This window comes from Nycticebus coucang, chromosome 18 (assembly GCF_027406575.1).
Source record: "Nycticebus coucang isolate mNycCou1 chromosome 18, mNycCou1.pri, whole genome shotgun sequence".
In the NCBI taxonomy this organism is placed as follows: domain Eukaryota; kingdom Metazoa; phylum Chordata; class Mammalia; order Primates; family Lorisidae; genus Nycticebus; species Nycticebus coucang.
Genome location: NC_069797.1, coordinates 75,124,958 through 75,188,306, shown reverse-complemented (window position 1 = coordinate 75,188,306; position 63,349 = coordinate 75,124,958). Strand labels below are relative to the sequence as shown.

Genomic DNA, 63,349 nt, shown 5'->3' with positions numbered 1-63,349 from the left:
AACGACAACAAAAAGAACTAGCCTCTGGAATATATTAAGAACTTTTGATACTGGGCTGAGTGCAGGGGCTCACGCCTATAATCCTAGCCCTCTGGGAGGCCGAGGTGGATTGCCTGAGCTAATAGGTTCAAGACCAGCCTGAGCAAGACTGAGATCCTGTCTCTAAAAATAGCCAGGCATCGGGGTGGGCACCTGTCATCCCAGCTACTTGGGAGGCTGAGGCAAAAGAATCACTTGAGACCAAGAGTTGGGGATTGCTGTGAGCTATGATGCCATGGCTGTCTACGAAGGATGACAAAGTGAGACTCTGTCTAAAAAAAAAAAAAAACCCTCTCAATACTTACAAGTAAAAAAAAAATATATATATATATATAGAAAATGGGCAAAAATCATGAATAAACTGTTCACTGAAAATATCTTCAATATCATTAGCCACAAATTAAAACAATAATGAGATACCACTGCATGTGTGTCCAAATAGTTAAAATAAAAAATAATGATAACCCCAGATGCTAGTGAGGATGTTGAAAAAATGGATCACTTATACATTGCTGGTGGGAAAGTAAAATGGTATAACCACTATGGAAAACTCTTTGGCAGTTTTTTGGCTATTTTTTTGTTGCAGTTGTCATCGTTGTTTAGCTGGCCTGGGCTGGGTTCGAACCTGCTAGCCTGGGTTATGTGGCCAGTGCCATAACCACTGTGCTACAGACAGCAACCCACTCTGGGAATTTCTTTAAAAAAAGTAAACATGCAACTACCTAGCAATTGCCTTCCTGAGCATTTATCCCAGAGAAATAAAGGCTTATGTTCACACAATAGTCTGTATAAGAATGTTTACACCAGTTTTATTCATAACCCAAAACTGGAAACAGCTAAGTGTCCTTCGACAGGTGAATGGCTAACCAAATGGCGGTACATCCGTATCTTGATGAACTACTATTGTTTGGCAATTAAAGTAAAAAGTAAATGAGCTATTGATGCGCACAATTTGGATAAATCACCAGAGAATTATGCTGCGTGAAAAGATTACATACTTCTTACAATGGCAAAATTACAGAAATAAAAAATGGATTAGTGGTTTCTAGGAGTTAAGAATGGAGGTGATGGGCAGCGCCTGTGGCTCAAGGAGTAGGGTGCCGGTCCCATATGCCGGAGGTGGTGGGTTCAAACCCAGCCCCGGCCAAAAAAAAAAAAAAAAAAGAATGGAGGTGAGAGGAAGGGTTAAAAGGAAAGTGGGTGTGGCTATAAAGAAAGGAAAGGAAGGATCCTTGTGGTGATGGAAATATTCTATATAACCCTATCTGTGTCAACAGAAGGTTGCAATATTGCACTATTTTTCAAGATGTTAGCATTGGGGAAATTGGGTAAAGGGTACACACATTATCTCTTCGAATTATCTTACAACCACATACAAATCTCTAGCCATCTTAAAATTGAAAGCTTAATCATAAATTTGTTTGCTTGGAAGGTTCACAAGTAATCAAAGAAAAACAATTTTTTTAAAATTAAAAAAAAAAAATTTGTGACTAGGGACAATGGCTCAGGCCTGTAGCACTTTTGGAGGCCAAAATGGGAGGATTGCTTGAATCCAGGAGTTCAATACCAGCCTGGGCAACATAGTGAGGCTCCATCTCAACAGAAAATTTTAAAATCAGCCACGTGTGGTGGCCACACACCTGTAATCTTAGCTACTAGGAAAGCTGATGTGGGAGGATGACTTGAGCCCAGGAGTTGGAGGTTGCTGTGAGCTATGATTTCGACATTGTGCTCCAGCCTGGGTGATGGAGAAAGATTGATCCTATCTTTAAACATTTTTGAAAAATTGTAATGCAGAGACTTAGTATTCAAACTCCATGCCATGATTTAAAACTGACATATACATAATGTTTGAAATAAAGAGCCCAAAAGCACAGATGACAGATGACTATTACACAATATTTAGCTCTGAGTCTAATCAATAAGCTTATACTGAAGCAGGTTACGTAGCATACAATCCATACTCCACAGCCTCCTACTCTAACTGAAAATATGTCCATAGCTCTGTCTCTAGCAAATTTGTTCTGTTTGTAGTGACAAAAATGTGTCCATATTCATAAAAAAGAAACCTGAACAGAAATTCAGTTTACTAGAAATTCAACCCTTTCTCCAATTTTTTTCATTTAAAACATTGTGGTAGGCTTGGCACCTGTAGCTCAGTGGCTAGGGCGCCAGCCTCATGCACTGGGGCTGGCAGGTTCAAACCCCACCTGGGCCTGCCAAACAATGACAACTACCACAACAACAAAATAGCCAGGCATGGCAGCAGGCACCTGTAGTCCTAGCTGCTTGGGAGGCTGAGGCAATAGAATCACTTAAGCCCAAAAGTGTGAGGTTGCTGTGAGCTGTGACACCATGGCACTCTACCCAGGGCGACATAGTGAGACTCTGTCTCAAAAAAAAAAAAAATTGTGGTAAATTACACATAACATAAAATTTTCCATCTTAACCATCTTCAAGTGTATTGTTCGGTACTGTTAAGAACATTACATTGGCTGAGTACAGCGGTTCATGCCTGTAATCCCAACACTCTGGGAGGCCAAGGCAGGTAGATTGCTTGAGTTCAGGAGTTTGAGATCAGCCTGAGCAACAGAGAAACCCCATCTCTACCAAAAATAGAAAAAACTAGCTGGGCATCATGGTGGGCACCTGTAGTCTAGTTACTTGGGAGGCTGAGGCAAGGGGATCTTGCCTTGAGGTTGCTGTGAGCTGGGATGCCAGGGCACTCTACCCAGGGTGACAGAGTGAGACTCTGTCTCAAAAAAAAGAAAAAGTATTAAAAACACCTCTCCATTTACCCTCTACCCGGCCCCTGGCAACCAACCATTCTATTTCCTATCTCTGTCAATCTGACTGCTCTATGGACCTCATATAAGCATACCTCACATACAAGATCTGTCTTCCTGCCACTGGCTTATTCTGTTTAGTGTCATGACCTCCAGCTTCGTCCATGTTGTAGCGTGTGTCAGAATTTCCTTTCTTTTTTTTTTTTTTTGTAGAGACAGAGTCTCACTTTATTGCCCTCAGTAGAGTGCTGTGGCCTCACACAGCTCACAGCAACCTCTAGTTCTTGGGCTTAAGTGATTCTCTTGCCTCAGCCTCCCGAGTAGCTGGGACTACAGGCGCCCGCCACAACGCCCAGCTATTTTTTGGTGCAGTTCAGCCGGGCCTGGTTTGAACCCACCACCCTCGGTATATGGGGCCGGCGCCTTACCGACTGAGCCACAGGTGCCGCCCTTTTCTTTTTAAGACTCAAAACCATTCCATTGTATGGACGTGCTATGTAGGTTTATCCATCATAATGGTGAACACTTGGGTGCCTTCTGCGTTTCTTTTCTTTTTTCTTTGATACATAATATTTGTACATATTTATGAGGTACGTGTGCTATTTTGTTATCTATGTAGAATGTGTTTCTCCATTTCTTTTTAAAGTTGTAATTGAAATGCCTAAGTAAATTTATGAATAAATAAAAGTTAAGAAACAAAACAAAATTCTTTTTTTTTTTTTTTTTGTAGAGACAGAGTCTCACTGTACCGCCCTCGGGTAGAGTGCTGTGGCGTCACACGGCTCACAGCAACCTCCAACTCTTGGGCTTCCGCGATTCTCCTGCCTCAGCCTCCCGAGCAGCTGGGCCTACAGGCGCCCGCCACAACGCCCGGCTATTTTTTTGTTGCGGTTTGGCCGGGGCTGGGTTTGAACCCGCCACCCTCGGCATATGGTGCCGGCGCCCTACTCACTGAGCCACAGGCGCTGCCCAAAACAAAATTCTTAGATGCTAATAACATTTTGTGGTATCATGATGTTGGCCTGCCTGTCACGGATGTACTAATTTGGGAAATAAAACGGCCACCACTTGAGGGAAGACTGGTATTTGTGGGGTGAGAAGCGTGAAGGAAAGAGGCATAAAGGTGACAGAGGATGTGACGCTGGCTACTGAGAGAGAGAATACAGAAGGAAAAATGGTCTGGGGGAAGACGGAGGCCTGTGCAGATGAGGTACCCCTAAGAAATTCAAGGCTCCAGGCATGGCCCTTGTAGACCTGAACATGTGTGTAGCTGAGGAGCAGGATCTGAGCTTGAGATGGAGTCACTGGCATAAAGCTGGTTGTTGAAACCATGACAGCAAAGTGCTCCGAGCTGGAGATTATGAGGAGCTCAGGGTCAAAGTCAGAGAGGAAGAAGCAACGGCAGCAGATGTGTAAAACGTCAGCTCCATTTGACATGATGTCAGTCACTGGCTTCATGGTAGGAAGGGAAGCAGACAGGAGTGGAGGCAGAATAGATTTCTCCCTGCCAAGGTTGAAAAGAGAGTAGCTAAGAAGCATGCCAGCTTCCTGGAGGTTTTGATTTGTTTTGCTTTGCTCTGCTTTTCAGGATAAGCTCTTGGGGGAGTTTATCAGCTGGGATAAGGACCCTGCATAGGGGATGGAAATGACTGATGAAGCAAGAGCTAAGGCGTCAGAGGAAGGAGAACTCCAGGTGGGTGGATAAGAGGTTTTAAGGCGACAGGGTATTGCCATTTAAGATGTTGGAGGTAGACCTAGGTCATGAATGCAAATAGGGAGTCCACCCCCACACAGGGGGAATGCACCCCCTCAACCTTAAGGCTGGCGTCCAGGCAGGAGAGGCTGGACTGTGGTGGGGGTCAAGTTTGTAAGTTTGAAGATGGAAAGTTAAAGAAATTACTAGTTTATACCCTGTTTGGAAAGAAGTGTGAAGAATCCTCCAAGAACTCAAAATAGACCTTTCATTTGATCCCACAATTCCATTACTAGGCATTGACCCAGAAGAAAAAAATCATTTTATCATAAAGACATTTGCTCTAGATTGTTTATTGCAGCTCAATTTATAATTGCCAAGATGTGGAAACAACCTAAATGCTCATCAGCCCAGGAATGGATTAATAAAGCATGGTATATGCATATCACGAAATACCTTCCAGCCATAAAAAAAGATGGAGACCATGGGTGGCGCCTGTGGCTCAGTGAGTAGGGCGCAGGCCCCATATACCGAGGGTGGCGGGTTCAAACCCAGCCCTGGCCAAACTGCAACAAAAAAAAATAGCTGGGTGTTGTGGTGGGTGCCTGTAGTCCCAGCTACTCGGGAGACTGAGCAAGAGAATCACCTAAGCCCAGGAGTTGGAGGTTGCTGTGAGCTGTGATGCCACGGCACTCTACCCAGGGCAACAGAGTGAGACTCTGTCTCAAAAAAAAAAAAAAAAAAAAATATATATATATATATATAAAAGATGGGGACTTTACATCTTTTGTATTTACATGGATAGAGTTAAAACACATTCTTCTTAGTAAAGTATCACAAGAAAGGAAAAGCAAGTATCCAATGTACACAGTACTAATATGAAGCCAGTAAACTATCTTAATACACGCCCGCACAAGAGAAAAACTCAATTTGTTTCAAGATGGGGGGAAGGGGATGGACTGAGAAGGCAGAGGGAAGGAGGGAGGGGGACGGGTGAGCTCCCACTTACTGGACACAACACAAGGGTATATGGCACACCTGGGTGTGGGGCACAACTTCAACAGGGACTCTACCTAACAAATGCAAACATGGTAACCTAATTGTTTGTACCCTCACATTAGTCTGAAATTTAAAAAAAGAAATTACTAGCTAATGATTCCTCTTTTCTCCATAAAGTAGAAGGTAGGCACTAACTGAGGGGAGGGAGGAGGAGGAGGGGCATTTGTGAGCTCGAAGAGAGGGTCTGAGGGTTCATTAACCACTGAGGAAATGTGAGGAGGTGATGGTCAAGGGATGTCACAACTATGGGGATTTTGACAGGTGAAACCACAAAGACTGAAACAATGTGAAACTGTGAATCCTAAATTCAGCCCCTCAGCAGAGTAGCAAGTGTGTTTCACTGCTCCATAGCCTTGGGATAAAGGAAAGCACTGGCCGGATATGAGTGACCTCCAGTGACCTTGACTTACCCTACACCAGACAAGGTAGATGAACTGAGGCAGAATGACTGAATGACCATTCCAGGCCACAGGCACAGGCCTCAGGAAGCTTTTCAGGAAGCCTTGCAACACCCAGACTCCAGATCATGGAGGGGAGGAGAGGCCTTTAATGGCTCATGCCTTTGGAGGCTGAGATGAGAATCACTTCAGGAGAGAGAGAGAGAGAGAGAGAGACCCTGTCTCTACAAAAAAAAAAAAACAAAGAAAGAAAAACAATTTAGCGGGAGTAGTGATACTTGTAGTACACCAGCAGCTCCAGAGGCCAAGGCAGGAGGATCTCTTGGGCATAGGTGCTGGAGGGTTTCAGTGAGCTATGATGGTGCTACTCTAGCCTGGGCAAAAGAGTGAAATCCCGTCTTAAAACAAAAACAAAGCAGTTGAGAACAGGAAAGCACGTGGGGAAATGGACATGCATGAGGTCCCTCTCCTCCTTGCAGACTCCTGACAGTTGAGGGTCTGCAGCATTTCAGGTTTTTGGAGTCCCGGCCCCGGGACACTCCCCATTGTCTCACCTCTCACCGGCTCACCTCTCACCGAGTAGCTTCCCCGGCCCTTCCTTGGTGACCCTGGAGCCCTGCTGGGCCTTTCCGCTGGGCTCTGCTGAGGAGCTCTGCAGGTTGCTCTCATTTTGCAATAGGAATGAAACGTGGTTGCAGGGGCCTGACCCTAGACCAGGGGTTTGGATGGTCGCCAAAGTAGGGGATCACAGCTTCCGTTCCCCACCCCCATGATCCCATCACCGCAGGCTCCCCACCTCTAACCCAGGGTCTGAGCTGTGTGGGGTTTTGTCCCTCCATCCTCCCCTTCCCCTCTCCAGCCGTCTTGGTGAACCAGTTTCTCATTACGCCCCCAGTTTTGGAAAGACTGGGGGGCCCAAACAGTTCTGAAGATCCTTCCGAGGGGAACCAGGCATGTCGCTTCACAGCTGCAGCCCACTGGCCTCTGGACGCCTGGAGCGGGCGGAGCGCGCAGCGCGCAGCCAACGCGGCAGGTGGCGGCGTCTCCCCGCGCCCGGCCTGCCCCCGGACGCTAAGCGCCAGCCCTCTACCGTGCGGTGGGGAAAGCGCCCTGCCCAGTCCCAGGCTGGCTGCGTCCCGGGCTGGGCGCTGGAGGGAGCTCGGCGGCAAGAGTGGCGGCTAAGTCTTCCGGGGAAGGGGCAGCGCCGGAGAGGCGCGCACAGCTTGGGCGCCAGGGACCCACTCCATCCTCTGGGAACCTGCCGCCCAGCCCCTGAGGGTGCAGCGGCGTCTGAAGGCCTGGCCGGGGCAGAGGGGGAGCTGCGGAGCTGGGAGGAGCCGCAGGGACAGGTGTGGGCAGGACCAGGCGGGGCAGGGCGGCCGCCTCAGCGAGCCTGCCCTGGCACACCCGGGACTCTCCCCGCCGTCCGGACAGCGGCGGGTCCCGGGAGGCTGCATGGGGCTCCTGCGCGGCCGGCTCTTCTGGCCGCTGCTCCTGCTCGCGGCTGCCTGCTCCGGGATCCTTTTCGCCCTGTACTCCTCGGCAGTGGAGCGGTCCCCAGAGCCCCAGTCCGGAGCCAGGTAGGGGTTGCTGCGCCCTGACCCGGAGGGCGCAGTGGGTGAGCAGGGCAAGGCGCCCAGCCAGAGCTCCCGGGCCGCCCGCAGCTTTCAACCTCGCTCTGCATCCACCCTTCTGGGGGGGCTCTCAGCGGAGACTTGGGTGCGGCTCTTTGTTCCCAGAGCCCCGGCCCAGGTTAACTTCACGCTGCCGGAACCCTACCGCCCCTGCCTGGGTATAGGAGAGACCTCGCCCCCTGCGCGCTGGCGACCGGCCCTGGACTCCTTGGTTGATCAGTTTCCTTGGGGCCTGATTAGAATCACCTTTCTATTGTTGAAAGTTGGCAGGATCTCCTAAGTCAGACAAAAAGTTCCTTTTATGTCAAGAACTGCCCCTCGGTAACTTCAAAAAAAAAATTCTTTCTTAGACTCTACCTCTTGGGCAGGGACCCAGGTCCCTCAGTTTTCAACTTTGCTGGGATCCTCAGCACAGCCGTTGCCTGTCCCCTTTCCCGCTCTGCCCTGGTCCACTCCCCGCGCCTGGTGCCCTTCTCTCCAGGCCTGGGTTCGCCCCGTTCCGGCGGGCTCCCTGGGGAAGAGGAGACGTGTCTGATTCCACCCGAGTTCCCTCCTCGCGCCCCCTCCTGAGCTGCGCTCCGCCTGTTCGTTTCTGGGCACCCCGCTCTCTCCTGAGAGCCTACCTGTGGCAGGAGCTGGTTCCTGTCACTGAAAAAGCCTCAAAACGGTTTAGCACCCGCCAAAGCCCCAGAGTGTGAGCAGGAAAGGTCCCCACAGCCTCTTGCGGAGGCCTCTGGGCCCAGCCTTTTCCTTCCTGCTGCTCTCCTTCCCAAACCTTGCTAGAAGTATGATGAGATAAAAATAAAATTGCTTCCAGGAGATAAAGGCAAAGGACACATCCAAAGTAACAAAACACTATGAAACAGCTTGCAAATGGTCCCAAGCCTAGTCATCTTAGAACAAAGGGCGCCTAGGTTACTAAATCTTGCAGTCAGAAATTGCATAATAAGACCTGAAGGCTTATAAAGAAAGGGGATCCTTGACAATTTTATCTTTAAAAACACAAAGAATCCCACCTTGAAGAAATGCTAAGTTATTGAGGTGATCAGTATGCTAATTAGCCTGATTTGATCATTATACTGAAACATCATGCTATACCCCATAAATATGTACAATTATTATGGGTCATTTAAAATAATGTTTTTTTAAAGAAAGAGAGGCCAGGCACAGTGGCTCATGTAAGGAGGCTGTGGCTGAGGCAGGAGGATCAATTGCGCCCAGGAGTTGGGAATCCCCCAAAAAAGTTTATAGGCTGGGTGCGGGGTGCTCAAGCCTGTAATCCTAGCACTCTGGGAGGCCAAGGCCAGGCGGGTGGATTACTTGAGCTCAGGAGTTAAGGAAGAGCCTGAGCAAGAGCAAGACTCCCATCTCTAAAAAATAGCCGGGCATTGTGGTAGGGGCCTGTAGTCTCGGCTACTCAGGAGGCTGAGCCAGAAGAATCACTTTAGCCCAAGAGTTTGAGGTTACTGTGAACTATGACGCTTTGGCACTCTACCAAGGGTGACAAAGTGAAACTCTGTCTCAAAAAAAAAAAAATTTTTTTTTTTAATTAACCAGGTGTGGTGCACCTGTAGTCTTAGCTACTTGAAAGGTTAAGGCAGGAAGATCACTTGAGGCCAGGAGTTCAAGGCTGCAGTTACCTATGATCAAGCCACTGCACTCCAGCCCTGGGTGACAAAGCTCTACAGAGTCTACAAAAAAAGGAAGAGGAAGAGAGACCATGAGATAGCATTCTCATCACCCCTGGCCATGTGATGCCCTGTCCCACTTCAGAACTCTGTAGAAAGTCCCCACCAGCAAGAAGGTTCTCTCCAAGATGTGGCCTCCCAACCCTGGACTTCTCAGCCTTCATAACTGTAAGAAATAAATCGATTTTGCCATAATTTTTTTAAAGCCCACAAAGTAAACATTCTTTCAAAGTACTTAATACAACTTTAAATGTGAGGTTTATTTGTATGTCCATTTATACCTTAACAAAGCTTTTTTTATTTAAAAAAAAAAAAAAAAAAGAGAGAGAGAGACAGATCTTTCATCTTTTCAAAATTTATTATGACACAAGAACTTGGCTGTTTCTTGCTGTTTCCAGCCAGGTGTTTGTAGCTTACACGCAGGGGTAGGTTGGACTCAGTCCTCACTGTAGGAGGTGACATTAGTGGGGAAAGTGATGCCATTTTGTGATTCTTTGCAGGGCCAACAGGCTGTGTGAGCTTTGCTAGCTGGGGACTGCACAGCGGGAAAGGTGGCTGGGGCAGGGTCTACAGAGCTGGAGGAAGGGACTTATTGTCTCTCTCCAGCTTAGAAAGAAGAGTCCAGTCTGGGAATTTACTCCTGGCAGAGTCCGGCTCAGTGGTTCCCAGATGTGGGGGATCTCTAGAACTGTTTTTTTTTTTTTGTTGTTTGTTTGTTTTTTTCAGATAGAGGCTTTTTGTTTGTTTGTTTGTTTTGAGACAGAGTCTCACTACATCGCCCTGGGTGGAGTGCCCCGTGGCATCACAGCTCACAGTAACCTCAAACTCTTGGGCTTAAGTGATTCTCTTGCCTCAGCCTCCAAAGTAGCTGGGACTACAGGTGCCTACCACAACACCTGGCTATTTTTTGGTTATAGTTGCTGTTTCATGTTGTTTGGCAGGCCCAGGCTGGATTCAAACCCACCAGCTCCGGTGTATGTGGCTGGCACCCTAGCTGCTGAGCTATAGGCGCCGAGCCTCAAAAAGAGGTTTTAATAGAGAAGGGTGTGAGTTATTATCTATTGCCAGTGCTATTTCATTTTGTTTTTAAAAGAGAGGGGCATTTTAGGCCCCCAAAATTACTAGGAGTATGATCTAAATTTAATTGAGTAAATTTAGTCTTAGGAAAAATGCACTACAGTGTCCTTATTTCTACTCAGGCTGATAAAACTTCCCAGAGGGGTGTGCATGGACCCTCTCCCCACTCCTTTCCAGAACCCCAGACAAGTATCTGAGAACTCGGGATTATTGAGAATGAGGGGCTGGCAGAAGTCGCCCAGCACAAGGGATACTCTGAAGATGCATCAAGCTTCCCTTGCTGTTCAAGGCAGAAAAACCTCCCCTGAAGCTCTGCCCTCCTGCCTCGACTCTACCCTGTTGGGTGACCCCTGCCTCAGCCTCCCAAGCCCAGCTGTACAGTGGAATCACCTGGTTTGGGCGTGAGGGATGGGGTTGGACTCAATGATGGCCACACCTCACCCCAGGTCAATCAGATCTGAATCCCAGGGGTGGGGCCTGGGCATTGGTGTATTTCACATCTCCCTGGGGGTTCTCAGAGGCAACCTGGGCTGAGCAACATCTTCCTAGCCCCTTCTCAGAGGGAGTGGTATTGGGCTCAGGGGGAAGAACTACAGAATAATGTGGGTCAGCAAATGGCTTGTCCAAGGGGGAACGAGATCAACCTGCTCTTTTTGGACCATTCCTCCAGGGTCTTATGGGCAACCTGAGAAACCAAAGGCAGGCAGGTCACAGGCTCCCTGGTGGCTTAGCTGTCTCAGCACCTAGAAGCAAATAACAAGAGGCTTTTGTTTCCCTTGAAAACTGCTGCCCCAAAGCCCTCCTCCACCTGCTCCCTGAGGCTGCTGGGTGAGGGAGGGTTGGGAGAGCAGAGCCACGTTTCTGAGTGGACAGAGGCTTCCATTCCATTCTTCTTGCTTTCCCTCTGCCCTGATGCCGGGGCCACCTAGTCCCTGACAATTGGGGGTGGGGTAACATTAACCCCTTACCTCCCTTCAGACAGGATGCTGATAATAGAGGCTGACACAAAAGGGTCCTTCTCTTTCCTCCTTTAGGTAACAATAGCTAAACTTTAGAGGACAGGTTTTATATTTGATAACATAGACTCTCTGTTTGAATACTCACAACAATCAGATGTGCTGGATATGATTATCTCTGTTGTACAGAGACAGGCAGATGTGCTGGATATGATTATCTCTGTTGTACAGCGCACCTGCTGAGCAGTGGAGCCAGGATTCAAGCCCAGGGAGGGAGGCTTCACAGCATCTAGTCCATTTGGTTTCACCATGACAGAATACCTAAGACTTGGCCATTCATAAAGAATAGAGATTTATGGTCCTGCAGGCTGGGAAATCCAAAGTCAAAGGGCCAGCATCCGGCAAGGGCCTTCTTGCTGCATCCTCACAGGTGTTAGACAGAAAGGCAAGAGATTAGGTATGCTCAAGAGGGAAGGGAGCCGAACTCAACCTTTATCAGGAACCTCCTCCCAAGGGAACAGCCTTAGTCCATTCATTTGGGCAGGGCCCTCCTCACCTAATCACCTCTTAAATGTCCCAGCTCTCAACATCGTTGTGTTGGGAATGAAGTTTCCAACACGTGAACTTTGGGGAACAGCCATGCTGTTTACCAGGACCACCCTGCAGGAGTGGGGAGCTGAGTCATCTCAGACCTAACACCTGCCCTCGGGCCTCACCAGGGAGACCCCACAGACAGGCACAATTCCAGGGGACTGGCAGTGTTTTCTAATAATAAATAAACTAATGAAGTGACAGTATTTCATGTGCCTAAAGGGAGAGACGTGGCCAGAATAAGAGCATAGACATAGAAGGAGTAAAAGAACAAACACCTTTTGGACCCTGGCAGACTTGTCAGCCCCTGGAGCTGAGGGAGTCAGTCAGTCCAGAAGCTTCCAAGGCCAAACCTGCTGACCACTGCTTTACTTCTGCCTTTTCTCCCAGGGACACCACATCATCTCAAGCATTCTTTCAACCCAAGTCATCGAACTCTAGGACAAGAAAGGTACAGTGACCAGATTCTCTGGGGCAATTTTGAACAGCCTTGGGTTAGCAGGGAGGAGGGGGAAAGGAAAACAAGAACATTACCATGAGATCTGGGCTCTCTGATTTTTTGTTGTTGTTGAAACAGAGTCTCACTTTCTTGCACCAGTGGAGTGCTGTGGCATCACAATTCACAGCAACCTCAAACTCTTGGGCTCAAGTGAATCTCTTGCCTCAGCCTCCTGAGTAGCTGGGACTACAGGAACCTGCCACAATGCCCAGCTAGTTGTTTTGTTTTCTATTTTTAGTAGAGACAGGGTCTTGATCTTCCTCAGGCTGGTCTCCAATGCCTGAGCTCAAGTGATCCATACGCCTTCAGCCTCCCAAAGTGCTAGGATTACAGGCATGAGCCACACTGCGCCCAGCTATAAAAGTCACATTTAAACTGCTCACCCTGGTGTAAACTCCAAGCCGTGGGAAAATGCTCCATGTCTGTCTGAAGGGTTTGAGAACCTTCAGGACTCCACTCTGTAACTGTGTAAGTGATGGGCAACGTTGATTCCAGCCTCTGTGCAATCTCTCACTGCAGCCTCATGGCAACCCTAGGAGGCATTCCTTACACATGAGCAAAATGAGCACATAAAAGTGCAGTCATCTCAGGATCACAGGTCGTCAGAGGTGGTTCTGGTCTAGAACATGGCTCTGAACTACTGTGCCAAACAGCCTCCCCGGTCCTGCCCCGCCCCACCCCATCTCAGCTCTGGGTGAGCAGTTGATGCCTGTGTCTCTGGATTAATACAAGCTTTGCAGGTGCTTTCAGTGCTCAAGAGACTGAACTGGGACATGCTGACTGAGCCCTCAGGGAGAAAGATTTCACTGCATAAAAGAGCTTAGTGACAGCCAAGTTGTTCAGAGACAGAGACAATAGCTGTGGGTAGGTGATGGGGTCCCAGTCCTGAGAACAGAGGCCAATGGAGACCAGACGCAGTGGCTCACACCTGTAATCCTAGGACTGTGGGAGGCCAAGGGAAGAGGATCATTTAGGCCTAGGAGTTTGAGAGGAGCCTGGGCAACATAGTGAGATCTTGTCTTTACAAAAAATAAAACATAATAATGATGATAAGGTATTGGTGGCATGAACCCATAGTCCCAGCTACTTGGGAGGCCGAGGCAGGAGAATCGCTTGAGCCCCGGAGTTCAAGGCTACAGTGAGCTATGATGACTCCATTGCACTCTTGCCTGTGCAACAGAACAAGACCTTGTCTCAAAACAAACAAAAACAGAGGCTAATGGACACTTGGCCACAGATGAAGAGAGGTCTGAAGAGTCTTATGAATGCTTGGACCAGGTTATTTTTCTATTTGCTAAAGTCCTTTCTGCCTTGAGATGTTTGATGCAAATTGATATATATTCCCACCTAATTTAAAAGAAAGGATTTGGAGAGCCTTTGGGACATAAATAATAAGACAAAAACATAAAATAGGATAAAACGAGGAAACGAGTGGAGGAAAAGTAAAGGTAAGAAAAAAGACAGTGGGCTGCACCTGTGGCTCAGTGGGTAGAGTGCTGGCCCCATATACCGAGGGTGGCAGGTTCAAACCCGGCCCCAGCCAAACTACAACAAAAAAAGAAAAAAGACAGTGTGAGGTGAGCGCAGGAAGAATGTGCCACAAAGTGGAAGAGATGGGCCGTCTATCTGGCTCTGAGTTAAGACATGCAACCATGGCCATGAGTAAAAGCAAGCCAGTTACCCAAGTAATATGAAGACCTGCAGATTTTTCTCATGGCGTCTCATAAAGAGGGCCCCCAAGACCCCTCTGATAAATTGAATAGTGAAATTATTATAGTCAGTCTGCTATAATGCTTGCATTTTTAAAATTTTATTTATTTATTTAAAAAATTTTTTTTGCATCTCATTTTGTCACCCTCAGTTGAGTGCTCTCGTATCACAGCTCACAGCAACCTCCAACTCTTAGGCTCAAGCAATCCTCTTGCCTCAGCCTCCCAAGTAGCTGGGACTAAAGGTGCCCACCACAACACCCAGCTATTTTTAGAGGTAGGGTTTTGCTCTTGCTCAGGCTGGTCTGGAACTCCTAAGCTCAGGGCAATCTACCCACCTCGGCTTCCCGGAGTGCTAGGATTATAGGTGTGCGCCACCGTACCAGGCCTGTAACGCTTGCTTTGAAATTGTTAATTTGTTCCAACAAGACTGATATATTAGGAAACAATCTGAGCATCACACATGTTTCATGGTTGTTTATAAGAAATTTTGTCAGTGAAAATATTAAGTAAACACAAGAAACCACACCCAACTGAACACAGCCACGTAGGAATACACAAAAAAGCACATTCCTGCATGTCGACATCCATCGGCTTCACAGCAAATGCTCATCCCTTCTCATTTTATTTTATTTTTATTTATTTATTTTTTCGAGACAGAGTCTTACTTCCACACCCTTGGTAGAGTGCTGTGACAACATAGCTGACAGTAACCTCAAGATCTTGGGCTCAAGAGATCCTCTTGCCTCAGCCTCCTGAGTAGGTGGGACAACAGGCACCCGCTACAACACCCAGGTATTTTTAGAGACAGGGTCTCACTCTTGCTCAGGGTGGTCTCGAACTCCTGAGCTCAGGCAATCCACCTGCCTCGGTTTCCCACAGTGCTAGATTACAGCTGTGAGCCAACACACCTGCCTATCCCTTCTGATTTTAGACAATCTTCCTTCCACCATTTCATAGTACCTCTCAAGCTGCCCCTTCCAACTCCCACTTCCACCAGCAAACCTCAAGTATTCCTTAACCATGGAACACGTGTAAAACTGTGCTTCTGTCTCTTTGGTTTTTATCTTCTGTTTTCTGCATAACTCACAAGACTTCTCAGTGTTGTGCTGCTTGCGTATCTCACGCTCTCATAAGCCCCATGGGGCCTTTGTTTTTAGATAGGGTCTTTTGTTCTGTAGCCCAGGCTAAAGTGCAGGGGCATCATCGCAGCTCACTGCAGCCTCCAAGTCCTGGACTCGGGGGATCCTCTCACCTCAGCCTCATGAATAGCTTAGATTACAGGTATATGCCACTACCTCTGGCTAATTTTTGAAAATATTTTGTAGGCCAGGCACGGCAGCTCATGCCTGTAATCCCAGCACTCTGAGAGGCCAAGGTGGGAGGATCCCTGGAGGCCAGGAGTTTGAGAACAGCCTGAGCAAAAGCAAGACCCCATCTCTACTAAAATATAGAAAAATTAGCCAGGTATGGTGGCAGGCACCTGTAACTACTTGGGAAGGTGAGGCAGGAGGATGGCTTGAGCCCAGGGGTCTGAGGTTGCTGTGAGCTAGACTGGCCCAATGGTACTCTAGCCCAGCAACAGAATAAGATTCTGTCTCAAAATATAAATATATATATTTTGTAGAGGTGGGGTCTCATTTTGAGGTTGCCTGGCCTCAAATGATCCTCCCACCTGGGCCTCCCAATAACATTTGTGACTGTGCCCCACCTAAGCCCCATGACTTTGATTGCACAGCTTTCCATATCATGGTGACTTTTTGGCACTCATATGTCACATTATAACAGAAATTACTGCACAGCTACTTCCTGATTTGTCCTTTGATCAAACCAACAGCTTAACAAGGAGCCCCATTCAGTGGCAACAGTAGCCCTACCCAGTCACTGCTGTGTGTGATTCTGACACTGTGAGATTGCAGGTAGACTGGGCTGGAGCCTGCCTGTTTAGTCACCTCACACTCCCTCCAGGCCCCTGATTGAAAAATGTATTCTTCTCCTGTGGCTGCTGGAACAAATGACCACAGACTAGAGGGACCTAAAACAAGAGAAACTGGTGGGCACAGTGGCTCACGCCTGCAATCCTAGCACTTTGGAAGGCCCAGGTGGATTTCTTGAGTTCAGGAGTTCGAGAACAGCCCAAGGAAGAGCTGATCTCTACCCCCATTTCTATTAAAAACAGAAAAAGTAGCCGGGCACAGTGATATGTGTCTGTAGTCCCAGCTACTTGGGAGGCTGAGGCAAGAAGATCACTTGAGCCCAGTTGAGGTTGCTGTGAGCTAGGCTGACACCACTGTACTCTAGCTTCCGCAACAGGAGGAGACTCTTGTCTTAAAAATAAATAAAAACAGGAGAACCTGATTATTCCACTGTACTGGGAGGACAGAAGTCTGAAATCAAGATGCTGGCAGGGCCATGCTCCCTCTGTAGGTGCCAAGAAGGGCTCCCAGGCCTTGGCCCAGCCACAGGTGACTCCAGAGGTTTCTTGGTGTAGCCACATCATGTGGTCACGTGGCCTCCTTATAAGATACTAGTCCTAGGGCCCAATCTAAACCCATGTGACCTCCTCTCAACTAATCACATCCACAAAGACCCTATTTTCAAATAAGGTCTCATTCTGAGGTTATGGGTGGACATGAATTTGGGAGGGACATTATTCAACCCAGCATAGGAACCACCTAGAAGAAAGGTGACCAGTCTGATCACACTCAAACCTCACAGTGAGCCCTGCCGAGTGAGGGTCTGCATCCAGGCCCACGACTCCAAAACCCAGGCTGGAACTTCTTCTCGGAGTGGGCAGCAGGTCCTACCCACTCACTGGAGAATGGCCCAGTGCTTACCCAAGTGTGAGGTGAAGTAGTATGAGGCCAGAGCCACCAGGCCATGGATACATGGCATCCAGGAGAGGAGGGGCCGGCAAAGCCAAGTCCGGAAAGCTCTCTGACCCCCACTGGCCAGCTCAGCCCAAAGATCCAAGGATGGCCCCATCTCGAGGAGGAAGAGCAGGTCTCCCCTCCCAACTCCACTATGGGGTCTGTGGGCTCCTGGGGAGGCTCCCTTCACCCAAGCTGCCTCCTAGTTCAGCCCTCCCATCTTCCCACCCACAGAGCCGCCCCTGCCAACATCCACTTCACCTGGCCATTCAGCGGCATCCCCACTTCCGGAGTCTGTTTGATCTCTCTAAGCCAGTGCTGTTGTGGTGGGGCCTCTTCACTCCAGAGCTCTGGGACTGCCTGAGCCAGCACAAGGCCCCCTACGGCTGGCGGGGACTCTCTCACCACGGTAATCTGCCACCTGCTGCCTCCCACCCTGCCTTCTGCCTCAGCTTTCCATTCTTGCCCCCAAGGGAGGCTAGTTCTCCCAGTGCTCCTCTTTCCGGCCCCCATAGCTATGTGACTCCTTCCTCACCTCCCTCCTCCATCTAGGCACCCAGGGGTCTGCAAGAGGGCTGGGCCCACCCCTGCTGGGTGGTATTCACCATCTGGGGCCTTCCCTGGCATGAAAAGCTCTAGCGTCCAACAGTGGCCAGGAACAGAGGTGCCTCAGCCTTCCTCACGGTTGCTGAGGGAGCCACCATAGTTCAGGCCCATACCCCCCTCTCAGATTGATTGCTCCCCATCAATCTGCCCCCCCCCACCTGCACTCCTCACTCTCTCCCAGGCCTCAGAGTCTTTTCTTTTGGAATATATCCAGTCTTAAGATAAGTTATCCGACTTCTTTTTTTTTTTTTTTGGCCGGGCTGGGTTTGAACCCGCCACCTCTGGTATATGGGACCGGCACCCTACTCCTTGAGCCACAGGCGCTGCCCCAGTTATCTGACTTCTTACAACAACTGAAGACCCAGCAAGCCCCTGCCCCACCATCCTCTCCCACTCTGATGGTTCCTTCTCCTCCCACCCTCTGTGTTTCTTGGGATAGGCTGGGCTCGGGCCTGGGGGAGGCTCCAGAATGACCCTGCCATCTGTCCCCATCCTACCCTGCAGCTATCAACTCCACCCTGCGCCTTCTAAATGGGTCAGATAGCGCAGAGCTGTTTGCCGCCTCCAGGGAGCCACCTCCAAACTGTATCCGGTGTGCTGTAGTGGGTAACGGGGGCATTCTGAATGGGTCCCGCCAGGGTGCAAACATTGATGCCCACAACTATGTGTTCAGGTATGAGGGGCAGGGGGCAGTCCTGGGGCGCCAGCTTCCCTGGGACCAGTGAGTCAAGGCAGCAGTGGTTTTAGGCAGCTCAGCCATCATGATGGGCACACAGGCCTGGATGGAGCCATGTGTGAAGACAGAGGGTGGGAACCCAGGAGGAAGGGGCCACCAGGGCCTGATTTACCTATTCCCTGGTCATTGGTCTGGAAGAGTGGGGGTCAGGCTGGCCAGCAGGTACTGGTGCTGCCATGGGCAGAGGGAGTGTCCATCCAGAGGCATGAGAACAAGAAGGCAGAACCGTGGAGATGGAAGTAAACGGATGGCATGTTGTAGCCACAGAGACTGATGGGTCTCTCTGCTGACATACACAGGCTCAACGGTGCTGTGATCAAAGGCTTCGAGCGCGACGTGGGCACCAAGACTTCTTTCTATGGTTTCACTGTGAACACGATGAAGAACTCCCTCATCTCCTACCGGAACGTGGGCTTCACCTCTGTGCCGCAAGGACAGGTAAGGCTCCTAGCAGGTATGCCATTGTGGTTGACAGTGACCGTGGGGGTGGGCCACAGGGTTCACAAACCCTGGTCCAGTGGATGGAGACATGGTGCTAGGATTTGTGCTGCACGAGAGGGCACCATCGAGGTGAAAGAGGATCTGGTCAGGAACACAGGACACCTCTGGCACACGGAGTGTGGATGGCTAATATTTACTGAGTGCTCATGGCATGCCAGGCACATTTTAGACCACATCAGCCCCCACTTTACTGGTAATGAAAGCCTGGTGCTCTTTGGAGAGATCCCTGCACAGAAGGGTGTGTGTTAACCCTCTGTTCCCAGAACGACGACGCAGGGAGTAGACATGATTGACCACCATTTCCAGATGGCAAAGCTGAGATGCTGAGAGGTTCGGGAACATGTCCAAGGTCAGCTAGCTGGAATTATCAAGATTGAGGCCCCAGTGCTAGGGTTTGTTTGTTTCCTCACACTGCCCCCTGAAAGAATGATGTGTGACCTCTCTGACTCGCAAAACAGCCCTGTAGGAAAATGAGGCTCAAAGCGATGGAGGGACATGTCCCAGGTCACAGCTGGCGGGTTGGGGTCTAGCATCTGAGTCCATCAGGACTGGCCTCCAAGTTCTTTCAACCATATCTGGTTGCCAGAAATTCACACCTCCTTTCTCGTGTGCTCTGAGAGACCCCTGGAAACCGGGTTCTGTGGAGGTGGACAAGGCTGAGCGGGATTTCTAACAGCTTCCTCCTCTGACCAGGGAATTAGTGTCTGCATACTGAGTCTTCACAGTAGAACCCCTCTTAGCTCTTGGTAGGACAAAATGTGGCAGTGGCCACAATACCTGTTTGAGTTATCTGTTGCTATGTAACAAGTGACTCCAAAACTTGGTGGCTTTAACCATTTATAATCTTACAATTTCAATAGTCAGGACATTTGGGAGCAGCTTAGTAGAGTGTTTTTGGCTCAGGATCTCCAGGTGGTGGACTGTGGTCTTTGAAGACTTGTCTGGTGCCAGAGACAAGATGGCACACTCACAGACCTTGCCATGTGGGCCTCTCCATGGGTGACTCCAGTGTCCTCACAACATGGCAGTTAACTTCACCCAGGGTGAGCAGGAGACAGCAAGGAAGCCACAGCACCTTTTGTGACCTAGTCCTCGAAGTCACACATCGTCACTTTGTTTTGAGACAGAGTGTCACTCTGTCACCCCAGCTAGAGTGCAGTGGCATCATCCTAACTCACTGCAACCTGAAACTTCTGGGCTCAAGTAATCCTCCTGCCTCAGCCTCCCTAGGAGTTGGGACTACAGGGTCCTGCCACAATGCTCTGCTAATCACTTTCTGTTTATTAGAAAAGTCCTATGCATTAGTCACTCAGTCCAGCCCATTCTCAAGGAGATGGTAATTAGGCTTCATCTCTTGGGTGAACATCAAAGGATTTGTGAACATACACGAAACTGCTACAGTACCTCAGAGTGGAAATTACAGGTGTACAAGAGAAATTCTGTCAGCTTAAACTGGGGTGGAAAGGTACCCATGCCAAGACGGAGCTAAATGTGGCTTTGTTCCCCTCTGGGCTGTGTCTCTCTTTTGACAGGACCTGCACTATATTTTCATCCCCTCCAACCTCCGAGACTACGTGATGCTGAGATCGGCCATCCTGGGTGTACCCATTCCCGAAGGCCCTGATAAAGGGGACAGGTGAGCAGCGAGGCCGCAGGCTGAGGTATAGAGTGGGTGATGCTGCAGTTGCCTCCCCTCGCTTCCAGGGCCAGTTTGGGGAGAGAAGATGGGACAAGAGAAGCAAAAAAGTCCCAATAATTTGATAATCTCCAATTAGTCAACATAATTCAGCATTGGAGAATTATACTCTTTTTGCCTACCCCAAGGAAAGCCCAAGTGACCCTAGGGTCCCACGTAATCCTCCAGCTGGAGGCTGGAGGGGAGATTTTCTGAATGGAGCAGACAGGCTGCTATCTCCATAACTGGCCCAGCACTAGCTGCCCAAGGATGTAGGCTCAGCAGGTCTGCTGTCCTGCTGAGCTCATTGTTCTGGAAACCAAGAGTAGGGGCCCGTCCACACTGCTTCTCCTGTGGGGCACCTTCCCAGGGCCATGCCCAGAACACAGGACAAGCAGGCCCTGTAGGCCCAGTGTCTGGAAAGGTGGGAACAAAGGGCACTTATCTTCTCTCTCCCACCTTCCTGCGTGGCAAGCTTGGGTCCTGTCTTTTGAACCATGTCCTAACCCTCGTCTGAACCTCTGCTTTGTGGTTCTGAGACAATCTCTGTTCTTGAGATCAGGTCCCTAGAAATTTACGTCATTGCTGTGGCCTAGATGACCAGCCTGCCTATTTCAGTGCTCTTGGAGCATCTCATCCCCTCCCCAAAAAGCACTTGCCAGATGGTCTTTATGAGTTAATCCCTGCCCTGGCCCCACAACCCCCACCCTGGCGACTATCCAACAATCATTATGATGCTGAGGGTCATGACCTGGCCTTTATGACACAGTAGGGCTGGGCCCTTAGGGGGGGCTGCCTCAAAGACATCAGGTGGACATAAGCCTCCCCAACACCAATGAACTCCCCCTCCCACACCCCCAGTCCGTCCCCTACCCAGTCCCCCTCCCAGTCCCGCTCCAACAATGTGGTCGCCCCTCCTGGCCAGCAGCCCAATTCCAGCTCTGGAGGCTCAGCCCCTTCTCCTTCCCCTACTCGGGTCTCCTCCCGCCCCCCCTCTCACCCTGCCACCCCAAATGCCTCACAGCCCTCTTCCCGGGCTTCCTCCCTGACCCCTAGTCCTCACGTGCCCCGAGCGGGTTCCCAGAACCCCACTCCACCCCCGTCCAAATCGCCCTCCCAGTCCGGTCTTAAATCCCTCTCCCGAAACCCTTCCCTAAACCCCACTGCACCCGTCACTAGGTCCCCCTCCCAAAGCCCTGCCACCTCGGCCTCCTACATCGGGCCCATTCGCGGCATCCCGTCCTACATCGCCCCCTACGTGCCCCGCTTCATGAAGGAGCCTCCCTTTTTCCAGCCCCCCACAGCACCACTCCCGCAGAGCCGCTGCTTTTCCGTCCCCAGCCCCTCCCGGGAGCCAGAGAGCCCCCGCCCTCCGGACTCGCTCTACTTCCCCCTGCTCCCCCCACCCCCTCACTACCCTCCACTGAACTGCTCCTCCTACCCGACTCCTCCCGCCCTCTTCACACCCCCCTCCTCCCTCTCCTACACCCCACCCGTTGAGGTCCTCGTGAGCGGGAAGCCACACGTGGTCCCCACGGTGCTGCCCGCCACCTTCTACACCCCCTTCTCCCGCTACTACTCCCAACCCCGCCCCTACTACGGCACCAGGTACCGCCGGCGCCCCAGCGCCTCTCCCCTCCCCTCCCTCTCCCACTTCCCATACGACGGGTCTGGGCGCTCTGTCCACTTCTATCACGGGTCCTAGGCCTCACACCTATTTTGGACCAGAAGCCTCGGCCAGTAAATTTAAGCTGCTACATCCGGACTTCATCGGCTACCTGACAGACAGGTATGGAAGTGGGATGCTGGGAAGAACAGCTTCCCAACCTGTCCCCGCTGCACACCCGCCCCACGAGCCCCTGTACTACCCAATAACCTGAGCTCACCTATGCTGAGTGCTTGGTGTGAAGCACTTTCCGTTCTTTGACCTACTATCGTGGAACCTCCATAGCTGTCCACCTCCTTAAGTTGACCTAATTTTCATAGACTGGACATGCACCCACATCAGTGTCAGTGCAGTGGGGCTAGGTCCTTGTGTTGACCACCTCCGTATGTTGGCCAGGTTGTTACAGTCCTTTGGGTGGTCAACTTACAGAGGTTCCACTGTATGTATTTTATCTAACATCTTGATGGGGAGGATTCAACAGGAAATGCATAGGCAACTCAGGATAACTCAAGGCTTCTTTTTTTTTTTTTTTGTAGAGACAGAGTCTCATTGTACCGCCCTCGGTAGAGTGCCGTGACGTCACATGGCTCACAGCAACCTCTATCTAACTCTTGGGCTTATGCGATTCTCTTGCCTCAGCCTCCCAAGCAGCTGGGACTACAGGCGCCCGCCACAACGCCCGGCTATTTTTTTTTGTTGTTGCAGTTTGGCGGGGGCTGGGTTTGAACCCGCCACCCTCGGCATATGGGGCCGGCGCCCTACTCACTGAGCCACAGGCGCCGCCCAACTCAAGGCTTCTTAACTAGGAACTGTTCCCGAAGGCATAGGCTAGGTATAGGGAGCCCTGGGCGTGCGGCAGTAGTGGGCCCATTAGAAGCCGAACACAGCAGCCCAGGTGACAGGAGGGGAGGTGGCTGGGGAACAGATGGCCCGACCTCACTTCCCTCCCTACCAGTGGTTCTCAATGTTGGAGGGGAGAAGTACATAATGCTCTTGTCTGGATATATGTATCTATATATATATATATACATTTTTTTTTTTTTTTTTTGAGACAGTCTCACTCTGTGCCCTGAGTGCTGGGGCATCATCATAGCTCACAGCAACCTCAAACTCTTGGGCTCAAGCAACCCTCTTGCCTCAACCTCCTGAGTAGTTGGGACTACAGGAGCCTACCACGCCTGGCTTGTTTTTAGTAGAGATAGGGTCTCACTTTCGCACAGGCTGGTCTCAAACTCCTGAGCTAAGGTGATCTACCCACCTTGGCCTCCCAGAGTACAGGCGTGAGCCACCACACCTGGCCTGGAGATATTTTTGGTTGTCAAGGGGGTGGGGGTGGGGAGTGTAGTGAATGCCACTAATAGTAGAGGCCAGAGATGCTGAACACCTTATACTGAGTGCATGGGGAGGCCCCAGCAACAAAAAAACATCTGGCCCCAAATGCCAATCATGCCACAGTTAAGAAGCCCTGTGGCAGACCAGAAGCCAGTATCTCAGAACAGGGATCAAGTGGGCCAGGGACGCATGTGCTACTGCAGAGGCCAAATTAAGCCCCAGCAGTTATGTCCCCAAGCTACAGAGGAAGAGACAGGCTCAGAGAGGCTGGAGCCCATGGGCCACTACACTGAAGCTTCATCTTTGGACAGTGTGGGGTACACCCCATCACAGCATCTGCACTCCCTATCCCTCACCCATGATTCCTGCTTGACCAGGATATGGGGTAGAGAGAAACTCAAGTCTTAATCTAAACAAGCCAGGCCCTAAGCAGTGAGGTTACTGAGTAACTCAGGGTAAACAGCGGTGTCGCAGAGTGGGAGCAAGAGAAGGGCTTCACCTATAGTTCCTCTTTCTTACCACCACCCTCCCGCTCTCCTTTTCTTAAGGAGTTTTATTTCAACCAGATTGTTATTGCATTTAGGGGTCCATTTGGCTTTTTATCCAAATAGGAAATTGAGGCCGGGCACAGTGGCTCACGCCTTTAATCTCAGCACTCTTGGGAGGCCGAGGTAGGCAAATAGCCTGAGCTAGAGCAAGACCCCGTCTCTAAAAATAGCCGGGTGTTGTGGCAGGTGCCTATAGTCCCAGTTACTCGGGAGGCTGAGGCAAGAGAATCACTTGAGCCCAAGAGTTTGAGGTTGCTGTGAGCTGTGGCACGACAGCACTCAGCAGTCTACTGGGGGCCACAGAGTGAGACTCTGCCTCAAAAAAAAGAACCCCAATAGGAAATGAGTGGGGTAGAAGGGCCAGGGTTTTTGAAGTTTTCTGATCTGTTTGAATGGATAGTTGTCAAATGTGACCTTCTCAAATCTCAGCCTCTTTCTGCTTCCAGGTTTTTAAAATCAAAGTTGATTAACACAGATTTCGGAGACCTATATATGCCTAGTACTGGGGCCCTCATGCTGCTGACAGCTTTGCATGCCTGTGACCAGGTAAGAGGTCATCTTGCTTAGAGGCCTGTGGCTGCAAAGGACAGATGTGAATTGACCCAATATAAACCTTAGACCTGAGACTCTCAGCCTCCATTTATAGGGGAAGAATTCCCAGCTGCCAAGAGTGCCACTCCACTGACTTCTGTGCCTGCTGTCCAAGGTCACATAAAGGCCAGTTCTGGGCTGGCCTTGCCTTGGCTCCCACTGCCACACGCCCTGCTTCCTCCTCTCACTCTTTCCCAAGGCAGCTACTTGATATGGTATCCAAGACACAATTATCAAACTACTCTCCTAAAAGCAGAATATTCCCCCACAGAACTAAGGACATCCTAGAGCTGGTGGAGCATAAAGTTTAGCCTCATATACACAAAAACAAAATCACTGTATGAGACATTCCTGTTGCTGTGCTACCCACATTCACTTCAAGGAGGCAGAGGGTGAGCAGCAGGCTTTCAGGGGTCAGAGCTGGGGGGCAAATGCCACTCCACCACCCTGGCCTGCACCTTGCCTTTCTTAATGCTAGTCTCCAGACTGCAGCCTCCAGAACAGAGACTGGGTAGTAACAGGCTTTTGCATCTTTGAGTCCCAAACACAGCTCTGAGCATGTTTCCCCATTTGTTAAACAGGGAAAAGCCCTTTCACAGACAATATCTACAACTTAACCCCAGCAGGGGGACCACTCCTTTGTGAATTCTTATCACTTCAGTCTGTCTACATACCACAGAAGCTCAGTAAATACTAACTCAGTGACTACCCTTGTCCAGGTCAGTGCCTATGGATTCATCACAAGCAACTACAGGAAATTTTCTGACCACTATTTCGACCGAACAAAGAAGCCATTGATATTCTATGCAAACCACGACCTAACCCTGGAAGCCACCCTGTGGAGGGACCTACACAAGGCTGGCATCCTTCAGCTATACCAGCGTTGACCTTAAAGCACCAAGCCCTTTGCTTCTTGCCTTGGACCCCCTCAAATGGCCAAAAGCCTTTTTCTAGCTTTTCAGCCCCCCCATTTTCCAACAAAAGGCTCTAGGTGTACATTTGTGACTGTCACCTAGGCCTGCCCAATGCAGGACATTCTATCCTAACCTCGGCTCATCCAAAACACCTCTCTGGGTCTGAGATATACCCCAACCTTGTAAAGGGACTGCTTTGCTGCATTTGTACCAAGCGACTTTAGGAAGTGACTAAGGGCCTACTGTTTGACCAGGACAAGGAAACGCACAAGCCCCAGACTGCTACTGTGTCACACCCCACACAAAGGCCAAAACACTTCAACTTCAGGATATCTCCTAAGAGCCTAAGAACATGATAGACTTCTGCCCCGTGATAGGAGAAAAGGCAGAATGTAATTCAATACTAGGTAACTGCATAAATGATGGACAACCATTTTGTCTTCCTTTGTGTTGGGTAAATCATATGCAAGAAATGCGTGGTGTTTAAGATGGAGACCCCTCCCTGAATCCAAGAGCACTACTAGGGTACTGGGACAATTGCTTTGTGGCCTTCCTGCCACTGAGGGAGATCTTATTAGAGATGTGTCACCATCCAGTCACAACAGGATGACATTACTGGGTAATAAACCATCACTGCCACATCATGGCTTCAATAAATTTGAAGTTATATAGCTGACAGGTAGTTTAATAATTTTACGGGCTTTGATTCAAAGAGGTTTTAATGAAGTGTCATCCCAACAAGTCATCACAGTCCTTAAGCAAGCCATTATTTACTGTTTTGATAATTAGTGGCTTTGGACAGTTTGAGATGCTACCTTATATAAAGCAGAGGGAAGATGTCTCCACAGGGATAGCTGACTAAAGACTTCTCAAGGCATCAATCCATATCGGTCAGTTTACCAAGGCCCAGGACCTAGCTTCTGATTCTATCAGAACACTTAACAAAAGTGATGAGATTAACAACATCACTAGAAGTAAAATACCACTTTAGAAATTCAGAGACATCTAGTTTTAACTACTAAAGCAGCTACTTGGGGAAACCATAGCATCCTGCTGCCTGGAGAGGAGGAATTAAGAGGATTTCAGTTACTGGCATCAGCACAAAGCCTTTCAACTTGCTTTACCTTGGCAACACCAAACACTCCTCAGTTTCCAGGAAAGCAGTATGTTCCTTTCTATGGAATACTTGGTATGGAAAGAACATAGTCAAATGGGAATATGCAAGGCATCCTTCTGACAAACACAATCCACACTAGTATCTTACACAGTAATCTTTTAGTAAAGAAACCCAATTGCCCTGGTAAGCAGTATTGGAAATTTTCTGACTATTTCAAATGAAAAAAAAGAAAAAAACAAGGCATTGATATTCTATTCAAATCATAATCTATTCCCTGGAATAGATCTATTCATTACATGTGAAGTAAAAGCACTAAAACTTATGTGGGTTACATTCCAGTAGTGAGGCACAAAATCAATTTAGCAGGCTATTAAAAAAATAGAAAACAGGCAGCGCCTGTGGCTCAAGGAGTAGGGCGCCGGTCCCATATGCCAGAGGTGGTGGGTTCAAACCCAGCCCCGGCCAAAAAAAAAACAAAAAATAAAAATAGAAAACATCAGATGGCATTCTGTGTAAGTGGGATTAAGTTTTATTTTCTGAAACTCATACAAATGTGTTTACCAAGTAATAGAATAAAATATCATTCTCACTGTGGGTTTCAATCTGAAATCCACAATGTTAGTAAGTCAATAAAAAAACTTTATTTGTGCTTCAAAATTTAAACCCAAGACACACTGCTCCCATAGGAAAAACATTTCCCATCAGTCTCCCCTAACAGAGTATATACATGTTAATAATTTCAAATTACAATCATTATCAGAACTGCTAATTTATAACTTTATACCCAGATCACCCAAACTGGAGGTCTGAATGTACTAAGTTGTACCCTAATTTCACTAACTGCCAAAGGTTTTCTAGGATAATCCCAGCCACTCGAATTCCTTTAAAGATGAAGTCCAAAGAACTCTCAAATGATTCTTTGGGGTAGATTATTTTACAGGCATTAGCAACTGGCAGCAGAGGCAGGGCTGTGCTGATCTGGCATCCCATTACAGTTAACCTGCAAAACCAAAGGAGAATTAACCTGAAATAATGACCAAGAAAAGAGACTCAAAACTGAAAGCTACATTGTAACAACCAATTTAGGTGAAAAAATGCAGTCAGAAGCATTAATTCTAACCAGCACAAGGCATATGTGTGCACTATGGGAACATAATCAAGGACTATCAAAAAAGAGCTCCCATGAAACACTAGAGATATTTACATTTATATTCAATTCCCTCTGAATGTAAACATTTTAAGTCAAACTTTAAGGTTTACTTAAATTCCATAGAGCAGTCAAATCTACTCAGAAATAACCAAAGATGCAGAGTTTCTCCACTCGCTCAGCCACCCTTCTACTTTGTTTTACTTGTAGGCTGAAAGCTGCTGGGGCGTTTATAGGTTCGTTAAATCTTACGCCAAATACAGCTTCTTTAGTGACCAACAAAAAGGTGACCTTTAGGCTCAGCGCCCGTATGTGGGATATCAGTCACATACACCAAGGCTGGTGGGTTTGAGCCCAGCCTGGGCCTCCTAAACGAGAACTCTAACCAAAAAATAGCCAGGCATTGTGGTGGGCACCTATAGTATTGTGCCCAATTGGAATGAGAGAGGGCAAGATGTGGTCAATCTGGCCTTCTCAGTACTCCCAACTACTCAGGAGGCTGAAGCAAGAGAATCACTTAAGCCCAAGAGTTGGAGGTTGCTGTGAGCTATGACGTCACAGCACTCTACCAAGGGTAACACAGCGAGACTCTGTCTCAAAAAACAAACAAAAAAAAGAAACGAGGTGTCTGAACACACCCACAAATTCTGACAGAAAAGAAAGGCAATCTGTTGTGTCCACTTCGAGCCTGGCACATAAATGGAAACAAAGCCAGGCACCCAGCCCCTAAGTGCCACTTTGCTTCTTTCTTGTTCACATGCCAGCCTTTGCTCTCAAGGAGCAGCCCCATCTGTCATGGCAGATAGTATCCAAGCTAGACTTAGGAGAGCTCCCTGGTGTTAACAAAGCACTGGAAACCAATCAGCTCTGCCAGCACCACGGTACCCCTTCCCCTTAAATGTCAGGACACTGGTGCAAAGGCAAGGTCAGAGTCATTAAGCATTCTTAACTGCCAGAAGCTGGCATGCATTTCATATTCCCTTCTCAGTTTCAAAGAGCACATTCATGTTCTTGAAATGTGACAAGCACTCTCTCATTCCACAATAGGAGCCAAAACCAAATCCTGGCTACTTGTCTATTTCAGCCACCTCTTATAGCCTGTACCCTCAGAGCCATCAATCAAGGGGCTAGAACATTACCAGCAATGACACATTTGGTATTCAAGTTTCAGAGGGATGAAGCACTAACTGGGCTCTGGGAGGTAGAGGGGAACCCCCGAGGGGTCCATTTAATTTGCTCTCCTAAAAAGCCCGAACTTTTTTTTTTTTTTGTAGAGACAGAGTCTCACTGTACCGCCCTCGGGTACAGTACTGTGGCGTCACACGGCTCACAGCAACCTCTAACTCTCGGGCTTACGCGATTCTCTTGCCTCAGCCTCGGGAGCAGCTGGGACTACAGGCGCCCGCCACAACGCCCGGCTATTTTTTTGTTGCAGTTTGGCCGGGGCCGGGTTTGAACCCGCCACCCTCAGCATATGGGGCCGGCGCCCTACTCACTGAGCCACAGGCGTGGCCCAAAAGCCCGAGCTTTTTAAGAGCATGGGTGTATTTGGGCCCTGTGCAAAAAAACAAGCACAGGGCCCTAACTTTAAGCCTCAGAATAGATTATTTTCCTCAGTAGAGATCTTCAGACAGGGATAACCGACCATCATAGGCTTATGGGGCCTCTTAGGGACATGAAAGACATAAAGCTTACAAACAGCAGGAATCACTTCACTTGCCTCAGGAAAAGTAGTTCATTAATTCTCATACTGCAAACACCTAGCAAAGAAAACAAAACTAAGCTAAAATCTCTGTCACTTTGCACAGCTTAAGTCTGAAGCAGGGGAAGCAAAAAGAACAATCCACCTGAGCCTGTTTAAAAAAGTCTCATGTACTTACATGCCTGAGATGGTCTACTTCAGTCCAGGTTCAGGGCACCTGCCAGTGTGACTACTAGAGGTCCTTTTTCAGCCTCAGAAACTGAGGCTGAGACCATACCTGGTGAGGATAAGAATTAAAAAGAAAAAGAAAATCTACTCAAGAAGATATAAAGTATAATTCTCAGACAGTTCTCTTGAAAACCATTGCCTAAATTTTCCTTAAGACAAATTTGGGAAACTGAGTTTCAGACATCCACATTCCACACAGAAAGGCCTTTCTTTGCCTTCAGACAGGGATAACTCTACATCATCATGCACTCAGCTCCCACCAATCTGCTAGCCCACAGTGCTGATAGCCATAGCACATGCAAACTATTTTTTAAATCAAATTGTGCGGGTGGCTCCTGTGGCTCAGCGGGTAGGGTGCCGGTCCCATATGCCGGAGGTGGTGGGTTCAAACCCAGCCCCGGCCAAATTAAAAAAAAAAAAAAAACAAATTGTGCTTTATTTCCCCTGTAAAAATTCTCAATGTTGTCAGTTTTATTAGCAGATCACTTTGTTTCAGCTAGCCTGTTGAAGGCCAGGGCACCAAATACCAGCTACCAAGAAGTAACATCATAAGGTCACTTTTCTTCACCTACCTGTATATACAAAACTACCCTGCAGAGCAAGTATATGGCTCTTTCTTAAGATAAAGGATTAGAGATCTGTGTCCCAAGAGCAACTTAAAAATAGCCTGCACTATAATCTTACTATAGTAAAATCCTTGAGCTAAAAGCAGATCAGGTAATCTAACTGTTCCTATACACCCATTCTCCAAACACAAATGAGGCACACAGATCTTAGGCTTTCCTTCAGAACCATTCTTATCCATTACTAAAGGTGGGGCCCAGGAAAAGTGTGTATTTTAACACTATAGGTGGTTCTTACCCAGTCATGTTTGGAAACCACTAACCCTGTTATACAAATGCAAAAACAAGTTATCTGCTCAGACTACAGCCCAGACTGACTAGATCAGTCTAATGTACAGTTGTGAGGGTTTCTCAATCTCAGCCTTACTGACATTTTGGTTGAATAAATTCTTTCTAATGAGAGATGTCCTGACTATCATGGGATATTTAGCAGCATCCACTACATGCTAGTTAGACTCTCTACCTCCAGTTGAGAACCACTGATCCAATCTAACTCACTAACTTCATGCAAGAGAAGTCATGTTAACTTCAGGCAAGAGAACTCTCTAAGCCTCATTTATTTACACAGCAGCAGAGTGGGGAAAAAAATTCACCTCACATAGGATTGTTATAACAAATACCATTTGTGAGAGTGCTTGCAAGGAACACAGCAAAAAGCATTCCATACTACTCCCATTATCTGGGCACAATCCCAGAAGACCCACGCATCCCTGAATCTAAGAGACCAGTACTTAAAAGCATAATATATGCTTACCATTTACAGAAATTTCATCGTGAAGATTCTTACACTCAACATCATTAATGGATTTTCACATGACAACACCTTTCATCTAAAAGAGAAAGATAACATGCTTTACCGTTAACAGAAACAACCTTAAAGTTCTTACTGTTGAGATATGTATTAAAAAGCTGAGCCTCAGGAAGTCAGTACTCCTCACTAAAGAAGTCATTTCAGACAGGGATAACTTTAACTCATCCTCAGCTCAACCAGTAACAAGCACTCTGAAATTCCAGCTAAAACTCATTTTCCAAGTTTTCCTTAGAGCCCTGGGCACAGTTGACATCCACTATTGATTACAGTGACATCTAGTGGCTCCTAATTACAAATGCACAGCCCTCCTCATTTTTACCATTAAAAAAATTAGCATTCTGAGTTTTGGGTAGACATCTTACCCTAACTAGACTTCTGTGTCACCACGTACTGACACAACTGAACTTAACCTCAGAACAAAGCATGAGGCAGATGGATGTGATAGCAAGAGTTATACCAACTGTTTTCTCAATGCTGATGACCACCCCCGTCCTGACTGCACCCATTCTTACTTATTTTAAGGCTCCCACCGTTATTCTGAAGCTTCAACCTGCAGCTCTGCTTTTCACCCGCCTCTGCAGATGACCTGCGGGAAAGGAAAAAGGGCTCGTTAAAACTACTGCTTTCCAAAGGAAGTCTATACTTCCACTGATTACTATCGATAAAGTTAAATGAAAACCACTGACTGGGGCTCAAGGCACCCCAAGTGGAAGTCCTGTATTCACACATCAATAGTCCTGAAATTGAATTAAGAACTGTCACTGTCAGGTCGTTTCCCCCGGGCGGACACAGGAGTCCCCGCGGCGTCCACGCTCAGCACGCGTGTGGCTGGCGCACCAGGTCGCACAGGTCGGAAGACCTGTCTCCAACAAAGAGCCCTTTGAAGCCGAAGACCGGCTTGACCTCTTTCCTACACATTATACAGTGTCTCGCCGTTTGGAAAGCATTTGGTCATCTCAATCAATCCTCTCAAACACCTATGAGAAAGACACCGGCTTTACTGTCACCACTTGGCCTCTGACGAAGGGAAGGCCGAGTATATTAGCGCCATTGCGAAGGAAGACCCCGATTTCCCACATTGGCAGGCTCACCGTCACAAGCCCGATGTTGCTCCCTAGTCTCAACACCAGCGGGAGCAGCCATGACCACCAGCCACGCGGCCGACCTGGCAAAGAACGCAAGACCGCGCCTGCGCGCAAGTCTTCTCGGCAGTCTCGCAGACTCTCGCGATATTGGCAAAAAGGCTGATGGGGAACCTAGTACAAAAGAACCGTCGCTGGTGGCCGGCCTCCTCCTTCCGGCACGTCGGGAGCCGGGGATACGAAAGTGGCCGCCGCCAGGGGCGGTAGCGGGTCGGCGACCGGAGAACCACAGAACCCCTGAGTCAGAAAACGAAGGTGGAGGGTCGCTTCGGTTAGGTAGGGATTGAGTTCGGGGCGAACAGGTTGTCTCGGGCCGACACTGGGGAAGCGCAGAAAGTTCAAGGGGGCAGGAACCGAAAAGGAAATTGAGGCCCGGCACAATTTCATTTTTATTGCTCTGCAGATAAAATGATGCGGAGATGGGTCATTTGGATGGTTCCTTGGGTTCAGAGGGGATCGTTCAACCGGCGAGGCCCGGCGCGGACGGTGGGGGGCGCCCGAGAGCGACGGGGCCGGGCCGGGGCCGCAGGACGTGGAGCCCCGCGCCAGCTCGGGGTCCCACCGCCCGTGTGTGGCTTTAATTCTGAGAGGGCGAAGAACCAGGAAGAGTGACACGTTACGTTATGAGAAGAACGGAAAACGGTGTAACACCCAGTTGTCTTCTGAGTTATTTTTCAGGCGATCACATTGGCTTCAGGTTTGAAATAGCAGTAGGGCAAAGAAAAACCCAGCAACTACAGTCAGGGCCAGAATTGACACCTGTTGGAAGTTAGTTTCAGTTTGTAAGGCCACGGAGCCTTTTCCACATTCCCAGCTCCCCACTCTCATTCACCTGTTATTAGCAGTGCTCTCTGTGGCTTACATTATTGTGGATTACATTATTCTGGACATGGTAATACGTTGCAGGTACTTATTTTCAAATTATCACATTTAATTTGATTGAAAGTTCTTAAAGGAAAGGAGATGGCTCTTTTGATTTTTCAGACAAGGTCTTGCTCCGTCAGCCAGCCTGGAGTGCAGCGGCATCATTATAATTCACTTCAACATGTAACTCTCCAGCTGAATGGAATATTCCTGCCTTGGCCTGCTGAGTAGCTGGGACTTTTGAGAGAAGTCTCACTATGTTGTCCAGACTGGTCTCCAACTCTTGGGCCCAAGTGATCCTCCTACCTCAGTCTCCGAACATGCTAGAGTTACAGATGTGAGCCACTGGCACCTACTGGTTTTGTTTTTGTTTGTTTGTTCTTTTTAATGTCTTTACAGTGCTGAGTTTTGTTGGCCTGCTCTGTGCTCAGTCAGTATTCAGCAAATAATCATTCAGCAGTAACTTTGTTGGATTTCTCTATCTCACTCTCGAAGACAAATTATTTTGTGTAATACTGAAAGGAAGAATGTGTTCTCTCTGCAAACTAGGTTCCTTTCATTTGAAACTTGTAGAGGAACTTCATTTTTTTTTTTTTTTTTTTTGTAGAGACAGAGTCTCACTTTACCACACTCGGTAGAGTGCCATGACGTCACAGGACTCACAGCAACCTCCAGCTCTTGGGCTTCTGCAGTTCTCTTGCCTCAGCCTCCTGAGCAGCTGGGACTACAGGCACCTGCCACAACGCCCGGCTATTTTTTGGTTGCAGTTTGGCCAGGGCTGGGTTTGAACCCGCCACCCTCAGTATATGGGGCTGGTGCCCTACTCACTGAGCTACAGGCGCCACCCAGAGGAACTTCTAAGTGTGGAATTTGCCAAAATGCTGCTTGTGAAACTAGTGGGCTGGTGACCTGTAGGCAAGATGATGATAGCTAATACTTCATAGCACTTACTAGGTGCCCACATCAATTACCACATGTCTATGAGCTCATTTAATCCTTACAACTGCACTGTGCAGTATGTCACTATTCACCCTTTACAGATAAGAAAACAGAAGCATTGAGAGATTAGGTAGCTTGCCCAAATTCATACAAATGGTAACTGGCTGAGTCAGGGTTTGATCCCAGCCTATAGAGTTCATGTGTTTACCAACAACTTGTACTGCACCATGAATAAGTCAATCTTATATATAAGGACTTTGGGGACAAAGGAGGAGGGAGGAGGACTTTTGTGTGTTTGTAGGGGTGGTTGGGAACAAGATAAAAAATGAGGTTGAGGGCTGTCACAGTGGCTTACAGCTGCAATCCTCGCACTCTGGAAGAATGAAGGGGATACATTGCTTGAGCTTTATGAGTTCAAGACCAGCCTGAGCAAGAGCATAACCTCGTCTCTACTAAAAGTAGAAAAATTAGCCAGGCATTGTGGCATGCACCTGTAGTTGCAACTACTTGGGAGGCTGAGGCAAGAGGATCATTTGACTCCAAAAGTTTGAGGTCGCTGTGAGCTATGATGCCACAACACTCTACCCAGCTCTACCCAAGCTCACAGAGTGAGACTCTGTGTAAAAAAGAGGAAGGAAGGAAAAAAGAAAAGGTTGAAAAGAGGAATGATAGCGTGGTGCCTGTGGCTCAGTAAGTAGGGCTCGGCCCCGTATACCAAGAGTGGTGGGTTCAAACCCGGCCCTGGCCAAGCTGCAACCAAAAATAGCCGGGCGTTGTGGCGGGCGCCTGTAGTCCCAGCTACTCTGGAGGCTGAGGCAAGAGAATTGCCTAAAGCCCAAGAGCTGGAGGTTGCTGTGAGCTGTGACGCAACGGCACTCTACCGAGGGTGACAAAATGAAACTGTCTCTAAAAGAAAAAGAAAGAAAAGAGGAATGATAGGGTGGCACCTGTGGCTCAAGGAGTAGGGTGCCAGCCCCATATACCAGAGGTGGTGGGTTCAAATCCGACCCTGGCCAAAAACTGCAAAGATAAAAAAAAAAATAAAAAAAAAGAAAAGAGGAATGATAGACATATGCTTCACCATTTTGAGCTACTTCATGTCAGAAAGAGTGAGGATGAGAGGCTGCAGGAGCTGATATGTGAAAGACTGAGGCTCTGGGCTCTAGCAGGGCCGTCTTGGGTCATAGACTAGTTGATACTGAGTGTGCAGTGAAGGCCATTATTCACAGGTCCTCACTCTGCCATGGGCCACTGTATAGGTTTCATGCCCCACTGGGCACTACTTCCCCTGCTGAGTATGGTTGTGTCTAGTGGAACGGCAACAGGCTCACAGCAGATGGGGGTGCCAGGACAGTTGGGCAGTGGCTGGAACAAAATACAATAAGAGGCCTTGTGCCTGAGCACATGTGAAGTACGCTGCGTGGGCAATCCAGAAATAACTCAGGAAACTTCAAAGAATGCATCAGAATTCCTGAATGAGCAGGCGAGGGCTAGGAGCTTGTTGAGACTGAAGTGTTAGTGTTTGTGTGATCTCATTTGCACTCATTGCTAGTGAGATCTAGTACATTTCAATTTCACATATAGTGGAATTATTATATAGCCATTATACAAGGCTAGTGCAGATCTATATTTATTGACATGGAAATAAATATAGTCCTAGTGATAAGTGACAGAAGTAGGTCACAAACTAAACAGAGCAGGGGTATCCAGTGCTATTCAAGGACCTGGGCACTGAGTACAGAGAAAATCTACTCACCTGGCCTGCTGTCTTTGGGTGGTCACTGAAAGGATTTAAGACAGATGTCCAAAATCTACAGTAATAGAAAACAGAGTCTTTGGAATATTGAGGTTAATTTCTTAACCCAGAAAGCAGTCTTCTTTCATTTTATTAATAAGAACATGAAGGAAGGTAGGTAGTACCCCAAGCAGTTGGCTGCTTACATCTGGAACAGGTGCACCAGCAGTACATCACAGGAAGTACATCTGAATGGCAGGCACTGTCAGTGGCCAAACTTGTTCTTCCTCGAGCTCATGAAACTAGGTTCTATTCAGCTATTAAGCAGTAGCAAATCTCTCCCCAGCCACAAGGTTCAAATTAGTCTTCACCAAACACAATAAGTCTATTCCTTTTGCCAGGAAATGTTTTAGGAAAGAGTCTGTGATGTGTGATTCTGACACAAGTTTAGGAATGTTTTCTTGCTTTTAAAAACAGCCTCTTCTGGTTTGGGGACACTTTGAAGATGTGACACTTGTGCCTGCTATAGCTGTCCAGCATCCATGAGGCTTCTTTCTAAGCAGAAACCAACGGCCTGCCAGAATGGGAAGAAGACAGAGCATGAGTCCTTCACGATGCTGTTGAGCTGCAGAAATCACCAGTCCTGAAAACCCCAACCCTAGGACCTCTTGTTTTGATGCAGAGACATGTTTGTACATTTTAATATTCTTTTTTTTGTTGTTTTAACAGAGTCTTATCTGTTACCTGGGCTAGAGTACTATGGTGTTGGCCAAGCTCATGGCTACCTCAAACTCCTGGTTCAAGTGATCCTCCTGCGTTAGCTTCCTGAGTAGCTGGAACTACAAGCATCTACCACAGACCCAGCTAATTTTTCTACTTTTTAGTAGAGTAGGGGGTCTCAGTCTTTTTTTTTTTTTTTTTAATTTCAACTTCCCTGTTCATTCTTCTTCGTTTGAAGTACTCTTTTTTGTTGTTCATTTTTTCTTCCTCTGGCGATGTTTTTGATGTTAGTAGAGACGGGGTCTTATTCTGGCTCACTGCTGTTCATACTGGTCTCGAACCTCTGAGCTCAGGCAATCCACCCGCCTCAGCCTCCCACAGCACTGGGACTACAGGTGTGAGCCACCACGCCCGGCCAGGGGTCTCAGTCTTGCTCAGGCTGGTCTCAATCTCTGAGCTCAAGGGATTCTCCCACTTCAGCCTCTCACAGTACTAGGATTACAGGTATGAGGGCATGGTGCCCTGCCTATTTTAATATTCTTAAATGTGAGCTATATCTTACAAGCAAGGATATTTTAATTCCAGAAAAATATAGAATGTCAGATTTTGAAAAGTGCTCTATTAGAGTCAAATCATCCTAAATGATGTCAACATTTTCCAATTCTTTTTTTAAAAAATAATAATTACCTGGAATAACAGATCATGGCAAAGTATAGAAAATGAGCTGATATGTGCATGTTTCCTTTCGGAAATAATAGTTTTAAGTCTGTGAAGTGTTCACTCTGTGCTGGGCACTCTTATAAACACCTTTATACATGGTCTCATTTGATTCTCGCAAAAGCCCTGTCATTATCCTCCCGTTTCACTGCTGAGGAAACCAATGTACAGAAAAGGTAAAGGAATTTTAAGTGGAAGCATCAAGATCTGCATCAGTCAATCCAGCCTAAAAACTGATGGTATCTAAAGCTAGGCATAGTGGCTCACACCTGTAATCCCGGCACTCTGGGAGGCTGAGGCAGGGGGACTTTTTGAAGTCAGGAACTCAAGACCAGCCTGACAAAGAGTGAGATCCTGTCTCTACAAAATACAGAAAAACTGGCCGGCACTCGTAGAACAGTGGTTACGGTGCCAGCCACATAACACTGAGGTTGGTAGATTCAAACCCAGCTCGGGCCAGCTAAAAAACAATGACAACTGGCTTGGTGCCTGTGGCTCAAGCGGCTAAGGCGCCAGCCACATACACCGGAGCTGGCAGGTTCGAATCCAGCCTGGGCCCGCCAAACAACAATGATGGCTACAACTAAAAACAAATGGCCAGGTGTTGTGGCGGGTGCCTGTAGTCCCAGCTACTTAGGAGGCTGAGGCAAGAGAATCGCTTGAGACCAGGAGTTGGAGGTTGCTGTGAGCTGTGATGTCACAGCACTCTACCCAGGGTGACAGCTTGAGGCTCTGTCTCAAAAAAAAAAAAAAAAAAAAACAATGACAACTGTAACCAAAAAATAGCTGGGCATTGTGGCGGTGCCTGTAGTCCCAGCTACTTGGGAGGCTGAGGAAAGAGAATCGCTTAAGCCCAAGAGTTGGACATTGCTGTGAGCTGTGACACCACAGCACTCTACCCATGGCAACATAGTGAGACTGTCTCAAAAAAAAAAAAAAATAGAAAAACTTACCTGTGTTTGGTGGTGGGCTTCCATAGCCTCAGCTACTCAGGAGGATAAGGCTGAAGCATGAGGATCATTTGAGTCCAGGAATTTGGAACTCACAGTGAGCTATGATGATGCTACTACACTCTAGCTAAGGTGACAGAGTCTCTGTTTCAAAAAAATAAATAATAAAAGCCAGTGTAACTCAAGCACTTAACCAGCTTTCGCGTGGCACAAAGTAAGCATTCAATATATGGGAGCTCTTGGTACTTAAACATACTTCTAACACTCATCTCATTGTTTTAGCGTTATTTGTTTTTTTGTGTGGCTTTTCAGACTATGAGCAAGACAAGGATCAGATCTTCATTCTTGTTTTGAACTCTTTAAGTCATCTTTATTGAGGTGCAATACCATGAAACCATTTAAATGTATGTTCAGTGGACCAATAAGTGTACACACCCATGTAACCACAATTTCCAATTAAAATTTAGAACATTTTTGTCACCCCAATGAATCCCTATTTTTAACCATGACCCTAACCAACCACTGATCTGCTTTCTGTCACCATCAGTTAGTTTTGCCCGTTTTAGAATTTCATAAAAATGTGATCAAAGAGTAGGTATACTTTTCTGTCTGGCTTCTCTGAGTACCCATGTTACTGACATCAATAGTTCATTTCCTTTCTATTGCTTAGTAGTATTCCATTGCATTAATATACCTCAGTTTGTTTATCCATTCACATGTTGATGGATATTTGGGTTGTTTCCAGTTTGGAGTTATTATTAATAAAACTGCTGTGAATGTTTTTGGAAAATCTTTTTGTGGATGTAAGTTTCCATTTCTCTTAGAACACATTTTTTTTTTTGAATCAGAGTCTCAGTATGTTGCCCTCGGTAGAATGCTATGGCATCACAGCTCACAGCAACCTCCAACTCTTGGGCTTAAGTGATTCTCTTGCCTCAGACTACAGGCACCTCCCACAACACCTGGCTATCTCTTAGAAAACTTAATAAGAGGCGGCACCCATAGCTCAGTGGGTAGGGCACTGGCCACATACACTGAGGCTGGTGGGTTCGAAACCAGCCGAGGCCAGTTAAAACGGTTGTGGCAGAAAGTCATAATCTGTTTCTATAATCACAGTGTGCCTGGCACACAAGCACTCTGCAAATGTTGATCAGCACCTCCACAGTCCAATGTAGTCTCTTGTGATTGGGAAGATCATTAGTGTCTCCAGGATCATCTGATCATCCCTTTCACTTTCTTAGACATTTCTCTTCCTGAGGAAGTCATTAGTCCTTTACATCCTCAGTACCAGCCCACCGGGCTTCAACATAGGTTTACTGAATTGGGAAAAGAGATCCAGAGAACAGTGGATCTCACATGAGCAGGCAGGGCCCAGCTGGTAGAAGTAGGTTTCCAAGACTGGGATTGTTCATTACCGTGTCACCCTCAACACCTAACACCCTGTTTGTACATTGTAGCCTCCCAATACATGTTTGTTAAATGAACAGCCAAATGAATAAATTTCTTTTTTCTTTTTGAAACAGTCTCTCACTATGGCACTCTGGGTAGAGTGCTCTGGCATCACAGCTCACAGCAACCTCCAACTCTTGGGCTTAAGCAATTCTCTTAACTCAGCCTCCCAAGTAGCTGAGACTACAGGTGCCCATCGTGATGCCTGGCTATTTTTTGTTATTGTTGTTGCAGTTGTCGTTGTTTAGCAGGCCCCAGCTGGGTTCAAACCCACCAGCCTCGGTGTATGTGGCCCAGCACCCTACTCACAGAGCTATGGGTGCCGCCCAATAAATATATTTCTTTTAGTGCTTATTTTGAATGGCTTCTGCCTCTGCATATGAATATTAAGTGTGTGTGTTCTCATAGGGAAAGGACTTGGCCCCTCCTACCCAGGCTTAAAGGCTCAGTTAGTAAATCTTTTTTTGGCAGGGGTTAAATTTTCTCAGCCTACCTATAGCCTTAATCCCCACTAGGGGGCATATGTGTACCACAGAGAGGGTCTGTCCTCAGGAACAAGGACTCAGTGGATCCCTCTTAAACCCACTTCCTTGGTTCTATGCCCCGAACCTTCCCCCTGAGAAAACTAACGGCCTTCTCCAGCTCCCCCCTCTAGCTGGGCTGCTGGCTGTGTCCTCTCCTCTCCCCAGGGTCCTACCCCTGATTGAAGGAGGCAACAGTGGTAGTGGCAGTGGCTGTGAGTGATAGCCTTGCTGTCTGTCATCTCTGCCCAGGGCCACTGCTTCCTCCCTGAGAGAGATTGATAGGTCCTAGAGAGGCATCTCTCTTTACCCCCTCACATGGCAGGCAAGGATATTCAGGGCCCAGAATCTGATCTGCCTTTGGATGTGAGCTCTTATAAGAGAAACAGTGGGAATAACCCTAGCCAACAGAGGCCCACCTACAAAGGCATGGCCAAGGTGGGTCCACAGCTCTGCTCTTTGTGCCTTTATAGACAAGTCACAGCAGAATTTCCTCAGAATCCCTGGCTCTAGACTCAGGTCCTTTCTACTCTGCGCTTTGGCATCAAATTTCGCTTTACTGCTAGCCAAGAGTGACCTTAAGCAAGTTCTGTGAACTTCACTTTCCTTATTGGATAATGAGAATAACAATTGTTCCTGCCTCATAAATGAGACAATGCATAAAATAATTAAGCACTTGGCATAGTGCCTAGTATATAATAAGTGTTTGATACATCTCAGTCATTATTAATCATATTGCTAGTATGATTATCATTTTATTAACATAAGCTTCGGTGTAAGCCATGTCAGTATTCTCATTTTTTGAGGTCATAGAGAAACATTCTTTTCCTCTAGCTCTACATCTTGGGCTTCTTCCTACCAGGCCCTCTGCAGAGGGGCCATGAAAGCCCAAGAGACAGCTCTCTTGTACCATCATGCACCATTGTGCACTTGGATTGGGCACCATGCCTTACCCATCTGGTCTTGGACCAGGCCCTCTGCTGTATGCCCTTGCTGAGGACTTCACATATGTACACACAAAGCAAATATTTGGGGTGAATGGATACTCCCCATGATCATATCTGCACCCCAGAGTGACACAGGACAGCAGCAGCTGCTATAGCTGCTATGGCTACTTCCTTTGCTTCCCCACCCCACCCCCGCTACTCATTAGTTCTCTGGTCATGCTCCAATCTCCAGGAGAGACTGGCAGCAGCCCTGAGTCTCAGTCAAGAAGTAGCAGACAGCAGCACCTCCCTGCTCTGGCTGCTGCCCTTGGCTACCCTGCAGCTCTGAGCAGCCTTGTCCCTGTCACTCAGGCTCCCACCAGCAGAGAGATTAGCATTCAGACAGAGGGAGGGAAGACATCAGGGCAACCACCTCCTGTCTTCTCAAGGAGCTGAGACTTACTGGGAAAGCAGAGCCTGTTAGGGGGCGGTGTCCCGGCTGAGAACCCCACTGGAGGTGGGAAGAGGGCTGTGGGCACACAGGACAGCCATGGTGGTCCTCTAGTACAGGTTTACTGAACTCGCTACTCCAGCAGTTCCACCCTCTGCCAGGCCCCTACTTTGTCTAAGGGCAGGAAGGACTGCAGGGTGAGAAGGGGAGGCACTCCAGCTGTCCTGAATCCACCACTCTTCAGTGAGGTACAGATCACAGATAATTAGGACACTCACTAAGCACATGTATTATCTAATCAACCTCAAAACAGCTCTGAGAGATAGGTACTACTATTATCTCCTCTTACTGCTAAGGAAACTGAGGCACGGAGTTGTTCAGAAACCTACCCAAGGCCACAGAGTGAGGAGGGGTAGAGTCGCTTCCCCTCAATGCCCCTTTGAATGCAGGGGCATTCAAATCCAGGCACTCTGATCTGGACTCCTTGCTCTTCCCACCCCACCCCCACCCAGCTCTGTCTTTCTACTTGCCCTTAACTCCCTGTCTGCCAAGCCCACAACAGCCCTGTTCCCACTACCAAGCAGCAGCTCTTTGCAGGGAAACAATAGGGGAGAGAACTTGGCCTCTGTGGGACTGTCACAGTCAGGATGTAAGTGACTCCCCCACTGACAGGTCCAACCTCACCACAGGCTTCACATCAGCCCCTGTGATGGGAGCAAGTGGGCTGAGGAAGGGACGTCTGGGTCCTGGGACCCTTCCATAGTGGAGTTCTAGGCTGAGGGAAGCAACTTTCTGTAGCAGTAGCTGCAAATGTGCAGATTGTGCGGAGAGCCCAGGGTGGGAGAGGCGAGCGTGGGCTGGGTGTGCGGGGAAGGTGTAAACACAATCTGCTCCCACCAAAGCCAGCCTGCTCCCTGGGGGAGAGAGCCCCTCCCTCCCAGCCCACATGGCACCCCAGCTGCCAGGGCCCAGGCAACCTCCAAGCCCAGGCAGCCATATCTCCCCACCCTGCCAGAAGCCCCTGCCTCTCTCCTCCCTACTTCATCTGGAACGACCCCTGGAGGAGCCACCATCTCCTGCACAGGTCCTTAGAGCAGTTCTGCCAAGGGGTGCTGTCTCATGGAAGTGCATCTGGGCCCTGAGCCAGCTCCATGACCTTGGCCTAAGAATTCCTCAGGCCAGTGGAGGGAGAGGGGCAACTTGTAAATAGTGCCAAGGATGAGGTGACAGAAACTGGCAGGTAGATGAGAAGATGAATGTAAAGATAGGACCAGAGAACAAAGAGCAGGTCCCGGGAACAGTGCCCTCTGGCCCTCAGCCTGACAGTCCTGTCACCAGGAAGGCAGTGCCTCCCAAGAGAAAGACAGGCTGACAGGAGCTGAGACAGGTGGTCACAGGCTCATGGCCTGGGTCAGGTGGGCACTCTGGCTTTGATGGGCTCCTCACCCTAATGTGACCACCCCCGCCTGCCCTACTTTGAGAGGCTCCCACAGAACTGCCTTTGCACTAACCCCAGACTCCCTGCAGCACCAGCAGCCCCTCCCCAGCAGGCTGCACCGCCTCCCCATCCGATCCCTCTGCCTTCCAAGTGGGTTCCCCTTCATCTGCCGCAGCTCCTTCCCTTTTCCTTCCTTCAGATGTGGAGCTGTGGCTGAGGTGCTGCTGTCTAGAGAACTCCCCATCTACTGCCTGAAAGTCAAGGGCAGGGGCCAGCCAGGCAGAGAGACATTGCAGCTGGGCCCAACAGTGGGGGGTTGGCTGGGGAGGAGAGGTGTGCAAGCATGAGGGGGCTTTTGAAGATTAATGGCTGTGAGATAGTCGGGAGCAGCTGCCTGCAGGGTCTAGCCTGGATCTCAGAGCAGAAGCGGAAATCTGCTTTTATCTCTGCTCAAGATCGGGCAGGATTGTAAAGAGAGAAAAATGACAGAGCATCTGGGGGCAAAGGAGGCAGCCGCAGTGACTGAGCAGTCAGCAAATTGATAAAAACAAGTGTCATGCTTTCCCCTTCCCACATGCTACTGCCCATTTGGAACACGCAAACGCACAGAAAACACATTCAGAGGACAAGCTGTTGGCTGCTCCCCTCCAGCTGCAGGCAGACGTGTCACAGATCCAACTGGCATTTCTTACTGAAAATTTCAGCAGAGCAGCCAGTGACAGGATGAGCTCTGGGGACTGGGGAAAGGCCAGTGCCACAGGAGGTGAGTGCCACCAGGGCAAACTGACACCCACATAGCCCTGGGCCACACCCCCCCAAAGTCTCAACAGAGTAGCTCCCAGGGCTGACAGACAAGCTCCCCACCCCCAGCTGCAAACTGTTAGGTGTCAAGGAGGCCATGCCATGTTCCTGAAGCCTCCCTGTGAGCGCTGGAGCTCTTGCTTACTAGCTAGGCCATTTCAGGCAAATCATTAAGCCTCTTTATGTATAGTTTCCTCATTTATAAAAGGTAGACAGTATTACCAGTCTCTGTGGGTTACTGTGAGTGTTAAGTCAGAGAGTGAATGGAAGCCGTAGATTGGTAGACGTGAGTTATCTGCTGTCCCTTGGTTTTGGACTCCTTACTTTTCCTGCCTCTTGCTGGGCTCCTAGGATGCCCCAGAATTCACCTGGCTTTCTCAAGCAGTCCCTCAGAGGAGCCTCAGGAATTCCAAGGGAAGCGAACCATCCAAAAGCAATAGCATCTCTGCTCCTCTTGCCAGGCCCAGCCAGGGCCCTGGGAGAAGCTAAGATGGGCAGGTCCAGGCACTGGGAGGAAGGAGTCTACCTTGTCAACTTCTGCTTTTCCTGTTCTCCCTCGGGCTGCTGCTTCAACTCCCACAGCATCCTCCTGGGCTAGGGCACAAACCAGGACCTGAAGGGGAAACAGAAAACCAAAACAGATCATCACTTTCTCCCTTGCTTGAAATGGGACTTGTGTTTCAGGGTGGACATTCCAGAGCACCATCTCTCACTAAGAAGCACTGCCCTCAAGGCTGGGCACATCACACTTAGTGCTCTAGGATGCTGAGGTGGGTGGATTGTTTGAGCTCATAAGTTCAAGACCAGCCTGAGCAAGTGCAAAAACCCCATCTCTAAAAATAGCTAGTTGTTGTGGTGGGCGCCGATAGTCCCAGCTATTTGGGGAGCTGAGGCAAAAGGATCTTCTGTGCACAAGAGTTTGAGGTTGCTGTGAGCTACGATACCACCACACTCTACAGAGGGCAACAAAGTGCCCTCAAAAAAAAGTGCCTCAAAAAAAAAAAAAAGCATTGCCCTCAGGCCCCCAGAACAACCACCCCCTCATCCCCAAGCCTAGAAAAGGTGGTCAAGATGGAATAGGGTTCTCTTCAAACTAATCCTTACCTGTGACCTGGAACATAACTGGCTCAGGTAGGAGCTGAAGGAATGAGTCCACCCACTTAATCTTTTTTTTTTTTATAGAAACAGAGTCTCACTTTGTCACCCTGGATAGAGTACCATGGCATGACAGCTCACAGCAACCTCAAACTCTTGGGCTTAAGCGATTCTCTTGCCTCAACCTCCCGAGTAGCTGGGACTACAGGTGCCCGCCACAACGCCCGGCTATTTTTGTTGTTGTTGCAGTTGTCATTGTTGTTTTAGCAGGCCAGGGCTGGGTTCAAACTGCCTGCCTCAGGGTATGTGACTGGCGCCCTACCCACTGAGCTGTGGGCACTGAACCCACCCACTTACTCTTCACCTCCACCAGTGACTACAATAGCCACAGACTGCTGCTTGTGCTTCTAGATGGCAAGCCTTGAATACTTCCTCCTTCTTGTCCCCAGCCCTGCCCTCTGCCCTCCCAGCTCCCAGCCCTGGCCTACCTGCCTGAGCAGCTGATCCCACCTGCTAAAGTGATGAAGGCTTACTTCAGAGGTTCTTTTTCCCTAAACAGAAGAAAGTAAAGTAGTCAGAAATGAAGGGGGTGACCTCATGTTTCTGGATTTCCTTTCCCTCCTACCCCCATGCCTAATAATTCACCCCAATATTGAAGGGCGGGAACACATAAGAAACCAGTTGGAACTGATGACAGTGTAATTGGAGAGCAGAAATGTCACCCTTACTGCCACCCCACCAGCCCTCTGTGGCAGCCACAGTCAGCAGGTAGTTCCTCCATGTCAAACTAATTTTTCCAGTTAACTGGGTCCCAAGGAGTTAATAGGCAACTGTTTCCTTCTGGCTAAGTCACTAGGCCTGGCCAGATGGTCCTCAGATTTGGCCTTTCCTCTCCTGCCAGGAGGTCCAGGCCCATTTCATGTAGAAGAGACACTGCCTGAGAGTCAGAGATGTGATGGTCCCACATTACCACAAATTAGGTGGATGATCTTGGGCAAGTCACTTAAATTTCCCTATCTCTCAGTTTACTCAACCACTAATAAAAGCTAAAAAACACATCTTTGGGGTTAGTGAGACTGCCAAATGAGTTAATGCATGAAAAACCTCTGAAGAAGAATAAAGAACTGATCAAGTACAAAATAACAAAGTAATAGCATTTACCGAGCCATTACTTTATGCCCTCATAGAAACCTCACAACCATTCTCTTACCCTAGTTTATGTAGAAATAAAATGATTATAGAATTTGCTGAAAATCTCTCAGAAGGAAGCCAGGATTTATATTTTGGCGGCCCAACTTTAGACCCAAACTCGATAGTGAGGACCAGTCAGCATTTGAGTGTCTCCTCTGGATAAGGCTCAGTGACAGTCATTTTTTGTCAGCCCATTTAACTAGTAATATTAGTCAGCCACTACTATGATGATCTCAGCTAGCCTAGTGAGCTGAAGAAGGTGTCACAGAAATGCCTCCATTTCCTATGCATGCCCATGCTTCCCTCTGGGCCTTCTGTCAGAATCTGGGAGAATCCCAGAACTAAGATGAGAAGAAACAGGAAAAGACTCTTGAGTTCTCTGGTTGTCATTTTCCACATATCTTAGGGATGCGTTGCAGTGAGGTTCCCCACTCATAAAAAGATATAAAGGGTGACAGTCATCCATGCTACTGTACCCACCATCTGAGTACACCTGTGTGGAGACAGCATCCTGCCAGGGGGCTCTGGAGCCCACTGATGAGGATCCTTTCTGTTTTTGTCTGAAAAGTAGGAAAGTCACTTTACAGACAGTCTCCCATGCTAGGTGGGTCCAAAGGCACAAAAAGAACATCTCGCACATAATAAAATTGGTTGATTTTTTTTCCAGTGTTTTGTTGGACATAGGAGCCTCTTGGAGGGTGGTGCACATGGAATGACATTGGTTACCCAGGGAAGGAAGGAAAAATCTGTACGTTCAACAACTTCACCCCCTATAGGCCACATGGCTTCAGCCTAGGTAAGAGTTAACTTCCTGGCCACTGGAAACAGCGTCCTGCCCGCAGGGTCTGCCCAGCCAATAGCGCTCAGCCCCGATGATGTCATGCTGCTCCTGCGCCTGCTATTGGGGACTGGACAGCGAATCCTGCTGGAGGTTCAGGCAGTGGAGCCGCTGAGATGGGCGGGGGCAGAGGAGAAGGTGGGGGAAGGGAAGGGCGAGGGAAGAGCTGGCCAGCAGTGTACCTTGCTCCACTCCCTTGCACTCTCCAACAGAAGGTGCCCCTGAGGACCACCCGCACTTGGAGGGGCAAGGCAGAGCAGCTTTGGTCCAAAGGAGGGGTGTGGGGGCTCCCCTCCCAAGTGAAGAAAATGGACATCCAGCCTACCTACCAGGCACACAGGAACAGGGCTGCAAGGGCAAGGGTCAGGATACAGTGCACACATACACACGTGCTCACACGTGCATTCCCAGGCATGCGACAGCTTCCTTGGCAGCACCCTCCCTCTCCTACCCCAGACCCTTTCCTGCCTCACCTGCCTGAGGACTGGAGATCTGTGTCCACGCTGCTGCCTGCAACAGCAACTGCCCCATCCATGGCGCTGGACTCTCTGTGGGAGGCAAGAACGGGAAGGGAGAGCTGTGGCTAGTGGCCAGCCACTTTCTGCTCCTCCACGGGGCCTAGCCATGTGAAGCTATGGGAGTGGAGGCTGCAGGCTAGTGCCTCAGAAGCTCTAAGTTCCCTCCTTTTTGACAGTGACCCTCTCAGGTTCCCAGCAAATGCCCTCCCAGCCCCCTGGATGTCCAGGCAGCCTCTTACCACCTTGAGCTTGGCTGGAGCCCAACTCAGTAGTTCCTCCCCCACCCCATCCATAGCCCAGTCAGATTCTCACGGTTGGACCCGGTTGGCAAATCGGCGGCGCCAGAGCATGGCCAAGGTGCTGAGTAGGAAGAGGGTGGTGCACATGGCTCAGCTGCCCCATCCCCTCCCAGACCAAGTCTGCAGGAAATGGCCACAGGCAAGGGGCCAAAATGGCCCCAGCCAGTTCTCAGGAGCCACTGTCAACTGTCCTGAGGTTCTGCTGGGATAGATTAGGAGGCTCAAGCTTCTTAGTGGGATCAGCAGCCCGACCTTGTGAGGACCGATTAAGCTCACTGGGCCCAGGTTCTCCCCTCAGTGGCAGGGTCAAGGTGCATGTGTGACACCAAGCAAGTATTCTGAATGTAGAGTTGATGAGATTGGGCCTTGTTCTCAAGGAGAGTCCAGATAAATCTCTGTAAAGTTAAACAAATGAGTGCAACAGAGTGACTCGGGAGCAATGTGGGAGGTGCAGGCATCAGGGAACAGTTCAAACAGGAGCTGGGGGCATCTGAATGTGCAGGTGATCAGGGAAGGGTGGGCCCTCGGGCAGAAGACTTGTCCCAGGCTGCTGACATGAGAGTAAGTGGCATCTCCCAGAACCTGCAAGTTCAGTGGCAGCAGACAATGGTGTCACAGTGGAGGCATCAGGAAAGAAAGAAACGAAGGGGTGAATGAAGGGGAAGACTATTAGATGAAGACAGAAAGACAAGGGGACCAGAGAGGGAAGGGCTGGTCTGGACAATCCCTCCAAACTTCTCTGAGCACACACCCTCTTCTGTGAAAGGCAGAATGTGCGCTTGCAAAACAGACACATCCATCTACTTATAAACTATATACCAGGCTACGATACAGAGACATTCCTATGCCATAGACATATACAGTTTATGATGAGACAAAAAGGAATAGAATTAGGATTTCTCCTATTTTCTTTCCATATCCCAAAGGAACTTCTTGGATAGCAGCTTGGGGGCTGCCACCCCAGCTTTGGGAAACTGTCAGGAGAGTTCAGTGGATCACAGGTCTGAGGATAATGTAAGAACCTGAACCCATCCTCTCTCCTCCATCCCCTGCAAGACATCCCACCCCCCAGGACATTAGAATTTCCTTCCCTAAGGAAGCGGAGGCAGTGTCAGAGGCTCTGCGCTGAGTGGGAGTTGCGGGGGGGGGGGGGCATCTAGCAAACATCTGAGCCCTGAGCTCCAGAAGGGGCCAGGACTCGGTCAGGGACTAGGGCCTGGCGGGTTCTCACTTCATCCCTTTCTCTTTACCTTAAAACTGAATTTTAAAAATAAATACATGTTCTAAAGCTGAGGAAAAGAGCTAACCCTTGGCAATGCTTAGGTAGCTTAGGTCCCAGTCTTTGGCAGGACTAGAATTACTAGGGAGTCTGAGGAAAAAACAGACACACCCCACATGTACTGTGACTTCAGTGTGGAACCCGCAGGCCCTGGCTGCTCTCAGGCTTCTTTGCGACTAAGCAGCTGCTGCAGAGCGGGCGCCCTGGGGCTCTCAGAGGCTGTCTCAGCCTCCAGCCCAATCTCACTCACACCTTCCTAAGCACAGGACACCAGGATGGGTTTGTCTCTACCATCCCCAGAGTAGGGACCTTGGTGGGAGTTGAGAGTATTTCTTGACTGCCAGGTCCTCTCTGCCCTCTCCTTGCGACTTTCCTCAGCCACTGCCAAGGCCGGAATTCAGGGCAGCGCCTGGTTCTTGCCTGTCTGTGTCATTAAAAAGCCACTCAGGGACTTCTGGCGGCCGCCGCCACCACCGCGTGCGTGCACCGAGGGATGGGGGTGCCGGCCGGAAAGCAAGCGGGGCGCAGGGTCCTGACACCTAAGGTTGGAGGTGTGTTCAAGTTCCGACAGCCCTCTAGGCAGGCGATGTGACACCCCAGTAACTCCTCCAGAGCCTGCAGGTCCGGAGCTCTGGGAGAGGCGGCTGGCTCGGGAGGCGGGGGCCAACGCGGGCCAGCTGGGCCCGCAGCCGCTGTCGGAGGGGCTCGCGTCCGTCCCCTCGGGCTGACGGCGGGCGGCCGCGCCTCAAATGCTTGAGAGTGTTTGACTTTGAGTCAGTTCCCCGCCGCGTGAAGGGTACACACACGCACACGCCCGGCACCGCGCGCAGCGGGAGCCGGGACACTGTGCCCCCAGACCCGCACCGCAGGGCGCACTCCCGTAGGCTCGGTCCCGCGCCGCGCGGCCGCCCCTTCCTACCGGGGACCCCCCAGCACACCCGCCACACCTACCGCCAGCCCCGCCCCGCGGTCCAACTCTGCCAGTGGCCTTGCGGTGGGCGGGCGGCAGCCGTGTGGCCCCCACCCCGCCCAGCCTTCACCTTGCCGGAATTGGCTCACCGACACGGGCTTGGGGGTTTGGAGCGGATTTGTTTTTTTAAACATTTTTCCAGCAGACCACATCTCCGCCCCCCCGCTCGCGGTCTCCCGCCCCCAGCACATATACCCTGCACACACACACACAGACACAGACACACACACACCCGGCGCGCACAGACACACACGCTCCCTCCCTCCGGCGCTCTACCCCTCGCCCGCCCGCCGCGCACGCAGCCGGCCCCGGCTCCCCGCGCCCCGCCGCCGCCGCCGCCGAGCGAAGCCGGGCTGGGCTTGGAGCTGCTCATGGAGAAAGTGCCGGGCGAGATGGAGATTGAGCGCAGGGAGCGGAGCGAGGAGCTGTCCGAGGCGGAGAGGAAGGCGGTGCAGGCTACGTGGGCCCGGCTCTATGCCAACTGCGAGGACGTGGGGGTGGCCATCCTGGTGAGGTAGGTGTCGCCCCAGCCCGGCCGGGCCCAGGGCAGAGAGGTCGGCAGCGGTTCCGGGCAGAAGCAGGCTGGGCCCGGGTCCGAGATCCGGCGCCACCTCCCCAGCTGCGATCGCTGGACCGGGGCTGGCCGGGCGCGGGCAGCGTGGGGCGCCTTGGGGTGGGCGAAGCCCGGGTTGAATGTTTTCTGGCCTCGGGCACGGGGCTCGCAGGAACTAGCAACCAGATGCGGGAGGGCGCCTCGGTTCCCTCGTTCTCAGAACTCGTTCGGCCGCTGTGCTCTCCTCGCCCGCGACCCCAGCCACCCAGCCAAGCTGTTAGGCACACACATTTTGCTAGCCTTTCAAAGAGGGCATTGAGGGCTCCCCATTTTAGAGACTGAGAAAACTGAGGCTCCGTCAAGAAGGGGGACAAAGAGGAACAGACCCCTCTCTCCAGCTCAACCGCTTTCCCTGTTCCAAGCCTCTGGAAGAACAGAGCAAAGAGCGAAAGAGTAGAGGTCAGAAGGAGTAGACCGCTAGGGTTTGGGTTTCCCAGCTGCCGCCCTCTGCCAGGAGGGGTGGGCCAGCAGAGCTCCCAGGTAAGGCACAGGTGAGTGGAGAAGCAAACAGTCCCCTAGGATACAGTCCCTGCTGAGTTTGGTGGAGTAGGGAGAAGAGAGAAGCTTCAGGAGACAGGCCAGCCCGGAAACCCCCCACCTAAGGAGGAAATGCTCTGTCTTGGACTCAGGGGTCACTCCAGCACCACAAGCCTCTGAAGGACCCACAGAGCGCCAGTGTTATTCACACCTACACATGGAGCACATAGGCCATTCTTACACAGTTTATGTCTTCAAGCCCCACAAGCTAGTAACTGATTCTAGCTACAAATCCATGCTCTCTTCCCACTTGTGCTGGTGGGGGTGGGGGGTGAGGTGAGGGTGGGAGGGGAGGCGACACAGGCAGAGAAGCCCTGGACCACACTTACCTGGAAGCTCCTGTCCTTGGAAGAGGGAAGCTGTCAAATCTAGGGCAGAGCAGGGCGGTCTTGTTCCTTGAAGATGGGGCAACACCTGGCCTCTGGAAGGACAGCTTCAGCGTGCGCCTGGCTCCTAGGTTGCCCCATCTCTAGCTCCTGTTTACCCCTAAGCCTGGGACTCAACCAACTCCATACTGATATGCCCTGATTCCTCCAACTTACAAGCAGATTTTGGAGGAAGAAGAGCAAGAAATACTTCTGGAGTTAAAAGACCTTTCCTGAGGAAGGGGCAGCTGTCTCAGCAGCCCCCAGGCCCAGACACACAGCGGAGGGTGGCAGGAAGTGAAGAGGGGATTGGGATCCTGAAGCCCCAGACACCCAGAGCCCCGGAGCCACACGTGTGAACACCCACACAAGCACACAGTGGGCAGCAAGTCACAGACGCCACAGACTGCTTTCTCAGAGGCTGCTCTCAGCCATGTGTTGGCACAAGCAGGCCCCCAGGCCCCAGGATGGAACATGGGTCACCAAGGGGACTCAAGGCAGGGTCCACAGGACCTTGGAGATGTTCTGTCCCAACGCTGCCATTTGCCAGTGAGGATGTGTAGAGCATGTGTTCACACTCCATCTCCTGGGAGCCCCTGAACCTCCCTAGGAATGGGACAGGGTGGGGAGAGTGCAAAGGAAGAAACTAAACCCTGAGGGCAGGCTGTTTCCGGGCAGTCTGAGCTCTTGGTAAGGTTTCCTTTCTCCCTCTACACACCTTCCTGGCTCCCTGTTCTTGACTTTTAGAGGCTGGTGGGCCTAGGCCAGGGGAGGCATTTACCAATGTGCTCAGTGCTCAGAGAAAAACCCACAAAAATCTGAGAAGGCCTGAGACGGCAACTCATCTGGCCTGCCACACTTCACCTGACCCCACGTCAGTGCAGACTAGAGGTGGTGGGAAGGATCATCCTGGCCCTGCACTATCTCAGCCACCTTCCTTTGCTTTTCCCCCATCCTCCTGCTATCTGCCCAGGGCCTGCCCAGTGGGGGAGGGGTGGAGAGGGAGAGCTCCCAAAGTCCCTCAGGATCCTAGGCCCATCAGTCTTGTCACGATGCCCTGTCTTCCTTCCTACATGCAGCACACACATCTTCAAGGACAAGGCCCCAGCTAGAGACTGAGCCTCCAGCCCTTTGTCCCATCACCCTTACATCCACCTTCCACACAGGGCCAGGTTCTGGGTACCCCTCACCAGCCTGCAGGGCCAGGAGGAGGCAGCTGCACCCCTACACTCTCACCTGGACAAGTTGGTGGGGGTGGAGGAGGAATTGCCTTCAGGGTTTGAGGCAGACCCCACACTTACTTCCCCTCCCTGCAGGGAGGAGACCAAGAGGGAACACCCACCCTCCCTCCTGGTTGTAACTCTGACACCTTCCCCCTCACACTCAGACAAGCCTATTTCAGGCTCCCTTGGAAGCCCAGATGCCTCTGGGAGCTGAGAAACTCCCCAGGGCTGGCTGCCGAGGCTTCTCCCTGGCAGCACAGGCTGAGACTAGAGGGGGCCAGGGGAATACAGAGAGGCTGAGGGGGAGGCCAGGAAGGAGGAGCAGAACATGTGGACCCCAGGCTCCCCAGCCCCTAGCTGGGGCTCTCTGGGACTGTCATTCCTCAGGGCCACAACCTGGTGCTGGGTGTGGGGGGAAGAGACTCACCTGCAACCCACCCTACCTCCTTCCTAGTGCTGCCACCAACTTTACCGGGCAACCGTGGGCATCAGTTCCTAATCCGTAAGATTAGGACAACAGTGCCAACCTCAGGGTATTGCAAGGATAAGTGAGATCATATATTAAGTGCTCAATAAATGTTCCCTGTTATTTCCTCATCAGTCAAATGGGTATAATACCCGCTTAGTGTGGCAATTACATACAACAACAGAGGTAGAGGTGCTTTGCAATTTTTCATTTACCAAGCACATATATATCATTATTTTTATTGTTATTATAAAATCCCCCAAATCTGAGATGCTCGTCTAAGTTCCAGTTGGGTTTCTCGCATTTGTCCCTCATTGCAATGCTTCTCCAAAAAAATCCAATATATTTTCAAACCCATTGCCTCATTTGTCCTCACCAGTGGATGAGGCAAGGAGGACGGATCCCTCTCACACTTCTGCAGACGGGGAGGTTGGGAAGCGGTTTGTCCAAGGTCACAGTTGGCCTCTGAGAGGGACCCTCCCAAGTCTCCACACGGACTATGCCCCAGTCACTGCCCAAACCTCCCCCGCCAATGGCAGCTCCATTGCCCGGAGAGTTGCCTGGCCAGATGCTCTCTCTGCATCTGTTCCAGCTCTCACATCTGAGACTGGACTCCGGGCCAAAAGGCCGGGTTGGCAAATTATCAGCTCTCTGAACACAAAGGGGTACATGCCAAAGGTATGGAATGACCTAAGAAGAGCTAGGTGAAGACACTTGAATGTCTTCTGAGGATTCAGTTAAGTTATGCAGTCCCAATTAAGTCTGTGCACAGATCCCACATGATGTCCAGCCCCAGCTGGGAGAAGAGGTACAAATGTCATTGTCATTCTGCACATTGCAGGGCCCCAGCCAGGGCAGGAGGTCAGAGGGTATGTGAGACCTGGCTTCCACTGTTGGGTTTGGGATCCAGTGTGACAGACTGATACAGGGTGACAGGAGGGCCACCTGAGTGGCACTTGTGACCTTGAGGGGAAAGCGGTATCTCTGGGCCAGGCTAGTTGCTCAGGGAGAGGCAGGTCTGACACAGGGAAGAAGGAAGGAAGGCGTTCCACTGTGTGGCCACCTGAGGAATGTTCTACCAATGCCAAGTGAAGCCATTTGGCTGGAACAGAGATGGCCCCAGTGTAGGGCAGAATATGGACATAGGTTGGAGAAGCGGGTATGGGACAGTCCATAAGAAGCCTGGAGTGCCTGATTCAGGAGTTTTGACTTTGGCAGACCATGCGGAGCCACTGAATGTTTTTGAGTGTGAGAGTGACCTAATGAAAGCAATATTTTGGAGGAAATCAGACAATTTCACATAAACTCATGATTCCAGAACCTGTGCTTTTACCCTCTTGGCTGCCACTGGAGCAGCCCTTATAGGGTATATAGAGTTTGAACAGGAGGCAAGAAGCAAGGAAGGCAGAATCTGGGAGAAGAAGCTGCCAGCCTGACCAGGCCTGGCCCGTAGGACTGGGTAGGGCTGCATGCAAGACGCTTGGCCTGAGCAAGGGTCTGTGTTTGAGGGTTACGGCTACATGCGGGGTGAAAACGATTACTGGGGGGCTTGTGTTCACCAGCCCTCACCTCCCCCACCATCCTGGTCACTGTATTACCTTCCTCTCGATGCAGCCTCAGTGTCCACCCCTCTCCCTCCTGCCAGGTTCTTTGTGAACTTCCCCTCAGCCAAGCAGTACTTCAGCCAGTTCAAGCACATGGAGGAGCCGCTGGAGATGGAGAGGAGCCCCCAGCTGCGGAAACACGCCTGCCGGGTCATGGGGGCCCTCAACACTGTGGTGGAGAACCTGCACGATCCCGACAAGGTGTCCTCTGTGCTTGCCCTTGTGGGCAAAGCCCACGCCCTCAAGCACAAGGTGGAACCCGTATACTTCAAGGTGTGTCTCTGCTGGGTGCTGCCGCCCTGCTGTCCACTCTGCTCTGCTCCCGAGTCCCCCAGAGGCCACACCCCGACCACCCACAGCCTGCAGGCTCTGGGAGGGCTCCCTGGGGCAGCAGAGGTACCCACTGAGCTGCCCAGCCTCTTCTCCTGGAGTGACCACAACAGGGAAGGCACAACCCAACAGTAGGATGTAGGGGCTGGGTCCAGGGCAGCTCTCGTCTTGAGAGTGTTTGGTTCCCAAAGCTGCCAGGCTGTTGTGATATGAAAGACCCCCTCAACCACAAGCAGGACAGAGGGGTCCTGGGGGCTACGGGAGGGGCAAGACGCCCAGGCATTCACTCCCCCTTTTCCCTTTGCCCCCAGATCCTCTCTGGGGTCATTCTGGAGGTGATCGCCGAGGAATTTGCCAACGACTTCCCACCTGAGACACAGAGAGCCTGGGCCAAGCTGCGTGGCCTCATCTACAGCCACGTGACTGCTGCCTATAAGGAAGTGGGCTGGGTACAGCAGGTCCCCAACGCCACCACGTGAGGAGGCGGGTGAGGGTGGGACGGGCAGCCTCCTTGCCATGTCTTCTCATGTCCCTTAAGTCTCCCATCTCTCCTGGGGCTCAGGGGCTGACAACTAGGACATGAACACTTGGGATAGGCCAACTCTGGGGTCTAACATTTAAGAACAGGCACAATAGGAAAAGGCCTTTGAGATGGTTCCCCTGACTTCAGGCTGCCTCCGCTCTTGGCTGGGCAGAGCTATGATCCCCAAGCAGATCCTCCTCCTGCAGAGGCGCAAGGGAGTGTCAAGGCACGCAGGGCCAGAGCTCCCTGGGCAGAGAGGCGCCGAGCTCCTGGTGGGAAGGCTAGCTCATCAGGCCCAGAGGCAGCCTGGGCCAGCTCCGGCTACTTCCTCCCTGGGCACCAATCACATGGGGCTGTTTTTTCATTCAATGCTGACCAATGCTCCTGTTTGCCCTCTGCCTTGACAAAGGTTAGAGCCAGGAAGATCACGAGGACACCGTACACACACACTCATGCCCACAGCCCAGGCGGGACCCACATGGGTGTCACTCACACACACCACACTCTAGCAGAGGATTGTTTACTTCCAAGCTGACCCAGAGGCCCAGCTTCCAGTTCTGGGCCCAGAGACGGCTCGAGGAGGGTGGCCAGCCTCAATGACCCTAGCCGACTCAGAGCGCAAGGGGAGGGCTGCCCCCAGACCTGACGGCTGGGAACACTCCGGCCTCCCTGGGCCCCCAAGGGCCAGCTGGTTCTGGGAGCTGAATGGAGGGGTGGAGGCAGGGCTGGAGTAGGAAGAGAGAGAGGAGCGGAGGCGGGAATGGGAACCAGGGGTCAGCCAGAGGCTCAGGACACGCGTTGTAGAGAAACATTCCCAGCAGTTTCCCATGGAAAAGGCTGCATCTCCTCCTGGGCTCTGCACCAGCCCCCAGGTCTGCGGGACTCCTGTTCACAGGCTTCCGCCGAGGGCAGCTGAGTAGGCCAGGCCAGCCGCCCTTCCTGCTGCCCACTTGCACTGGCCCCAGCATGCTCTTGCTCCCCTCCCCCACATTGGCACCACCCCGGGGAGAGCAGAGTCCTCAGAAACTGCTGGCTGCAGCCAGGCCACCTCCAGATGTGCACAGCTGGAGTGGACAGGAAACAGGAGATTTTTACCTGCCAGAGGAGGGCATTGGCAGAGCCTGGAGAGCTGGGCTTACCACCCCTTGCCCCCCACCTATCACCCAGCAGGGCAGGGAGGAGGCAGAGAAGGGGGAGGGACAGGGGGAGAGGGGCTTGACCTCCCACCCCTCCCCAGGCAGGCTCTGCCGCCAAAGATGAGTTTGTTTATAGCCAGGACACAAGACTTCCTGCTTCTAGAGAAAAGGGCTTTTTTACAGGGGCCTAGAGGGACTGGAGAGAGAGCTGGCTGGGCACGAGCCCCAGTGAATCAGAAACACATGGCTGACGTTCCACAGCACGACATCCCGCCCCGCCCCTCTCTACCCCCGGCTGCACCCCAGGGACTTAGAGCTCTCCAAACCCCAAACACGTGCAAACTGCCAAAGTCTCTTCCTCCACCCATTTCTGCTCCTTGTGGACTGACTGGGCTACAGGGGGGACCGGGAGCCAGCTGTCTCTCACACAGGGGTGAGTCTTAGCCATCAGGTCCTAGGGTTGTCCCTCATTCTTTTGCACCCTCAGTGCTACTCCTGTTTTCCCAAGGGTATGGGTAAGGTCCCAAGAAGTTGTGTCTCTCTGGACCCAGCCACAGACCCAACCTACTACCAGGGTCCAGATGGGCTCAGAGGGTGGGATCAAGCTACAGGGCAGAGTTCTAGACGGCCCCATCCAGCTTGTCTTATCAGGGAAGTAGTGGTGGGCCTGGCGCCACTGTTTATGGAACTGTCTCTGCTTCAGGGTGTGTGTGCCTTTGTGGAGTCATGGGAGTGAGGCAGGGAACTACATGTACAGAGAATAATATGGACAGATGGACCAGTGGCCAGGGGAGGTACAAGACAGGCTGAACAGAATGCAGCACTTTCAAATGGGTTAGAAAGAGAGATCACATTTGTATGATGCTTTGTAGTTTGTGACTTTAAACTTTTACAGTTTATGTCACCCGATTCCCATGCAGGCAGGCGAGGCAGACATTATTCATGTTTTAGAGAAAAAGAACCAGGCCTGGGATGGGCCGCCAGACTTGCCTGAGGTCTCACAGTAGGTCTGTAGCAGGAGGGGGCCTAGGACTTGGGTCTAATGGTTGCTTTCAGCTGCACTGTGCCAGGCCTCAGCAGAAAGACCCTGCCCCACTGTTCCCAGATTCCTCTCCATGGCCCCCCAGTTTCCCTGTTCTCCTTCCCAGCCCCTCATGACCTATTACCTCCATTTCCTATGTCGTCCACAGCCCACCGGCCACACTGCCCTCTTCGGGGCCATAGGACACCTCCTTCCTCTCCCCCTCCCTGGCAGCACCTTGTGCAGAAGGTCGAGTTCTGAAGACTCCTTGACCCGCCATTTCTGAGCGCCAAGGAAGCTGGAAGAATCCCCAACTCAACTTTCCGGAAGGAGGCCTCTGCCACAGCCACCGTCCCCCTGGAGCTGCCGGGAGGTGGCACCCCCAGTGCAGCAGCAGGCGGCGGCCCTTTCTCCTTGCAGAGCGGGGCTGCTCTTCTTAGCTTTTCTACTCACTGTTAGAGACAGACCTAGCTGAATGGCTGGTGGGAAGCGGGGACAGGAGCCATTCCAGGGTTAGACCAGCCCCGTTTCTATCTGCCCGACCAGCATGCAGGTCTCACATCACCATCTAGAGCATCATGCACACACATCTACCATATATACAAATATATTCTATATACAATCTATATATAAATATGTATACACACATATACACACCTACAGATCTATAACATGTTATCTGCCAGGCCCAGAGCCTCAGTCTACCCACCTGTGTGGAGGGCAGGGAAGGGTCCTGGATGAGAAGAGAACCAAGTATCCAGATGGAGAAGGAAGCCCCACAACAGAGCAGAGTGATCTGGGCCTGGCTGGCAGAGCTGGGGTGACCCTGCTTGCCCACAAAACCCAGCCCATTCTCTGACCAGCTCCATACATTCCTGCTTTCCACTTGCAGGCAGATGGATCTGGCTCATTGAGTTGCTTGGCATGGGCAAGGGCAGACAGAGGGGCGCAGGGGTTCTGGGCAGGATGGCGGCACTGGGGAAGGGGCCTTAGTAAAGAAACCTCAAATGCCAGCTCCACCTGCCTTTGCCATGAAGACCGCCTTGGGGACATCCAGGCTGCCTGGTGGCAGGACTACAGGACCAGATGCCTCCATCTCTCCCTTCCCTCCTCACCCCTCCTCTTGTCCATCCATCCACATCAGCCTTGCCAGGGACCCCCCCACGTGTGCCCCTTGGTCACGTGTATTGTCCTCAAGGATGTTTTGCTGCTGTGGCTACTGTGCCTGTGTACCCCCAGCCTCTGGCGTCCCACCCTCATGCAGCCATCCATGTAACTGCCTGTCTTCCTTTTGTAGTTTCTGATGTTTGTAACCAGACCCAGCTGTGTCATTAAACAGACCCGTTCTTGCCGTACCTGTGCCCACACACTCAGTCTTTTCCTGCCACCTGCCCCAACCTGTGTCTCCCCTCCTTAGTTCTGGACTCGGCCCTTTTGCTTGAAATCACTCCCAAGGGCACGCCTTCACCTGTCTCAGCTGCTCTTGGGCCCTTCTCTAAATTGGGGTGTAGGATGCCTGTGGGCCCCTCATCATTTGATCAGGAACACAGCGCTGCAAGACTAGAAGTTGGGCTTTGGGTGGGGTCCATCCTTGTTTAAAAGTCAGGGGACTCTTAAGATTTTGTTCAGGAAATCTCCCAGCAAGGATAGCATAAGTGAGGAAGGATCAAGGAGAGATTTCCAGACAGAGAGCCCCGTTTGTCTGAGTGCTGTAGTGACAGAGCCACCTTGACCTTGTAGACCTGAGTGTTGAACACTGGAGGGCTAAGTGCCCAGCCCTGCTGCTCCAGCCACATGTGGTAGATCAGCCCTTGAGTGCTTGAGAAGAAAGCCTGCTCTCATCAGCTGAAACTGCCAACACCTGCCCTGAACCCCTCATCCCTCTTCCCAAGCCCTGTGTCCTGCCCCTCACAGCCTGTTGGGCCGGACATGCCCAACCCCCACCCAACAATGGAGGCAACAGCAGCATCAACTCCCTGAGAAGGGACCAGGAGGTCACCACCCTGGGGTGGGCTGCAGGAGAAGCAGGAAACAGCCTCGGCCCCTTGGGAGGGCTATGGGCTGCCTGGGAAGGCTCAGCTAATATGCAGGAAAAGACGTGTCTCTCAGACCATGAACTCCTTGGATGCTGGCTGAGTCTTCATCTCCTGGGCCTGGCACAGTGCAGGTACTCAATAGAAGTCCAGAGAGTAAGTAAATACTACTTTTAGAAAGCAAGACAAGTACACAGCACGAGCTGTGTGAACTGAAACAAGGTGCAGAGTGGAGGAGATGGTGTGGGCCAGGCCTGCTCAGGAGGCAGCACTGTAAGACAAGTCACACGCTCAAACTCAGCCTCTCAGTGCTGTGTGACCTTGGGCAAGTCACTCAGCCTTTCTGAGCTGCAGACACCTCTAATGTGAAATAGAGACGAGCATGAAGCCTGCCTTGCAAGGAGGAAGAGGAGGATGTCTGCCACCATGCTTAGCACAATGCTAGCTAGGGAGAGGGGAGATGGTCAGGACAGTGACCGTCAGGCCGCAGGGGTAAAAGGGTGGAAGGCAAAGGAAAAGGGAGGTAGAAGCCACCCAGGCCCCTGGTGAGCTCAGGCAGAGTGGGGGCCAGAGCAGTATGGGGGGCCACGGACCAATAAGGCCTCAGGGCTGATGGGAGGAGGGGGCATCTGAGGTCAGGAGTGGGGGCCAGTGTGGAAAGAAAGGTCCCCACCCCACCTCGCTGCAGTTGGCTGGAGAGTGATGGAGGAGCTTCTGAATTGGTCAGAGTTCTTCCAGAATGTCTCCCTTCGGGAAGGTTCTCCCTGCTCTTCACCGGCTAGGCAGAGAATATTGGCCATTAGTGGATCACCCCAGACCCGGGCCAGGGCTGCTGCGTGGAGCCGCGCAAACAAGATCCCACCGGAGGCCGGCTAGGCAGGGCCCGTGTTCTGGGTGGGCTGCCGCTGGCTGCGGGGGGGCCAGCGGGTAGTGAGCACCGCCTAGGCTTGGGTTTTGTTCTCTACACTCCGAGGTAGTAGTGTCGCCCAAGAGCTGAACAACTGGGTCAGCTCCCCTGGCGGGCCCGGGCTGTGAGCGCCCTCCGGGGTGCGCGGAGGCTGCGGCTCTCCCGGATAAAGTGATCCCCGAGGCGCGGCCCTACGGCGCCCCCTGCTGGCCATGGGTGGGCCCTAGCCCAGGGAAGCCGCGGCTGGAAACCTTCCTCCAGAGGAAGCGGCTCCCCCTTCACCTGAGGGAGGTGCTGCCACGTGGGCCCCTGAGGATGGGGGAGCTGAAGCAACCACTGACTCTTCCTCCCCAAAGGAGGCCTCTGTGAAGCCCTGTACATGCTTAGGAAAATAACCTCCCATAGTTTGAACCAAATTATTAATAGAAAAAATTGCATTTTGGGAGGTTGATGCAGGAAGATCGCTTCAGGCTAGGAGTTGGAGACCAGCCTGGACAACAAAGCAAGACCCCTATCTCTAAACAAAAATGAGCACAGTGGCTCATGCCTGTAATCTTAGCACTCAGGGAGGTTGAGGTGGGTGGATTGCTTAAACTCAGGAGTTTGAGATCAGCCTGAGCAAGAGTGAGACCCTGTCTCTATGAAAGTAGAAAAACCAGCTGGCTGTGCGGGCACAGGCCTGTAGTCCCAGCTACCTGGGAGGCTGAGGCAAGAGGTTTGCTCAAGCCCAAAAGTTTGAGGTTGCTGTGATATATGATGGTGCAATGGCACTCTACTCCAGGGCACAGAGTGAGACTCTGTCTAAAAAAATTAATTAATTAATTAAAAATAAATTAAGGGCGGCGCCTGTGGCTCAAGGAGTAGGGCGCCGGTCCCATATGCCGGAGGTGGAGGGTTCAAACCCAGCTCCGGCCAAAAAAATAAATAAATAAATAAAATAAATTAAAAACATTTAAAAAAATTGGCAAGGTGTGTTAACCCATACCTATAGTCCCAGCAACGTGGGAGGCCGAGGCAGTAGGATCACTCAAGCACTGGAGTTCAAGATTGCAGTGAGCTATAGTGATACCACTGCACTGCAATCCATGTGACAGAGGGAGACCTTGGTGGGGACACACCAGCCAGGCATAGTCATTAACACAACACAGAACAACAAAGCCTGCCTGCCTTTGTTTACAATTTGGAGTTTTTCTTCATTATGGTTGTTTTTGTTTTAATATTGATTTTTAAAAAATATTTTATTTAGGGTGGTGCCTGTGGCTCAGTGGGTAGGGTGCCGGCTCTATATACCGAGGGTGGCGGGTTCGAACCCGGCCTCCGCCAAACTGCAACAACCACAAAAAAATAGCCAGGCGTTGTGGTGGGCACCTGTAGTCCCAGCTACTCAGGAAGCCAAGGCAAGGAAATTGCTTAAGCCCAAGAGTTGGAGGTTGCTATGAGCTGTGACGCCACGGCCCTCTATCGAGGGCGATAAAGTGAGATTCTGTCTCTAAAAAAATATTTTTTTAATTTAAATATTATTGCTCTTAATTACTATCCCCTTAAATTTGGGGCCCCAGGCAAGTGTCTCACCCTTTTCTAGGCTCTGTATTAGTTTATCCTGTGTGAGGGACCCCAGCTGAAAAACACTTATTTTAGCTCTCAAGAAAGTCCCTCCACAGACCCACAGGGTGACAGGGTTTGCTGTTTTTCACTGAACACCTTGGGTAAAAAGAATTTAACACAGCAAGGTTTGGGTTCAGGCCTGGCAGACCCTTAGGGCTGGTGACACTGACCCAGATGCTCTTGGTGGTGCAAAACAGAGGCCCATTTGGGTGCCCAAGGTGAGGGGCTGTGCAGGGAGAATATGCTTGGGAATGAGGGAGGTGAGTTCTGAGATCAGGAACTGCACTGCCCAGCTGCTCTGGGAGGAGACACCATTGCAGCTGCCCAGGAGCTGGGAACAGAGAAGACAGTTCCAGGCCCTGTAATTTCCTGATCCCCCAATAATTTCCTGAAGTCCTTAGGACTCCCCTCCCCTTAGGGGGCTTCTCAGCCTTCTCTTCCTCCCACTACTGAGTAACCAGCTCTCATCAGCAGAAAATGCTGTCTGATCCAGCTGTTTTTAGCTTCTGTGAGTTCACAAAGCTCTCATTCCAGGTCACCCTGTGAGCCATTAGCTGCCCTGGGTGAGGGGCCCACCAGTGGTCTGATCTGCTCTGGCCATGTGGTACACAAGAGGCTACTGCCACTGTCCCAGCTTCAAGGGTCAGTTCAGCATTTCCTGGCGCAGGATAGAAGCACCATCCCCAGATGCCTTCCTGTCAGTTTGAACTTCTCGCTTGTGGGTTCTCTCTGAACAACACCCCACCCCCCAGACCCCCAGCAACCAGGAGACAAGTCCAGTTGGCCCGTTCCATGCACATCTGGGTCCACCACATCTGCACCCCAGTGCAGCCTCCTGCACCCTCCAGAACTCCACCATGCAGCTGCCAGCTCTGCGTCTGGCACTGTTCCTGTTCAGGAATCTCCAGTGGCTCCAGGTCACCTCACAAGGACAGTCTGAGCTCCTT

At 50.5% G+C, this 63,349-nt stretch overlaps 4 protein-coding genes, 2 long non-coding RNA genes and 3 other non-coding genes across 27 annotated transcripts; 4 read left to right on the top strand and 5 right to left on the bottom strand.

Moving 5' to 3' along the window:
• The first annotated feature begins 7,338 nt into the window (after nucleotides 1-7,338).
• Nucleotides 7,339-26,244, top strand: ST6GALNAC2 (ST6 N-acetylgalactosaminide alpha-2,6-sialyltransferase 2). 3 transcript variants are annotated; one of them, XM_053568674.1, is made up of 9 exons: nucleotides 7,339-7,555; nucleotides 12,312-12,372; nucleotides 17,234-17,408; nucleotides 18,110-18,197; nucleotides 18,641-18,779; nucleotides 20,375-20,478; nucleotides 22,223-22,306; nucleotides 24,510-24,609; nucleotides 25,374-26,244. In XM_053568674.1, the coding sequence occupies exons 1-9, from the start codon at nucleotides 7,431-7,433 to the stop codon at nucleotides 25,539-25,541; spliced, it is 1,044 nt and encodes a 347-aa protein (XP_053424649.1). In that variant the 5' UTR covers nucleotides 7,339-7,430; the 3' UTR covers nucleotides 25,542-26,244. The 3 variants fall into 3 exon arrangements, with proteins under 3 accessions (XP_053424649.1, XP_053424650.1, XP_053424648.1); XM_053568673.1 differs by having other exon boundaries at nucleotides 7,343-7,555; nucleotides 18,110-18,278; XM_053568675.1 differs by lacking the exon at nucleotides 22,223-22,306 and having other exon boundaries at nucleotides 7,341-7,555; nucleotides 18,110-18,278.
• Nucleotides 20,483-22,241, top strand: LOC128569956 (uncharacterized). The gene has a single exon (XM_053568676.1). The coding sequence runs from the start codon at nucleotides 21,353-21,355 to the stop codon at nucleotides 22,220-22,222; it is 870 nt and encodes a 289-aa protein (XP_053424651.1). The 5' UTR covers nucleotides 20,483-21,352; the 3' UTR covers nucleotides 22,223-22,241.
• A 786-nt stretch (nucleotides 26,245-27,030) lies between the features above and the next one.
• Nucleotides 27,031-32,410, bottom strand: LOC128569959 (uncharacterized). 2 transcript variants are annotated; one of them, XR_008375501.1, is made up of 5 exons: nucleotides 32,288-32,409; nucleotides 31,709-31,782; nucleotides 31,140-31,215; nucleotides 29,713-29,811; nucleotides 27,031-27,685 (listed from the first exon to the last, which is right to left on the bottom strand). It is a non-coding gene; the product is annotated as an uncharacterized LOC128569959 (long non-coding RNA). The 2 variants fall into 2 exon arrangements; XR_008375502.1 differs by lacking the exon at nucleotides 27,031-27,685 and adding an exon at nucleotides 29,547-29,592 and having other exon boundaries at nucleotides 32,288-32,410.
• On the bottom strand, nucleotides 29,420-29,491 carry LOC128571421 (small nucleolar RNA R38). Its single transcript, XR_008375838.1, has one exon. It is a non-coding gene; the product is annotated as a small nucleolar RNA R38 (small nucleolar RNA).
• LOC128571422 (small nucleolar RNA R38) lies at nucleotides 29,932-30,015 on the bottom strand. The gene has a single exon (XR_008375839.1). It is a non-coding gene; the product is annotated as a small nucleolar RNA R38 (small nucleolar RNA).
• Nucleotides 31,295-31,372, bottom strand: LOC128571420 (small nucleolar RNA R38). Its single transcript, XR_008375837.1, has one exon. It is a non-coding gene; the product is annotated as a small nucleolar RNA R38 (small nucleolar RNA).
• Nucleotides 32,411-32,451: 41 nt separating the features above from the next.
• On the top strand, nucleotides 32,452-36,478 carry LOC128569960 (uncharacterized). The gene is made up of 3 exons (XR_008375503.1): nucleotides 32,452-32,614; nucleotides 33,323-33,539; nucleotides 36,354-36,478. It is a non-coding gene; the product is annotated as an uncharacterized LOC128569960 (long non-coding RNA).
• LOC128569958 (uncharacterized) lies at nucleotides 36,313-52,072 on the bottom strand. Of its 15 annotated transcripts, none has more exons than XM_053568679.1 (7): nucleotides 49,320-49,808; nucleotides 48,043-48,185; nucleotides 47,447-47,521; nucleotides 46,616-46,695; nucleotides 45,433-45,495; nucleotides 44,376-44,462; nucleotides 36,313-36,450 (listed from the first exon to the last, which is right to left on the bottom strand). In XM_053568679.1, exons 1-7 carry the CDS (start codon nucleotides 49,361-49,363, stop codon nucleotides 36,400-36,402), a joined length of 543 nt encoding a protein of 180 aa, XP_053424654.1. In that variant the 5' UTR covers nucleotides 49,364-49,808; the 3' UTR covers nucleotides 36,313-36,399. The 15 variants fall into 15 exon arrangements, 8 of the variants coding, with proteins under 8 accessions (XP_053424654.1, XP_053424661.1, XP_053424660.1 ...); XR_008375499.1 differs by lacking the exons at nucleotides 36,313-36,450; nucleotides 48,043-48,185; nucleotides 49,320-49,808 and adding exons at nucleotides 38,271-38,407; nucleotides 46,903-47,321; nucleotides 51,519-52,072; XR_008375498.1 differs by lacking the exons at nucleotides 36,313-36,450; nucleotides 48,043-48,185; nucleotides 49,320-49,808 and adding exons at nucleotides 38,271-38,407; nucleotides 46,903-47,321; nucleotides 50,021-50,126.
• On the top strand, nucleotides 49,771-59,212 carry CYGB (cytoglobin). 2 transcript variants are annotated; one of them, XM_053568677.1, is made up of 4 exons: nucleotides 49,771-50,553; nucleotides 54,889-55,120; nucleotides 55,489-55,652; nucleotides 58,027-59,212. In XM_053568677.1, exons 1-4 carry the CDS (start codon nucleotides 50,411-50,413, stop codon nucleotides 58,058-58,060), a joined length of 573 nt encoding a protein of 190 aa, XP_053424652.1. In that variant the 5' UTR covers nucleotides 49,771-50,410; the 3' UTR covers nucleotides 58,061-59,212. The 2 variants fall into 2 exon arrangements, with proteins under 2 accessions (XP_053424652.1, XP_053424653.1); XM_053568678.1 differs by having other exon boundaries at nucleotides 55,489-55,664.
• The last annotated feature ends 4,137 nt before the right edge of the window (nucleotides 59,213-63,349 follow it).

What these genes read in the sequence shown, in the direction of transcription:
- ST6GALNAC2 (XM_053568673.1), top strand. Translation starts at nt 7,431, where the DNA reads ATGGGGCTCCTGCGCGGCCGGCTCTTCTGGCCGCTGCTCCTGCTCGCG. An exon ending in GAGCCCCAGTCCGGAGCCAG is followed by an intron (nt 7,556 to 12,311) that starts GTAGGGGTTGCT and finishes CTTTTCTCCCAG; the next exon opens with GGACACCACATCATCTCAAG. An exon ending in GCCCACAACTATGTGTTCAG is followed by an intron (nt 18,279 to 18,640) that starts GTATGAGGGGCA and finishes TGACATACACAG; the next exon opens with GCTCAACGGTGCTGTGATCA.
- LOC128569956 (XM_053568676.1), top strand. Translation starts at nt 21,353, where the DNA reads ATGAACTCCCCCTCCCACACCCCCAGTCCGTCCCCTACCCAGTCCCCC.
- LOC128569958 (XM_053568679.1), bottom strand. Translation starts at nt 49,363, where the DNA reads ATGGTAGAGACAAACCCATCCTGGTGTCCTGTGCTTAGGAAGGT. An exon ending in TGTCCTGTGCTTAGGAAGGT is followed by an intron (nt 48,186 to 49,319) that starts GTGAGTGAGATT and finishes TTAACTTTACAG; the next exon opens with AGATTTATCTGGACTCTCCT. An exon ending in GGGATCAGCTGCTCAGGCAG is followed by an intron (nt 44,463 to 45,432) that starts GTAGGCCAGGGC and finishes TTTCCCCTTCAG; the next exon opens with GTCCTGGTTTGTGCCCTAGC.
- CYGB (XM_053568677.1), top strand. Translation starts at nt 50,411, where the DNA reads ATGGAGAAAGTGCCGGGCGAGATGGAGATTGAGCGCAGGGAGCGGAGC. An exon ending in GGGGTGGCCATCCTGGTGAG is followed by an intron (nt 50,554 to 54,888) that starts GTAGGTGTCGCC and finishes CCCTCCTGCCAG; the next exon opens with GTTCTTTGTGAACTTCCCCT. An exon ending in CAGGTCCCCAACGCCACCAC is followed by an intron (nt 55,653 to 58,026) that starts GTGAGGAGGCGG and finishes TGTCGTCCACAG; the next exon opens with CCCACCGGCCACACTGCCCT.